Source organism: Amaranthus tricolor, chromosome 8, assembly GCF_026212465.1.
Source record: "Amaranthus tricolor cultivar Red isolate AtriRed21 chromosome 8, ASM2621246v1, whole genome shotgun sequence".
Lineage (NCBI taxonomy): Eukaryota > Viridiplantae > Streptophyta > Magnoliopsida > Caryophyllales > Amaranthaceae > Amaranthus > Amaranthus tricolor.
In genome coordinates, this window is record NC_080054.1 from 15,555,084 (window position 1) to 15,627,172 (window position 72,089).

A 72,089-nucleotide genomic window follows, 5' to 3' on the forward strand; every position below is an offset into this window, starting at 1 on the left:
ATCGAACTGAAATTATACCCGAACCTAATAATGACCGACCCGAGTCATATCCGACCCGAATCCTGCTCGAAACCGAATTCTATCCGGCTAAAACTCACTTAACCCGAACTAATTTTAGATCGAACTGCTGTAAACGTGAACCAATTTTAATATAGAAGTATGATTGACTCATATTCAATCATCTTTTTAGTTAATCTAATAAAGTTTTAGATATTTTAATAAATTAAATTTTTTAAATACATGGTTTCATATGTTTAGAGTTAATAATCAATGGTCAATGTTTATTTAACTACTTTTAATCGAATTAGATGAAAATTAATAGAACATTATAATTTTAATTTTCAGTCAAACAAGTAAAAGTAACAAAGTAATAATAATTACTAATTCATTTACATTTTAACTATTTTGCTTTAAGTAAAGGGAATCTTGTCATCAATTAAAAAATGACAGATATTGATTCGATCAATAGTAATTAATAATACGTAGCCAAATTCTGTTAAAAAAAAACCCAAACCCGATCTGTACCCGACAAAACCGAACCAATTAGTAACCGATGACAACCTGAGACCGATTGACACTCGACACGAACTTCAACCGACACCAAACCGATGTTAACCCGATAACTTGAATAACCGATCTCCAACCGAACCGTCACTAACCGACTCGACCCGAGTGTGACCCGTTAAACCACACAGCCGAAAAGTAACCGATCCGAAATACAACCAAATTGAATGACGCCCGTACGAAACCGACCCGATCACCCGAATGAACACCTCAACATACATGGTTTCATATATTTAGAGTTAATAACCAATAATCAATGCTTATTTTACTATTTTTAATCGAATTAGATGATAAATGATAAAACTTTAATTTTAATTTACAGTCAAATAAGTAAAAGTAACAAAGTAATAATCACTAACTGATTTGCATTTAAACTATTTTGCCTTAACTAAGGAGAATCTGATCATCAATTAAAAAATGTCTTAACAACTTAATCTGATATTGACTCGATCTATAGTAATTAGTAATTTGTAGCCGAATTCTACTGGAAAATAATACCCGAACTCGATCTATAGCCGGTAAAACCGAACCAATTATTAACCGAAGACAGTTCGAGACCGATAGACTATACGACACGAACTTCAACCGACAACGAATAGATGCTAACTCGATAGCTCAAATAACTGATCTTCAACCGAATCGTGACTAACCGACCTGACCTGAGTGTGACCCGCCGTAACACGCATTCGAAAAATAATTGATCCAAAATAAAACTGAACCGAATGAAACCCGTTCGAAACTGACCTGATTACCTGAATGAACACTCATATAATATATATAACTGACTAAATACCTCCTAAAATAAAACAAAAATAATCATCATTTATTAAGTATAATATAAGTGACTATCCAATCATTTTCCCAGAAAACTCAATGATAATAATTTTGGCAATTAAATAATCTCACATCGCCTCATCATATTTTCTAATCCTCAAAACTATTTTCAAATAATATATATATAAATACCCACTTGATGTGACATTTTAAACTTATATAGTGTTAATTATATTATTTTTCTTCAGAGAACCTCTGACTACGCTCTTTCTAGAATTCTAATATCATCATCCTACCAAATCTTGAGGCCTAGTCTTCTATTTGAGTCTTATATGTTTATATTTTTATTTTCCGGACCGACTTGAGCATCAAAGAGACATTTTTGAGGATCATCCTCGGATAAGGCTAACCTTGTAATTGCAGGTTTAAGATTTATCTTCATTATAGCAGGATCATTGAACACTTCTGGGTGTCTATCACTTACACTTTAGATCTTATGATTTATAACTGCTCTTCAATATGGAATAACTCTATTTTCTGGCTTGTTGTTACATCTAATTTCATAACCAAACATAAACAATCACAAACTAAAGAAGAATTCTTAGATGTTCATGATGAAGGTGTGTCAAATACTAAAAGTTAGGAGTTAGTTCCTCCACTGTACAACTACTCTTGGTGTAAATTTCAACATGTTAACAAAGCCAATTTGAGAGTTTCCTTTCATTTGAATGATTTTTTCTGTATCTGGTCACAAACGCCATCTTGAAACCTTTCTTTCTTGTTCCTTTCCTAGCCTCTTTAAATAAAAAATGGTGTATCATGGAAATGGAAAAGCAATTAGAATGATCAATCATTGGTAGATCCCACTATGAATCTAACATTAGTATATTTCTTACATTCATCTGATTTAGGGCAAGAGCTAGTGAATAGAGAAACTCTTGTGTGGACCATACTAAAATACTGTGGACCAAGTTTTATCATTCGTCTTCCTACTCTCTTCACTTATTATAGTAATCAATGTGACCCCTATTGTGATTCAATGTTGTAGACAGTGTTAGAGATGGGAACAACAACAAGAGAGGGGTGAATTGTTGTTTTAATAAGTTTAAGTATTTTAGCCCTGTTTTTTGCGGAATTAAATTCAAGAATTAAAACTTAAACTTAATGCGAAAAAGTAAAAGAGACAACACAATTTTACGTGGAAACCTTCTAGGCCTAAATAGAAGGAAAAACCACGACCCCTCGTGATTTCAAAACTCTCCAATATGTTTTAGACAATTCGTTACAATTACATAAAACAACTTGCTTCACTCGAAGCTTCTCTTACTAGGCCAACTTCTCTTTCTCTTTCTCTTGCTTCATTTGAAGCTTCTCTCTTAGCTTTACTCAAAGCTATTCTCTTCTCTAGCTTCAATAGAAGCTTTTTAATTCTTCCCTAGATTTACCAAAGTCTAGTTATAACAATTCTTTCAAAAACTCTTTATAAGGATAAATTCTCTAAAGATAAAATTAAAGAGTTGCACAAGAAAATATTATAAATTAATTGGCAATTTTTGAACAAAATACTTCTTGTTAATTTTCTCAATCTCTCTCGTATGATTTCTTTGGCTCATACGAATGCAATTTTTGAGAAACAAACAAGTCCTCTATTTATAGAGTTTGTTTTGCTAAGAAAAAGAAAGTAACTACCCATTATTCCCTTATCCCTTAAATTAAGGAGAATAATATGGATCTTGAATTATAAGGAAAACTCACGGTTAAACACTTGTAATTATTTCCATAACGAAGCTATGGTTCCCCTTTTTCTAATAATAGGTAAGTTAGTTACTCACTTAATTTAGATCCAAAATAAAAGCCTATTTTTAAGGAGAAAATAAGGAGAGAAATATTCCACTATTTTAAAATCACACGGTTATTTTAAGATGGTTTAAAAAATATTTTCCAATTAACTTAATTATTAAATAATGCAACAAATTAATTTTAACTAATACATCAACAAAAAATCAGAAAATATAATAATCAGAATTTTCCAGCAGACGTAACTTCTTTAGACTTCAGTTTGGGAACAACGTACTGTTTCCATTTTCCAGTAACGTCATATCATCAAACTTGGGAACAGAAGACCTCCTGTCTACATTTCACATCCTAAGCGATATACCTTATCTAATTTCATTGGATTCTTTTGACGAGTACACGTTCATAGACTAAGTCATAGGCACTATCAACGATCTTAATCACGACCAGATATCGACCTGCATACAATCTCTAAAAATACATTTGTTTATATAAAGTGTAGTCATCATCAAAACCTAAAAGAGCGAACAAATTCCCCCTTTTTGATGATGACAAACTTTTAAACAAACTTAAACAAAATAGAGTAAAACCAATATTTTAAAGCATGCCAGAGATTAAAGCTACTCTACATAACTTAGTAAATGAACTCGTTACAATATAATTTACCAAGCATAAAAAAATAACAGATTAATCTAATATTTAGAATTATTTAAAAATAACATAAGCATGATCAGAGCATTAGAAGAAGTTTATTGCTTAAGTCTTTAAATAAATCTAAAATAAAATAACATAGCTTACTAAGATATTAAACCTGAGCATAATTAGAACATCATCACATTAATACTGAGTACCAGAGCAATAATAATACTAAGTACCAAAGCAAATATTCAAAACATATATTATTCATTTAAATGTAAACATATCAGAGCATATAATCAAGGATTTCATCAAAACATATATTTCAAGTCAAATGTAAATATATTAAAGTATAAAGCCTAAGTATAATGTTATCAAATTAAAGCATTAAAGCAAATCTATACTATACTTCCTTTTTAGAGTATAATAATCAGAGCTCAGCATGTCTAGAATATTAAAATATATAGCATATTATATCAGAGCTTTTCATTTTTCAATTAACCAAGTAGAATAATCAGAGCTAATATTCAAAGCTTAACCAATTAGGATATCAGAGCTTCACTATCAGAACATCATCAGAGCATACTCACTATCCTTAGGTAAAATAAATAAGAATATTGAACTAAGTCATAGATCAAGCATACCTTTAAGTTTCTGCCAAATATTCCCCCGTTTGACATCATTCAAAAAGGAAAGGAGCCTTCATACCACAACACTAAACATATGAGAATAGCAATTAAAAGGATAAGCAGGCAGTGGCAGTGATAAAAAGCAAATAGTAATTTATACAGATTAGTTATGCAATGTATTAAAGTCACAAACAAAAGGAAAGTTAGTAGCCATGCTTAAAAGAGTATTAAGATACAGACATTGTACTCATTTTGGTACATTGAAACGAAAATAAATGTTTAATTGATTGATTGATTGATTGATTGGTCAGCAAGAGTAAAGAAGAGAGGAGTCAAGGATCATGCTCTTCTTCGTCTATGAATTCGGTCTGCACTTCCACTGTATCGAGCTTGGCTCCTAGACGGGCTTCCATCAGAGTAAGCTGATCAGTGATAGATGCAAGGGAGACACGAACCTCATCTTGAAAAGCAAAGAGCTGGGACTGCAAATCTTTTAGCTGGGAGAGAACAAGATCTGTTAGAGCTGTGGGAATAAAGGATTTGTTAGTGAATTCAGCAAAACCTAAATCAGGTGAGATGTATGGTGGTGGTGTGGCAAGAATAGGTGAAGGTGGAGGTGATGGAATATGGTGTGTAGGTGATGTGGCAGGTTTTGGTGAGAGAGGTGCAGTTGTTTGCGGCTCAAGTGCGGTGTGAGAGGAAGAGTTATCATCCAAACTAACAACCGGATGTTTTCCTTTGGAAGCAAGCCTACGACTTTTCCTTGGGGTCACAACAGGCTTCTTCTTGACCGGCATTCGAACCTCCTCATTACTGTCATCATCATCATCATCATTAATATCTAGTGCCTCACCCTCTTCTTCTTTAGAGACTTCCTCTTCCCTTACAGCTTTACCCTGTTCCCTTTGGGAACCAGCTTCTACCTTCTTATGAATGGTAATGGGAATAGTCTCCTAAAGATACTTTTGAAGGGTTAGTTACTGTAAAGTTTACCAATATACAGTATCAACAAGCAAGAAAGGAGGGTGACGAGTGTTAATATACTTATTACGTGCCATAAATGATGGGCATCTTCTCTTATGTTGTCTTGAAGGTAGTACATAGATTATTGATAGTGGAGCATCTGATCATATTATGTGCCATAATCTTACCAATTTCATTAACTATTAAGGTATTGCTAGTAAAGAACATCTAGTTACTATACTAAATGGTAAGAAAGTTGTTAGTTACATACGGACTATTTCTTTATCTAATAGACTAAACATAATGTTCTTTTTGTTTCACACTTTAAGTTTAAAGTTATATCTGTGCAAAAACTTATTACGCATTTGAATTGTCATGTGCAATTTAGTATTACGGGCATTTTTGTATTAAGGGTAAATTTAAGAGGGAAATAAATGTCTAACTCTACAAATGAAGGTAAGAAGAGGTGAATTTTGTCACAAGATAATAAAAAGGGAAGATGGTACAATTTGCAAAAGATACACAAATAGAGTCTTCAAGTTATCGAACTGTGACAACAGTCCTGGGGGTTATAAATCAAGAAACTTCAGCATGGTTGCGCAAGTCAATTGTGGGCGAGAAGTGTAAGGGTGTTGATCAAATGGATCTAATGAAGAAAAAATAAAGCCCTAAATCTACCTATTGTGAGGATGGAATAGTTAACCCCAACAAAAATCCTACTAGTCTTTGAGTTAAAAAAAATAGGTAAGGATTCATGGGATTTAGTAGTCCACTTTAGGACCTTTTTGATAATGTAGAGATAGGTTTAAACTTTAGTTTTGATGATAGGCTTGTTTGGGTGGAATGCTTTGGAATCCTCCCCACTTATGGTGCAAAGAGATTTTCAAGAACATTAGGAGTATTTAAGGCCCTGTAGTTGGTTTTTATTGTCCATGTGTCAAGTGTGGAAATGTATCAAAGGTAGATAGTGTCGATGTCCTTAGGGATCACATACTTCGACGTGGGTTTAGGCCTCCATATCATGTTTGGGTTTGGCATGGTGAGGAGAGAGTTTACAAAGAAAAATGTGTTGTTGAGGATGTCAATATAATGTGGATGTCAATGAGGATGTAGTAGATCGTATTGATGGGTATGAGACAGATGAAGAGAATGTCGATGAGGATGTAGATCGTGTTGATGAGATGATGGAGGGAGTCGAGGATGAGTTAGGAAAACGTCCTCGTGTTTTTGACTTGTTGACAGAGGCTTCTCAAAAGCCTTAGTACCCTGGATATACAAAGTTCACCAAACTAACAGCTGTGTTGACAATTTTCAACATTAAGTCAAAGTTCAATTGGAGTGACACTAGTTTCAAAATGTTATTAGAAGCGTTAGGTGAGATGCATCCTGAGGGAAATTAACTTCCAAAGTCGACATATTATGCCAAAAAGCTCATGTGTCCTTTCGGCTTAGAGTACCAAAAGATTCATGCGTGTCCGAATCATTGTGTATTGTATCGGAATGAAAATGAGAAATTAGAAGAGTGTCCTAGGTGTGGGTTATCGCATTACAAGCGTAAAGGGGATGGGGATGCTAAAGGGCCCCCGGCTAAGGTATTGTGGTATCTTCCAATAATACGTAGATTCAAGCGCTTGTTTTTTATAAAGAAAGATGCGTTAAATTTAAGGTGGCATGCAGATAGGGTGAAGAAAGGTCACTTGCTCACACATCCATCTGATTCTCCGGAGTGGAAGAGTATTGATAGGTTGCATAAGACATTTGGGGATGAAGTTCGTAATTTAAGGCTCGAACTGTGTACAAATGGAATGAACCCATTCGAAAATATTAGTTCTCAAGATAGTACTTGGCCGGTACTGTTAGTGATCTATAATTTTCCAGCTTGGTTGTGTATGAAGTGTAAGTACATCATGCTTTCGCTTCTTATCTCAGGCCCTAAACAACCTGGCAATGACATAAATGTATATCTTGCACCTCTCGTTGAGGATTTGAGAAAGATGTGGGATGAATGTGTTTCCGTGTTTGATGCACATGCTAATGAGGAGTTCACCTTGCGTTTTCGGGAATGAAGAAGGTTGCTGATGCTGTGATGAGTTTTGAAATTATTAATTATATGCTTGATTTGTTTTGTATTTTTTGGCTTTGATTTACTTAAACTAATTGTTATATGTGTCACTTTTTATTTGAACAGATGGGCTGGAAGGAAAAAGAACCAACGGGGGAGTTCACCCTAGAGGCAATGTTGATGCATTCCATATGGTCTTAGGGAAAGACCATAAAGGGCGGGTAGTCGGAAAAGGAGGCGTTTGTGTGGGATTAAAGAACGCCTTCGACAAAGAGTGTGTCGCTACTCATCCAGAACGATGCCACCTGAAGAAGTAGCAACCATCAGAAAGGAAATTACTAAGGACGTTCTCGACAAAGTTGCATTCATTTTGCAGAAGATGGGAGCACCCACTGTTGACTTGGAAAATATGTTTGTCGAGGATTAGCAAAGTCAACATGGGGATGCTAAGGCTTCGGTCAATAAAAAACCCGAGCCCATTAACCCCGTAGCTCAAAATCCAACACCCCAGCCCATTACCCCCGTAGCTCAAAATCCTGCACCGGAGACCATGAACTCCGTTGCTCAAAATCCAAAACCAACACCCGAGCCAGTGGTAAAGGTACAGAGTTTTTAAATATATAAGAACCTATTAATTTAAATTGCAACGCGTTTTATTATTTTAATATGATGCTAATTATACTAAACGACACAATTTTCAGGAGGCCACTCCTTGTTCTCTTTTGCTGCCTCAGTTAGGTGTTGTCAGTGTTGGCGACTTAACTGAGGTTTCATATGGTGTGGCATAGCCAATCAAAGAGGGCCAAACAGTGCATTCCCTGCCTGTTATAGGTGGCCACATAAGTGTGACTGTAGAAACTATTGTAAAGGGGTTTGAAGAATTCTCACTTTTAGTTCCAATGCTAGAATGGGCCAAGGTAGTTTCGTCATATGGTCATAGGCTTAGGTCCGATTCACTACCAAGGTAATAATCATTTTGTATCTTATTTATTTTTATTATTTTGATTGTATGCTAACACTAATTAAATTGTATAAATTTAAATAAATATCCTAAGAGTCCAAAGGGCTCTAAGAGAGGGATCGTTTCCTCATCAAAGGGATCTGCTGATACAAAAAGCTTAAAGTCGATGGGAGCGAATCCAATTTTGACTGAAGAGGAGCTAAAGGATCTCTCTCTAGATTTCAAGTGACTACACACATGTGCATCACGTATGGCAGAGGAGGACCCAATAATACTCCACCTTAATAAGGACCAATTCAGTTTTGATGAGGCCTCCTTTGTAGTTATTGGTCGGAGTGATATCGGAGAATTATTGAGAGGAGAAATGTTGAACATCGCTCTTATCCATGTTTACATGAGGTGATGTTTATTATCTTACGTTTTGGGCTTTATTGTTTAATTGTTTTAATAATCGAACGACTAACAGAATTTCTTATTGGTGAGTTTAGAGTGGCTTTTGATGAGCTGAATTGTTGCGAACCTCCAATAAAAATTAGATAGTTTTGTCCTGAATCGATTGCGGATGTTAGATGCGACCAAAAGCCAAATGATGTCAAAACATATATTGAGGGTGCTTTGAAACATTTGCTCGCAGCCAAACACACGTTCATTTTGGCTCCATCTATTGAAGAGTAGGTTTTATTTTTCAAATTGATCTTATTTTTATCTAAGTTCACATGTTCTCTAATATCTTGATTTTAAATTTGCGTTTGTAGTGCTCATTGGATGCTCCTGGTCATATGTCCTTTGACTAATATCGTGCACGTCTTCGATTCTTTACATAAACCTCGAAGCCCACCTCGCAACACAAGATTCAAAGCCTTGTTGAATGCGTAATTTTATTTTACTAATGATATTTCATTTAAATGATGTATATAATTACATTAATACTATTATATGCATTGATATATATAATACCTATAATTTTCCTATGTGTTATTATTGTAGCACAATGAAGAAAGTGCGTGGACAAATAGACTCTAGTTTGAGAGCCACATATCCGAAATGGAAAATAGTAAAGGTACACAACACTATTTGCATTGGTATAAATTATTGTATTGAGAGAGTTAGAATTGAAAATAATAGTCAAAAGCCTTTTTGGCACTTTCTCGCATAAAGTAGTTCAAACTTGGTTTGTTTGGCATGAAATTTGGCACACAACACTATTTGATAAATATTATTTTTTTAAAATTTTTAGAATTGAAAATCATAGTCATATGCTTGAAATCACATGCTAAGTTGCGTTTTTAAGGTTTTGTGTGCGTTTTTGATACTTTCTCGCATAAAGTAGTTCAAACTTGGTTTGTTTGGCATGAAATTTGGCACACAACATTATTTTGTATATATTATTGTGTTGAAATGGTCAGAATTCAAAATCATAGTCATATGCTTGAAATTACGTGCTAAGTTGCGTTTTTAATGTTTTTAATGTTTTTAAAGCTTTTTTGACACTTTCTCGCATAAAGTAGTTCAAGCTTGGTTTGTTTGGCATAAAACTTGGCACACAATACTATTTGATATATATTATTTTCTTAAAATGGTCAAAATTGAAAATCATAGTCATATGCTTGAAATTACATGCTATGTTGCATTTTTAAGGTTTTTTAATCGTTTTTGGCACTTTCTTGCATAAAGTAGTTCAAACTTGGTTTGCTTTGCATGAAACTTGGCACACAACACTATTTGGTAGATATTATTGTGTTGAAATGGTTAGAATTGATAAAAAAAAATAGTCATATGCTTGAAATTACATGCTAAGTTGCGTTTTTATTGTTTTCTATGCGTTTTTGGCACTTTCTCTTATAAAGTAGTTCAAACTTGGTTTGTTTAGCATGAAATTTGGCACACAACACTATTTGGTAAATATTATTGTGTTGAAATGCTGAACTATGATTCCGACATATAAAAAATGTGGGACGTGTTTTCCGGCACGTAAAATACGGCGAACACAGTAAGGTTATTTAACCTGACCTGTGGCTTGAGCAACATCGTACTGGAGGAGTGACGACTCTCACTAAATTATGGGTTTTGGTTTACCTCACCCTAACAGACCCTTACATATATCAAATAAAGATCAAATGTTTTGCATTCATTAAATTAGTAATCGGATTCTATGCCCTAACACTCAAGCAGAAGTGATAGTAAATCATGCTCTAGTACTCAAGCAGAAGGACCAGAAGTTATATATATATATATAATTAACATAAAAAAATGAATCGTCTATATTACATAAATCATTTTTCATATTACTTATTGAAATGCACATATTTGCATACTTGTATTATGCTGGCAAGTTTTTATACTCGGCTGATTAGCTGACCGATTCCCATTGGTTGTTCCCTTATAACGAGAACAGATGCTGCAGGTGACTTTACATGGGATTATTAAGAAGCTATTGTATGGTCTATGTTATATTAGGATAAAGTAAGTATGTAATTTATATAATGGGTATGTAATAACGATAATTATGTATTAAAGCAAGATGTACGTAAAATTATATTTTAATTTAAGTTTTGGTTTTTTTTGAAAATACTATTTTTCTGCAATAATAACGACTCGATAAACTTCCGGTTTACCATTACTCACTATTATATTATATTAAACCTATATTTAGAAAAGAACAATCCGTTACATTCATTTTCAGTGGCTTTGTTATCAATGGGAATTTCAATTCGTGCTGGTACTTTTATCGCAAATGATTTTGTCACTTGCTTCGTTTCTACAAATGCATCAGATAATTTGTTTGCAATATATTGATTATAGACAATTTTTCTAAGTTCTTGTTCAAAAGCATTTGTTTGTGGATCATATATTTTCAATGCATTGCATTCCATGTGAGATCTACTTCCTTTTTGTTTGGGTCCACTTTCTCTTCCTCTAAGGATGGAAATATTGTCTCATTAAAATGACAATATGCAAATCTAGCATTAAATAAATCACCAGTCATTGGTTCTAAATATTTATTTTGTGGTGGTGCAATAAGGACATGTACTGTACATCTAAATATTTTCAAGTGTGATATATTTGGTTCTTGACCTTTCACTAATTGTCGTGATGAATATTTATGATAAACACTTGGTCTCAATCTTATCAATGATGATGCATGTATTATTGCATGACTCCGCGCAGATGATGGCAATATTGACCTCATTAATAATGTTCTTGCATTGCTATTAATTGGAGTCTTTTAATCAATGATTTAGCCAGACCATTTTGAGTATGAACTTGAGCCACTTGATGTTCTACGTCAATTCCAATTAACGTACAATAATCATTAAAAGTTTGAGATGTAAATTCTCCAGCATTGTCAAGCCTTATTCGTTTAATTATATAGTTTGGGAATTGATTTCTCAATTGAATGATTTGAGCAAGTAATTTCGCAAATGCCACAATTCTAGTTAATAAGAGACTTACATGTTACCATCATGTCGAGGCATCAATCAACACCATTATATATCTAAATAGCCCAGAAGCGGGATTAATTGGCCCACATATATCTCCATGAATTCGTTCTAGAAACTTATGAGTTTCAGTAGCAATTTTATTTAACAATGGTTTAATTATCAATTTCCTTGTGAGCATGCAGAACATGATTATTCATCTAGTTGGGGAATTCTCATTTTCTTCATTGGATGCCTAATTGAATTTTCAATAAATTTTCATGTCATTCCCATACCAGAATGACTCAATCGGTCATGGCATCAATTCATCATTTCTTTATTATCTAACTTCTAGTTGGACACCATGTTTACTTCAACCAGTTTTATATCAATATCATATAATCCTGATGAGTATGCTAGTAATTTTTCAAGAATGATCTTCTTGCCGCATTTTTCAAATGTGATACATAAATATTCATAATGATTTTCGGTCATGGTTTCTAAATGATAACCATTTTGGCGTACATCTTTGAAACTTATGAGATTTCATCGAGATTTATTCGAATGTAAAGCATCTTTAATTATTAGTTTTGTCCATTTGGAAGTATTATTTAAGCTTTATCATATCCTTCTTTTAGTTTGGTAGTTCCAGAGATTGTGGTGACATCTACTTTCACCATCTTCAACTCAGAAAAATATTATTTGCGCTTTAGGATAGTGACCTTTTCCTTTTTTTTGGAAGCTAGATACAGCTCCACCAAATATTTAGCAGTACGACATGTACGTGCCCAATACCCTGTCATGATACATTTGTAACAAATACTTTCTTTTCCTTCTGGATGGCTATTTTTATTGTGATATCAACCTTATTTTTCCCTTTGAAAATTATTAGTCTAATAACCATTTTGACAATTTTGGGGAAAGTGGCCTCTACCGGATCCTTGGAGCTTTCAAACATGCCCAATAAAATTTCTACGACCATGTCCTCGTCCTCTTCCTCGAAAATTTTTGTGTTCTCTACCAAAGATATTATAAGTTTCACGGCCTTTATTTTAAACAGCATGTGCTTCAGGCACATTGTTTTAGTAGAGTGTGTCTCAAAGATAATCTGAGATCCATGAGGTCTCATATTATGATTTTTCCAGACAAGACTATTATGTTGTTCAGCCAGTGAAAGTACTACACTTAGATCTGAATATCTTTTGAAATTTCTTTTCCTATATTGTTGTTGCAAAATAATATTTGATGGATGAAAAGTAGATAAAGTGATTTCAATCATTTCTGCATCAGTCACCGAGTGTTCACAGTATTTTAACATTGATGCTGTTTTGTATAATGTTGAATTCTACTCATCGTGAGTTTTAAAATCAGAAAATCTTAAATTCTTCCACTCATGGCTAGCTTGTGTAAGAAGCACCCTTTTGTGGTCATAAAATCTTTCAATAAGGGAGTCCCACAAAGTTTTGGGATCTTTTATGAATAAATATTTAGATTTAAGGCTATTATGTATATGATTTCTCAAGAGGACTAAAGCTTTGGCCTTTTCTTGATTTGTAGCTACCTTGTTTTTGGTAGCTTGAGTTCCATTGTTGGATCCTTTTCTTTTACTTCCAATACGGTATGTTCAAGTCCTTAAGCTTCTAAGTTGATGATCACATCTTCTTTCCATTCTAAGAATTTTTGTCCAGTTAACTCTAATATGTTGAATAATCTTTTGGTAATCTCTGCCATACTTGCTATATAAATATACTTATTTTGTTGGTTTATGACGATGCACTAATTCTAATATTTTTATAATAATAAACCATAACAAAATTATGATGTTTTAATTTTATGATATTCTCCCCCTTGGTTTATTATTATGCATTAGTTGTAGATAAAAAAGTTAGGAATAAATCAAGAACAAGAGAAATAATAATAATACTACTACTACTACTACTACTACTAATAATAATAATAATAATAATAATAATAATAATAATAATAATAATAATAATAATAATAATAATAATAATAATAATAATAATAATACCTATCATATGCAGCCAGACTTCAACTAATAAATTATGTGTTGGTTGGCGTCTCAGCATATTGGTGCTAGATTTTCATCATACCTAAAAAGGTTATTAGTATCATCAATGTTATATGTAGGTCCTTCTTGTGGTTTGGTACAGCTAAATCTCAGAAACCGAGGAAAGTTAAATGGTTGAATGTGTGTAACCTAAGAAATTAAGTGGTTTGGGCATTCGTAATTTGTTGGTTTGGATTCAAGCTTCCATTGGAAAAATTGCATGGCATATTTGTTGTTTGAAGGATTCTCTTTGGGTTTGATGGGTTCATAAGATATATACAAAAGGTGGTAACTAGAGAATCTTTAATGCTCCTCCAATAGCTATTTGGGTAATCAAGAAATTGTGCAAAGTCAAGGACCTTTTATGGCACTGGATTGATCAAGATCAATACTCCATTATAGAAGTGCACCTGGAAATGCTGAACTCGAAAACAAGATGCAATGGAGAAATCTAGTTTGGAGTAGATATTTTATTCCTAAAACTAGAATCATTTGTTGGCTCATGGCTCTAGGTAAGCTCAGAACCAAAGATAACCGTGATAGCATTGGAGTTACTGATGATGATTTATGTCCACTTTGTGCAACTGCAACTGAAACTAGTGCTCACTTGTTCTTTGAGTGCTCTTTCAGTAACCTTTGCTTGGATGGAATCAGACAATGGACAGGAGTCAAGCTGAAGTCTGTTAGCACAATGGATACCCGAAAATTTAAGCTCAATAGATTCCAACAACAGATTCTTTGTGCCATCTACACTTCAACAGTGTATTATATCTGGACAACCAGGAATGATGCGTTATGGAGTAATTATGTTAATAGACCTGATCAGATAGTCTGTCGAATCAAACAAGAGGTAAAGGCTAGAATTGCTGTAATCTCTAATGGAAAGCAGTTTCCTTGGCTTTAGTCTCTTGTTTCTTTTTGTCTAACTTTGTATTTAGGTTGTCTTGACTCATTGTAGTGCTTGAAGGCTTTCCTTCCCTATGCACATGAAGAGTGGGTTGGGAAACCCTTCATATAAAGTAGGTCCATCTTCCATACTGATGCAAATTGGTTGGTTTGCCCTTTTTGTTTTTGACTATTTTGTTTTGTTTTGGCTTATATATAAAAAAAATTTGTTTGCCAATAAATAATAATAATAATAATAATAATAATAATAATAATAATAATAATAATAATAATAATAAAATTTTTCATGAGTCACTCAAGTAGCTCCAAGTCTAGGGCATATATTTTTCAGAGGTTAGCTTTTTGTATCGAAAAGGGTATGGGTGCTCAGTTTGTTGCTCGACTCCCCACCAACTTCTTGTAAAGTATCTTTTTATGAAATGAAATATGGTTCATAATAATAATAATAATAATAATAATAATAATAATAACAATAATAATAATAAGCATGAAGAAAAAAATATATAAAACTAAAGACAATAAATGCTAAAGAAGGTAAAAAATAGCATATGTACAATATATTAGTATAATTAAAATACAAAACACACTAATGAACAAAAAAGTATGACAAAGAAAATCATGTGCATTTTGTTTCTTGTTCAAAATAAATTACTTCTTCACAATTATTATGAGTCCTAATGCTAGAAGAAGGACCACCAAACCTATAATTAACGAGAATTATAATTTGATTTTAGCAAATTTTTATTCAAATCTAAAAGTATGGAAGAGGAAGAAGATGAATTGTTGCTGTTATAGGAGTATATTATCGGTGGATGGAGGAAGGACAAAGAGGATTTTTGATGTAAAGAATGTAAGTAATCGAGTTTTAGATATATGGGGTCTTTGTTGGACTACGACTTACAAGTACTTTAATTTTTCTTCTAGTCTAAAACTCACAGTATTTTATCATCTACTTTAGTTAGTAATCGAGTTAGAATGTAAGTCGTAGTCTTTAATGCACTCTCCGAGTGATTATGGTAAAATTGAATGAAAAATCATACTTCATACCGTGTTCTTAAAAGTTCTATTTAATTGTTCAGCTACACTCTTCATATTATTTGACGTCCACTTTCTTCTAAGAATTTGGCAAATGATCTTGGTCATTGTTACCATCATTTTGATCATTGTATTCACAACTACAGTTATATCTGACATACTTGTTAAGTTTCTTTAATATATAAGACCCAACTAAAATATTCAACACCATAATACCACAAATTTTATTATTAAACCTCAACAACAATGGTGGAATCAAGACTTGTAGACTCAATTAGAAACGGGAACAGCAACAAGAGGGGGGGTGAATTGTTGTTGTTACTAGTTTAAGCGTTTTTGCCCTGTTTTTGCGGAATTGAATAAAATTAATAAAGCTTAAACTTAGAGCGAAATAATTAAAAGAGACAAACGATTTTTACGTGGAAACCTTCTAGGCCTAAATAGAAGGAAAAACCACGACCCCTCGGGATTTGTAAATTCTCCACTATGTTTAAGGCAACTCGTTACAATTACATTAAACATCTTACTTCACTCGAAGCGCATCAACTAGGCCAACTCTTCTCTCTCAAATTGCTTCACTCAAAGCAACAAACTTAGCTTCACTAAAAGCTAATTCTCACCACTAGCTTCACTAGAAGCTTTCTCCTTAGCTTTACTCAAAGCTAATCTCTTCTCTAGCTTCATTAAAAGCTATCTAATTTCCCCCTTAGACTCACCCGAGTCTAATTACAAATTCTCTCAAAAACCCTTACAAAAGGATAAAAATTCTCTAAAAATAAAATCAATGAGTTGCACAAGAAAATATTATAAATTAATTGGCATTTTTAAAACAAAATTTTCTTGTAAAAATTTTCCCAAAATTACGTATGATTTAATGGCTCATACTAAGGCAAGTTTTTATGAATAACCGAGTCTCTTATTTATAGAGCTAAAATCCCTAAGAATAAGGAATATTCCAATCCATTATTCCCTATCGAAAGATCATGGGAGTAATGTGGATTTTAATAACCAAGTCTTCCTACGGTTAATCTTAAAAATAGGCATTTAAAGTTGACCAATTCAAGCCCACGGTTATTTAGCAATAACCGTTGTTCCCTAATAATAGGTTCTGTTCCCTTTAAGCAGCAGTTTCACAAACAGCAGTTCCTGTTCCAGTAATAACTGCTGGAACGTGTTTGCTATAAATAGAAATGGTTATGCTTATTACGAATGGTTACTTGCTAACTTGTAGGTATAAAGACGGTTAATAATGATAGCTAAGACCCATTCAACAACCACTATTTCTATTTTTAGCAAATCCAATATTTACTAAAAATAGATCCTAAAATAAAGGATCTTTATTTAGAGGCTCATACGTAAAGTAATTTTAAGAAAACTTTTTGCCAATTAACTATAATAAATAAATGCAACAAATTAATTTAAATACATCAACTAAAAAATAAAAATCAGAATTTATTAGTTAACGTAAGCTGACTTTGGTTTGGGAACAGTGCGCTGTTTCCAGAATCCAGTTTTGCTAGAACATCCAACTTAGGAACAGTAGACCTGCTGTCTCCATTTTACATCCCAAGCGATATACTTCTTCTAACATCTTTCGGATCCTTTTGACACGTACATTTCCATGAACTAAGCCACAGGTACTATCAACGATCACAATTAATCGGATATCGACCTGCACACAATCTCTAAACACATATTTGCTTAAGTGTAGTCATCATCAAAACTCAAGAGGTCCAACAAGACTAGAACTAATATTTTAAAGACCTAAAAAACGCGGCAGAGGGAGTTGCTTAACTATTTTGACACAGCTTTCCCAGATCAGCTGTGAGTTAATAAGGAATATCAACATGAGTCATCATCCCAGAACTTTATTGAAAATATTGATAAATATGTACGATACATGTATAAGCTAAACTTGAGGATGATCATAGCGTGACAGCAGGAGTATGGGGTGTTTAGCAATTGACTGCTGGTTGTTGGCTATTGGTTTTTTTAGTTGGCTTATTTGACTAGTTGGAAATATTGGCTGTTATTGTCGATTTTTTAGATAGCTGAAAAACCAGCTGTTTATGAAGATGTTTGGTAAATTTGTATTGACTGTTAGTTGTTTATTAGAGAAAAAGTGGATCAACAAGTCAAAAGCTAACTAGAGTAGCTTTTTATTTTAGTTTAAAAGACAACATTTCAGTGGCTTGAAAACCATTTTCCAAATATTTTTTGGCTGTTTGACCAACCAGCAGGCCTAAAGCCAAAAGTCAACCAAAAACCAATGTAAAAGCCGATATCTGAACACCCCTATATCTTTTCGGAACTATTCTAAATATACGCTAATGGTTATTGTTAATACAAGTGCCAAAACACTTAACAATGATGATGAATTTGATCACTTAATCGAACATATGTCTTAGTTTCTACTTTGGAGAGGAACAATGAGGATGTGTCATATGTGAGTGAACTAAAGTTTGAAACGATTGATGAAGTGCTTAATGTGAGGCAAATGAGGCTTCACTAAAGGGTGGAACCATGCCTTCAACAAGGCAAGGCATGGTATGAAGGTTGCTCGAACAAGGCAACAAGTAAACTAAGTCAAAAGTGAACTGGAGAGGTGTGCTCATTCAAGGCACATTGTACAAGTGTGTTCTGAACTAAGTGCTCGTTCGAGCACATGGGGTCTTCATTCGAGCACTTTGCCTAGGATTCCTTTTGGGATGTTTTAGCTACGGTATGACTTGGTAGAGCATAGTATTCCTTGATTAATTACTATGTTTATTGAGTTTATTGTCATACTAATTGCGATGATTAATTGGTGATGTAATTGTGCTTTGATGGTGCATTGAGTGTGGTTCTATGAAAGACGGTTTCCTTCATCTATAAAAGGGAGCATCATTCATAAGAACAAGGCACCACAAACACATATTGAGAGAGAGCTTTACTTTGATTGAAACTTGAGAGTGTTCATCATTGTTTAAGCATTTTGTGATCTTAAGAGGATTGTTCTCAAGATAAGGGGAGGTTTATTATACTTGTAATTGCTGAATTCAATGTAATAAACTAAATTTGAGGGTTAGGTATCCATGATATCTCATAAACACTTATGTTCATCTTTGCATTATATTTTTCATTTGTTTTTTATTGTTGAACCTCTTTGAAGCTTTCATTTCAGTTATAGATATGCTAGGATGCAAATTGTGTTTTGAGAAGATTAGAAACATCATAAGACTTGGTGTTCTTCTGCTTATAGTTGTAATTTGTATAAAACAGAGTAAGGTGTTGTATAAGTTTGTATAATATGTGAGTGTGAGCAGTAGCCTAGGTGTCATTACCCTACTGGTTAAAGCTTATGTTTTTCATAACAAACTTTCTGTTGAATTATAATGTAAAAGATAATTAATGAATTTACCCTAATGTGAATACATTCAATGTAATTGTTGGTAGAACTTGCATATAAATATGGAAGTTCACCAAGGTAGAAATCACACCAATCAGTAAAAATCTTTCTATCTTCTAACTTTTACTCATTTTACTTCCTTCTTATTTATCTAAGTTTTAACACGTTATCAGCACTAAATTTACCCTTAATAATCAAGAAGGTAATTACTTTTTAATAAACCTAATTAAGCATTTTTTTTCATCAGTACCCACAAAATGGACCAACAATCAAATAATATCAACATCGTCATCCAAGGTGTTTCTAAGACATGTTTATATTCGATTATTGAGCATAATTTCATACCCTTCATTACAAACCCAGTAAGGACTGATTTAAATCAGCTTCGATATAATATCCCAATAATATTAATGGTCTACCAGTACCACCAACTTGTAATTCACATATACGACCAATTAATAATCCATTAGTCCCACCGACTAATATTCCACCAGTACGACCAACAAATAATTCATCAATACAACCAACTAATAATGCTCCAATAACATCAACTAAACATAAACACACATAAAGGAATAAAAGAACTAAAGATGATAAGGGAGAAACAAGTACTAAATGTTGCAAGACAAATAACCCATAAAATATTTTATTGAATAATACGTCACCTTTATGAATGGCAAGGACACTTTATTTCATTTGTTATTATTTTATTTTATACCGCCTATATGGCTAGTTAACTATTCTTGTACCGCCTAAATAGACGGTAAGTATTATTTATTTATTTTGTTATTATTTTCTTTTAAATCACCTATATGGCTGGCTAATTGTTTTTCTTTTACCGCCTAAATGAACAGTTAGCATTATTTTTTGACTCTCGTATATTTAATATGTGATTTTTTTATTTGTTGTATTTGCATTTATATCGTATGTGCATTTTTTTCACTACCTTTTACTTTATGTATTTTTTTAAGTATACATAAATAATACTGTATATTTTACAATTTGGGATAACCTTCTATAAAAAATAGATTACCCCAATTTTTTTACCACATACCTCTTATCCTTTCAACTTTATTCTTTACATCAAAAATCCTCCTTGTCCTTCCTCCATCCACCGACAATATACTCATTTAACAGCAACAATCCATCTTCTTCCTCTTCCCATACTTTTAGATTTGAATAAAAATTTGCCAAAATCAAATTATAATTCTCGTTAATTAAGGGTTTGGTGGTCCTTCTTCTAGCATTAGAACTTATAATAATTTTGAAGAAGTAATTTATTTTGAACAAGAAACAAAATGCACATGATTTTCTTTGTCATACTTTTTTGTTCATTAGTGCGTTTTGTATTTTAATTATACTAATATATTGTATATATGCTATTTTTTACCCTCTTTAGCATTTATTGTCTTTAGTTTTATCTATTTGTTTCTTCATGCTTATTATTATTATTATTATTATTATTATTATTATTATTATTATTATTATTATTATTATAAACCATATTTCATTTCATGAAAAGATACTTTTACAAGAAGTTGGTGGGGGAGTCGAGCAACAAACTGAACACCCACACCCTTTTGGATACAAAAAGCTAGCCTCTGAAAAATATATGCCCTAGATTTGGAGCTACTTGAGTGACTCACGAAAAATTATTATTATTATTATTATTATTATTATTATTATTATTATTATTATTATTATTATTATTATTTATTGGTAAACAAATTTTTTTTTATATATAAGCCAAAACAAAACAAAATAGTCAAAAACAAAAAGGGCAAACCAACCAATTTGCATCAGTATGGAAGATGGACCCACTTTCTGTGAAGGGTTTCCCAACCCTACTCTTCATGTGCATAGGGAAGGAAAGCCTTCAAGCACTACAATGAGTCAAGACAACCTAAATACAAAGTTAGACAAAAAGAAACAAGAGACTAAAGCCAAGGAAACTGCTTTCCATTAGAGATTACAGCAATTCTAGCCTTTACCTCTTGTTTGATTCGACAGACTATCTGATCAGGTCTATTAACATAACCACTCCAAACCGCATCATTCCTGGTTGTCCAGATATAATACACTGTTGAAGTGTAGATGGCACAACGAATCTGTTGTTGGAATCTATTGAGCTTAAATTTTTGGGTATCCATTGTGCTAACAGACTTCAGCTTGACTCTTGTCCATTGTTTGATTCCATCCAAGCAAAGGTTACTGAAAGAGCACTCAAAGAACAAGTTAGCACTAGTTTCAGTTGCAGTTGCACAAAGTAGACATAAATCATCATCAGTAACTCCAATGCTATGACGATTATCTTTGGTTCTGAGCTTACCTAGAGCCATGAGCCAACAAATGATTCTAGTTTTAGGAATAGAATATCTACTCCAAACTAGATTTCTCCATTGCATCTTGTTTTCGAGTTCAGCATTTCCAGGTGCACTTCTATAATGGAGTATTGATCCTAATCAATCCAGTGCCATAAAAGGTCCTAGACTTTGCACAATTTCTTGATTATCCAACTAGCTATTGGAGGAGCATTAAAGATTCTCTAGTTACCACCTTTTGTATATATCTTATGAATCCATCAAACCCAAAGAGAATCCTTCAAACAACAAATATGCCATGCAATTTTGCCAATGGAAGCTTGATTCCAAAGCAACAAATTACGAATGCCCAAACCTCCAAATTTCTTAGGTTACACACATTCAACCATTTAACTTTCCCCGGTTTCTAAGATTTAGCTGTACCAAACCACAAGAAGGACCTACGTATAACATTGATGATACTAATAACCTTTTTAGATATGATGAAAATCTAGCACCAATATGTTGAGACGCCAACCAACACAAAATTTATTAGTTGAAGTCTGGCTGCGTATGATAGGTATTATTATTATTGTTGTTGTTGTTGTTGTTGTTGTTGTTGTTGTTATTATTGTTATTATTTTATTATTATTATTATTATTATTATTATTATTATTATTACTACTATTACTATTACTATTACTATTACTATTACTATTATTATTATTATTATTATTATTATTATTTCTCTTGTTCTTGATTTATTCCTAACTTTTTTATTCTCAACTAATGCATAATAATAAACCAAGGGAGAGAATATCATAAAATTAAAACATTATAATTTTTCTTATGGTTTATTATTATAAAAATATTGGAATTAGTACATTGTCATAAACCAACAAATAAATTATATTTATATAGCAAGTATGGCAGAGATTACCAAAAGATTATTCAACATATTAGAGTTAACTGGACAAAAATTCTTAGATGGAAAGAAGATGTGATCATCAACTTAGAAGTTTAAGGACTTGAACATACTGTATTAGAAGTAAAAGAAAGGATACAACAAATGGAACTCAAGCTACCAAAAACAAGGTAGCTACAAATCAAGAAAAGGCCAAAGTTTTAGTCCTCTTGAGTCATCATATACATGATAGCCTTAAATCTAAATATTTATTCATAAAAGATCCCAAAACTTTGTGGGACTCCCTTATTGAAAGATTTTATGACCACAAAAGGGTGCTTCTTACACAAGCTAGCAATGAGTGGAAGAATTTAAGATTTTCTAATTTTAAAACTCTCGGTGAGTAGAATTCAACATTATACAAAACAGCATCAATGTTAAAATACTGTGAACACTCGGTGACTGATGCAGAAATGATTGAACTCACTTTATCTACTTTTCATCAATCAAATATTATTTTGCAACAACAATATAGGAAAAGAAATTTCAAAAGATATTCAGATCTAAGTGTAGTACTTTCACTGGCTGAACAACATAATAGTCTTGTCTGGAAAAATCATAATATAAGACCTCATGGATCTCAGATTATCCTTGAGACACACTCTACTAAAACACATGTGCCTGAAGCACATGCTGTTTAAAATAAAGGTCGTGAAACTTATAATAACTGTGGTAGAGAACACGAAAATTTCCGAGGAAGAGGACGAGGACATGGTCGTAGAAATTTTATTGGGAATGGTAGAAAGCTCCAAGGATCCGGTAGAGGCCACTTTCCCCAAAATTGTCAAAATGGTTATTACAATAATAATTTTGAAAGGGGAAAACAAGTTGGATATCACAATAAAAATAGCCATCAAGAAGGAAAAGAAAGTATTTGTTACAAATGTGGTATGACAGGGTATTGGGCACGTACATGTCGTACTGCTAAATATTTGGTGGAGCTGTATCTGGCTTCCAAAAAAAAGGAAAAGGTCACTATCCTAAAGTGCAAAGAATATTTTTCTGAGTTGAAGATGATGAAAGTGGATAACACCACAATCTCTAGAACTAACAAACTAATAGAAGGATACGGAAAAGCTTAAATAATACTTCCAAATGGACAAAACTAATAATTAAAGATGCTTTACATTTGAATAAATCTCGATGAAATCTCATAAGTTTCAAAGATGTACGCAAAAATGGTTATCATTTAGAACCCATGACCGAAAATCATTATGAATATTTATGTATCACATTAAAAAAATGCGGCAAGAAAATCATTCATGAAAAATTACTAGCATACTCATCAGGATTATATGATATTGATATAAAACTGGTTGAAGTAAACATGGTGTCCAACTAGAAGTTAGATAATAAAGAAATGATGAATTGATGCCATGACCGATTGAGTCATTCTGGTATGGGAATAATGTGAAAATTTATTGAAAATTCAATTGGGCATCCAATGAAGAAAATGAAATTCCCCAACTAGATGAATAATCATGTTCTGCATGCTCACAAGGAAATTGATAATTAGACCATTGTTAAATAAAATTGCTACTGAAACTCATAAGTTTCTAAAACGAATTCATGGAGATATATGTGGGCCAATTAATCCCGCTTCTGGGCTATTTAGATATATAATGGTGTTGATTGATGCCTCGACATGATGGTCACATGTAAGTCTCTTATAAACTAGAATTGTGGCATTTGCGAAATTACTTGCTCAAATCATTCGATTGAGAAATCAACTCCCAAACTATATAATTAAACGAATAAGGCTTGACAATGTTGAAAAATTTACATCTCAAACTTTTAATGATTATTGTACGTTAATTGGAATTGACGTAGAACATCAAGTGGCTCATGTTCCTACTCAAAATGGTCTGGCTAAATCATTGATTAAATATAAAGTTTGATAAGATTGAGACCAAGTGTTTATCATTCTTTTAATTTTTTAATTATTATTTATTACTTTAACTTATTTAATTGATTGATATTCTTATATGGTATATTTCTGAATATAAAGTTTATTCTATTAACTGAATTGAATGATATTATACCCATATCAATTAGGTGGAAAAATTTTCTATCATAAATTCACATGTGTCACTAAGATATTTTTTGGTTTTTATTTTAGTATGTATATTAGTATAGATACAAATATATACTATATATTATATAAAGATTAAAATAGTTAATAAGATGTAACAAATATTTGAATGTATGTATATTTTTTTATTATTTTTTATAGTAATTTTTCCTTTTAACATATTTAATTAATTGATATACTTTTATGAAATTTATCTAATTATGAAGTTTGTTCTATTAACTGAATTTAATGATATTTTACCCAGATCATTTAGATGAGAAAAGTTTCAACTATAGTTTTGATTCGTGTCACTAAGATATTTTTTTAGTTTGCCTTTTACTAAATGTATCACAAAAATTAGTGAGCTGACATCTCATATTGAGACCGTTCGTATGGATCAGCTTAAAAGTCAAAAAATGAAAAATAAAAAAAAAATTATCTAGAATAATCCCCCGTATCTACTGCTCATCTGCTGTGAATAATCTCTATCATTGATTATTTCTAAATAATCCAACCTTTGTATATTATTTGCTCACAGCACCCATTTTGCACATTTCACATTTTAACCGCCTGTTGTAGGTACCTACTAGCTGTTACACTCATTTCTTCTTCCCTCTTATGCTTCTTCGTTGGTTTTACCCGACTCCTCTTTGGTGGTACGAACCTATATTAGCCGGTTAAAATGTGAAAAGGGGTATTGTCAGCAAATAATATACAATGGTTGGATTATTTATAAATAATCAATAGTAGGGATTATTCACAGCAGATGAACAATAGGTGAGATTATTTTGAAAAATTTTTCCAAAATAAAAATGACCTAAAATTAAAAAATTAAAGGAAAAAAAGATCAATTTTGACTTTAAAGAGAACAATTTTAACTTAAAATAAACATTAAATAAATAAAATAAAATAAAATAAATAATTTTAATTTTTGACCTAAAATTGATCAGTTATGACATTAAAATGTTCAATTTCGACGTTCAAGTGATCCATTCAGACCATAGAGTGATAAATTATTATATAATGATTAGTTATAACTTTTAAAGAAAATTAACAAAAAAATTCAATTTTGATCTAAAAGTGATCAGTTTTGTCATTAAAATGATCAATTTTTACTTACAAGTTATAACCTTGAATAGATTAAGGGGCCGTTTGGTTCGCACAAGAGAATCAGAATGGAATGAGGAAGGGGAATGAAGGAGAAAGGAATGGATTCCCCTAATTTAGCTTAGTCGTTTGGCTGTGTTCAAGAAACGAAATGAAATGCTCATTGATTCCCTTTGTGACTGTTTGGTTCAAGTTAAGGAATCAAATTATGAGTTTTTAAATTCTTTTATATTTTTTTCAAAAATAACTAGTTATTATATGATAAACTTGAAAAACTTATTTTTAAAAAAAATATCATTAACCTGTATCATCTTTTCCTGTAATATGAAGAAAAAAATGACTCTAAATAATATCTTTCTAGCTCCATTGATTACAAATAATAATAATAATAATAACAACAACAACAACAACAATGATAATAATAATAATAATAATAGCAATAATAATATAAATAAAATTAATAACAATTTAAAAAAAAAAATTACCAGTCGCACAGGTATTTTTAAAAAATTTTTTTTTTAATTTTCGAATTATGAAATTTTTTTGTTTAATTAATTTATTTTTTAAGTTATTGTTATTTAAATAAATGTTGTAATAAATTATTTTATTTTAATATAATACTCCTATTATATTATGATAATGTTATTATAATAATTAGTTTTGAATTTAAATAATTTATTTGAATGTTTAGTTATTTTTTAATATAATAATAAATATTAATTAAAATTTAGTTGTTAATTAATTTTTATTTTTTTATTAATAATTTTTTTATTAATTTAGTTGATAATAGTGTTATTAAGTCCAATGGCAAATTCGTAATTTTTTAAAGTCTAGGGGCAAATTCGTAATTTAATTAGGGGTAGCGATAAAATGAAAAGAGTGGCAAATTATAACAATACCCATAAATCAAAGTTCAAATTTTAAGTGATGGGTAATGAAGTGGGGAATGGAATGGAAAAGTCTAGGGGAGGGTGGGGAATGAGGGGATATTAATTTTGGGTAAACCGAAAACTAAAAAAGGAGAAAAGGAGTAATAAAAAGTGACAAACGAACAACAACAAAGGGAATTGGGTCTGTCCATTCTCTTTCCCTTTCATTATTACACCCAATCAAATGGCCCCTAATTATTTTAAAGTTTTCAATTTCGACGTTAGAATGTTCAATTCAGACCTTAAAGTGATCAGTCATATATAAATATAATCAATTAAATAATCATTTATAATTTATAAAAAACAATTTTAGTCTTAAATATATTAATTATAAACATAAATTGATTAAATATTGATCACTTTTATAAAAACTTATAACTATAATTAACTTCATTGGGCTACCCAGAGTTGCTCCCAAAACAGGTGAATAAGTACACAAGAAAAGTGTGTTGATAGAATTTTTTAAGAAATAGAGACAAATTTGAAATATTTATGAGGAAAGGGTGAGAATGACAATACAGCCAAAAGGTTTTCAGTTGCTTAAAAAAATTGAGTTCCACTCCTCGTAAAAACGAAAACCCTAGTTGTCAATTCTCCTCTATATTCTCGGTCGTTTATTGGTTGAATTTATGCGAATTTTTCTCTGTTTACTCTGTTCCACTCCTCGGTTACTTTACTCTGTTTTTAATAATCTCATTGTTGTTTGTTTCCGATGGTGCTTTGTTACACGTGTGGTGTGGAAGGTTTTCCCGCTCTTCTAATTTACTGTCAGCAGTGCAACATTGTTGCCGTTCATCGGTAATTATGCCATTTTTGTTTCGTTTACTTCTATTTCCTTATTTGCTAATTCTTTACAAGTACTCTACTTTCTTTTACATATTTGAAGTTGAAATTCTGGCGTCTTTTTGTTTTTTTTTTCTGTTATAACTCTTGTGTTCATAGCATGACTGTTTAAAGATTCTCTCCGAGACAAGATACTCCAATATTGTAGGTTTTGATAGGAAATTGAGATGAAAGAAGATTGTTTTACATTGCTTGTTCGATTGGTAGAATAGGGTTTTGCGCCTCATTGATAAATGTGTATGTTAAAATAGGGGCTATGCTGGACATTTAGAAAGGATCATACTGTTAAAATAATCTATAAAAATCTAGGATTTTAATTAAATATAAAAATATTTAAATTAAAGAATTAAAAAAAAATATATAAGATAATATAATGGAAAGATCCTAGAAAAGTAATTAAAAAATTAAAAATATCTAAGATATTTTAGTAAACTTGCACTATAAATACCTATTGATGTAATCAATTTTTTGTGCAATGAAGAACTAACATCCATTTTACATATTCACTCATCTTCCTCTCCAAATAAATCCATTAACTATTTTACCATCTAAATTTTCCTACATTTGGTATCAAGAGCTAATTAAAACCAAGACCTCCAAACAACCTAAACACATTAACCAACGTACTCCACAATAAAATAAACCTCTAACCATACAATAAAAATTTGACCTCAACCATTAATTACCCCCAAGTTAATTGGGTTCCCACATTTAAGGGAGAAAAAATATGAACAATGGGCTATGCAAATGAGGTCAATATTTATCTCCCAAGATTTATGGGAATTAGTACAAGAAAGTTACGAGCAACCACCCAAAGATGACACTAAAGAGTCATCTTGGGATGAAAAAAAAATAAAACAATATAAACAAAATAGGATAAGGGATAACTATGCCCTATCCCTATTATATCGTGGAGTTGACGAGGCAATACTTACAACGATCATGCCTGCAAAAACAGCTACGGAGGCTTGGAGGATCCTGGAGACAAAATACAGAGGTTCCGAAGAGGTAATTCTTTTTAAACTCCAATCACTATGGAGAGAATTTGATAATTTATTAATGGCAGAAAATGAAACAATACATTCATTTTTTGACCGAGTCACTAATACAGTTTATCAAATAAAATCAAATGGTGGTAAAATAGAAGATGAAAATGTGATTCGAAAGATATTAAGGAGTCTTTCACAAAAATATAACATTATAGCCACAACAATAAAAGAAGTTAACAAGAAAAATTTATCTCAATTAAGTATACCCGAATTAATGGGATCACTACTTGCACATGAAGATAGATTAAAAAGATTTAACGAAGAACCACTAGAACAAGCATTTCAAGCTATATTAAAATTTTCTAATGGTGAAAATAAAAATAGTCATTGTAAAAATTATGAAAAAGGACAAACATCAACTAATTGTAGCAAGGGGAGAGGAAATTTTAAAAATCAAAGTAATCGATTAAATAATCAAACTGACCTTTATTGTAAAGTATGTAAGAAAACTAACCACAATACTAATGATTGTCGGTATAAATGTAAGAGGTGTAAAAAACACACTCACCTCGAAAAAGATTGTTGGTATCGACAAAAAGAAGCAAACTATTCCGAAAATAATAATTCCGGAGAGCAAATATTTTACACTGGATTAAATGCACAAGAAAAAGTAAGTGACATATGGTATATTGATAGTGGTTGTTCAAACCACATGACTGGCAATAAAAATTATTTTGTCACTCTTGACGAAAATGTTAAAACACACATCACACTTGGCGACGGTAAAAAAGATCAAGATGTCGCCGGAAAAGGAACAATCGCCGTTAAAACAAAAAATGGCTCATCAAAATTAATTCATGAAGTTTTTTATGTTCCCGGACTTGCACAAAATTTATTAAGCGTAGGCCAATTAATTAAAAAAGGATATATGGTCAAATTTGAGAATAACAAATGTCAAATCTATGATAAAAATAAGGGTCAGATAATAACAACTGTTGAAATGGCTCCTAACAAAATATTCCCATTAAAATTGCCATTTGAAGAAAAATTGGCTTTAAACTCAATAAATGATGAATCCACCTTATGGCATTTGAGATTCGGGCATCTAAATTTTAACAGTCTAAAACTATTAAAACAAAAAGAAATGGTAATTGGACTACCATCAATAAAAAATGAAAGTAAAATTTGCGAAGGCTGTATATATGGCAAGATGCACAGATTGCCATTTCCTACCGCACCTTGGAGGGCCAAGGCTCCTCTAGAGCTTGTTCATGCAGATATCTGGGGTCCTACCAAGAATCCGTCTCTTGGCGGAAAAAGATATTTTCTTCTGTTCGTAGATGACTACTCCCGCATGATGTGGGTATATTTCCTGGAGAAAAAATCAGAAGCTTTTTCCTACTTCATGGAATTCAAAGCCCTCACAGAAAATCAAAGTGGGCATTCTCTTAAGATTCTTAGAACGGATCGTGGCGGAGAATTTACAAGCAACGAATTCAACAACTTTTGTAAGAAGCATGGGATTAAAAGAGAACTTACAGCAAGGCGTACACCTCAACAAAATGGTGTCGCGGAAAGGAAAAACCGCACTATAGCAGAGATGGCCCGTAGCATGATGTAGGGTAAACATCTACTCAAAGGATACTGGGCCGAAGCTGTTCACACGGCATTATATATCCTCAATAGATCTCCCACAAAAGCAGTTAGGGATTTAACGCCATATGAAGCCTGGCACAAGAGAAAGCCAAGAGTAGAACACCTCAAAGTGTTCGGATGCGTAGCTTATGCCTACATCCCGAAGGAGAATCGGGAAAAGCTCGATGAGAAGGGAGAAAAATGCATATTCATTGGATACAGTCACGAAACAAAAGGATATCGCCTTTACAAGCTTGAATCTAAACAATTAATCACCTCTAGAGACGTAATTTTCGACGAAGCAGCCGAATGGACGTGGAAAGAAAAAGAAACTGAAGCTCGCGAAGGAGATACTCTCCTAAGAGATCCAAGTGAAGAAGACGGAGCAGACCAACCAATAAACCCATCATCTCTGAGTCCAAGTACACCTGAAAGTACAAGATCATTCCCAAGCTCAAGAAGCCAAACATCACGTTCAACTCCTCAACATCAAGAAGCCCGAAGATCAACACGAGATCGGCAACCGCCATCATGGTTACAAGATTACCATTATGACCAAGCAATGATGGCTCTCTTCTCTAGTGAGCCACAAACATTTCAAGAAGCAGCACAAGAAGAAACATGGATTGAGGCTATGAACGAAGAAATCAAAATGATTGAGAAGAATCACACATGGAAACTTGTAGACAAACCACAAGATAAGGAAGTCATCGGACTCAAGTGGGTCTACAAGGTGAAACATAATAATGATGGCTCCATCAACAAGTACAAAGCAAGGCTCGTAGCAAAGGGATATGCGCAACAACCAGGAATCGACTTCAACGAAACATATGCACCGGTTGTCCGCATGGAGACAATCAGAACAGTCCTGGCATTAGCAGCACAGCATCAGCTACCAGTCTTTCAACTCCATGTCAAATCAGCATTTCTAAATGGAGAACTCGAAGAAGAAGTGTACCTCGAGCAACCGCAGGGATACGTCATCAAAGGCCAAGAAGACAAAGTATATCGCCTTCGAAAAGCTCTGTACGGACTCAAACAAGCACCCCGAGCATGGAACAGCAACATCGACAATTATCTTCTCCAGCATGGTTTTATCAAGAGTCCGAGTGAACCTTCACTATACATCAAGACACAAGGTAACAACTTTCTCATTTTATGCTTGTACGTGGATGATCTAATCTATACAGGCACACACCCAACGGTGATCGAAGAATTTAAAAAGGCTATGATGAAGGAGTACGAGATGACAGACCTTGGTACAATGAAATACTTCCTTGGCATACAAATCAAACAAAGCCCAGGAAAAATATTTCTATCACAAGAGAAATATGCAGAAGACCTTCTCAAGAAATTCAACATGGGTGAATGTAAACTCTGGCTACACCAATGGCAATCAATGAGAAGTTATCAAAGTACGATGGCAAACCAAAAGTCGACGGAGCAATGTATCGAAGCTTGGTCGGCTCTCTTATCTATCTCACACATACAAGACCAGATATAGTCAACGCTGTCAGCATCGTATCCAGGTTCATGAGTGAACCGAGCAATGATCATCTAACATCAGCAAAGAGGATTCTCAGATACATTAAGGGAACAAAAAGCTATGGGATCATGTACGAAACTGAAAAAGATTTCAAGCTCACAGGATACATCGATAGCGACTGGGCTGGAAGCGTGGATGATAGAAAAAGTACAAGCGGGTACGTATTTCAGCTTGGAAACAAGGTGGTCTCATGGCCATCAAAAAAACAGGCGACAGTAGCTTTATCATCAGCAGAAGCAGAGTACATTGCAGCAACAAGTGCAGCACGTGAAGCAGTCTGGCTGAGAAGGATATTAATCGATCTACAACATAAGCAAGAGACACCAACTACAATGTTCTGCGACAACATGTCAACAATAGCAATGACGAAGAATCCAATGTTTCATAGCAGATCAAAGCACATCGAGATACGACATCACTACATTCGTGAGTTAGTAGATAAGAAAGAGATCGAACTACAATTCTGTAAAACGGGGGAGTAGCTCGCAGACATTTTCACAAAACCCATATCAACTGATAGATTTATCGATTTCAGAAGACGACTTAGAGTTCAAGATTTTTCAGATTAGGGGGAGTGTTAAAATAATCTAGAAAAATCTAGGATTTTAATTAAATATAAAAATATCTAAACTAAAGAATTAAAAAATAAAAATATCTAAGATAATATAATGGAAGATCCTAGAAAAGTAATTAAAAAATTAAAAATATCAAAGATATTTTAGTAAACTTGCACTATAAATACCCATTGATGTAATCAATTTTTTGTGCAATGAAGAACAACATCCATTCTACATATTCACTCATCTTCCTCTCAAAATAAATCCATTCACTATTTTACCATCTAAATTTTCCTACATTACTAAGAAGATAAGGGTAGGCTTCTTTGCGAGATGTGTATGTTAAGATGATATGTAGGCATATCTTAAGAGGTAGAATTTGAGATGAATATATAACAAAAAGGAAATTGAGAAATGTAAACATTTAGGATAGATGACAGTAAATTGTTTACTTAAAATTGTATATGTGTAAGTGCAACCACACCCAAAAGAGTGCGCCAAGACAGTGGGTTAGTACTTTAGGGAGTTTTAAAGAGTAAGAGGGAGACTGAAGAAGAGTTGGATTTAGATGATGGGAGTGAACAAAGTTGTGAAGGAATAGTATTATGGTAGTTAAAAAAACTTGAGTGCAAGAAGAGAATATTTATGCATGATTGCTAGAGTTGTTGAGGATGATCATTGGAGTTAAACGACTCATGTAGCCATCGTTGTATGTTTCTTATGTTTCTTCTTCCATACACAAAGCCTCCATTTACATAGTTAAAAGTCACTTTGTAACCGTCCAAGATGGATCGTTGGGATCACCATCAATCTATGTCTTTCTTGATATAAGGAGAATTTGCACTTTGCATTATCTCATAGAACTCCTCCAAAAGTTTTCTTTTGAGTGCTTCCTCCATTTATACTTGAGGCGCATTCTCCCTTTGCCCCAGAGAGATTGCTTCCCTAACTTTTTGGGTTTAAATGGTTTGCGGCAACTTCTTAGTATGTAAGGGGGTATGCACTAATGACATTGTATGGAATAGCAAATATTGCATGCAAAATACTGATGTGATATAATAAAGTCGGAAGCATCAAGCGTGAGAGTGCTGGCAAACTCACAAACTGCCTCTGCTACCTTGATTCATCCTTACTTTACCTCTTTGCCTTTCGTAGAGTTGTGTGCATAGTGAAAAACAAGGCAGTACCGTATCATTTGGGTCATATCGTAAAGGATTTCAAATTTACTAAGCCGATATTACCTGTATCGTAAAGGTGTACAAAAAAAACCACGTTTTGGGCTGTTTCAAGCAATATATCATGTTTTAGGCCGAAATTTAGCTACACGATAACTACATCACCCCTTTACCGTATTACTATGTCCCTAACTGTATTTTTGCTCCATGAGTGTGTGACACTTGCATATATTTGGAGTATTGTTTTTATTGAATCATTTGCACTATTTATTTTGCTGATGGTATCTTGACATCTGGAGATGTAATGTTATGAACTGAGTTAGATAAGGTTCAACTGAACTGATGATATACCTATTTTGTCCCTTTTATCTTCCCATTATTGACAGGTATTGTGTAGATGGTCGTCCCATTGTTGACGATGATGAAGCTGTTTGGTCCTGTGAGGAATGTGTTCCTAGAAAGTCCAAGTCCACTCTAGTTTCTAGGAAGAGTGAACGCATAAACTTACAAGCAAATCGAGAGGCGCTGCGAAGAAAAGCTAGAAAAAACTGGAAACAAAATTCGATTTCCCTAAAAGTTGTACAATCAAAATGTGCGGGAAACATAGATAAAAAGGTGGATGATGAGAAATCTGACTTAGATGAGAATAAATTGTATAGTGAGAAATGTGCTCCTAGAAAGCCTGAGCCCACTCTAGTCTCTAGGAAGAGTGAATGCATAAACTTACAAGCAAATCGTTTGGGAAGCACGGCTATAAAAGCAGGAGATGAAAAGCCTAACTTGGATGAGAATACATCACGTTCTAATAATGCATTTAACTGGGATGAGGGGAAAGATGAAACTGGCACAAGACATCAAGGTAAGTTAAAAGAAAATGAAATTACACGATATACACTTTGTACAACGGTGGCAGGTTCTGAACTAGCTCCTCTAATAAGGAAAAAGAGAACTGTTTTCAACTCAGATGATGCCTCGAACAAGAAATCTTCCGAACCTTCAATGTTAACAGGCCAGAAGACCGATAATTTAAATTCCTTTAAGGTTATTGATGATAAAAAGCTACATAAAAAGCTGGAGAATGTTTATAAACATTCACAGACAGAGCTAGACAATGTCGTTGAAAATCTACAGGCAAAGCTGGTGAATGTTGATGATCAAAATCTACGGACGAGGCTGGAGACAGTTGATGATCAAAGTGTTAAGACAAAGCCTGAGAATGTTGATGAAATTATGCAGATTGTTGATGATGTGAAATCACAGAATAAGCTGGAGAATGGTCGTGATGATTTACAGAAAAAGCCGGAGATGACTTTGGGTCGTCAGCAGCTAACCAAAGAACCAGAAATTAGTCTGGAGATCATGTCTAACAATGATGATATTGAACAATCTCTTTCTGAAATTAATTCAAATGTGCTAGATGAACAGCAAGAAAATAAGAGTTTTCCAGTTGTGGAGGAACCTGATAGTTCAGGTTCTATAACTTCCAACAACGAGGAAATCAAATCTCTTTCACATTCTCATGTCAATATTTATAAATTACCAGCACCTAGGAAGAGGAGGAGGTTAATTAATGAAATGGACTTTTATGATTCCGATGAAGAGTCGGTTTTAGCACAGGATAAAGATCCGCAGATTGCAGCTGAAGTTGAAGGCAATATCCCCCTCCTGTCAACCAGGGAGTCTCCTGTTATGATAGGTGAAAATGTCTCTGCAGACCAGTCGTTCAAAAAATTTGAAGTTCGCTTCCCTACTCAACTATATCCTATAAACTCAGATAACATCCAAACTCAAGCGTCTTCCCAGTACTTTTACAATTGCTTCATCAATAAACGGGCACCTCCAATTTTTACTAATTATATCCCTGCTCAGCCAATAAACAATGCAGTATGGAGGTAATTTATATACTACAGCTGGGTACTATACTGGATTTTCTGGTACAAATGTTCTAGGTTTTCACAGCTTACAACCTCTATTTGTTGCTTACCAGGGGACATTGTAGTGTTAGAAATGAAGCGCATTTGAGCATCAGAAATTATGTGTGTCCTATATCTTTTGGAATGGAGGCTCGTCTATCAACCAAAGCTCATGGAAACGTTCATGGTGCTGCAAGTGCATTGCCCAATTCACTTAGCTTTGAGATTGTGGAAAAGTGTTATGCGTGGCCCAACAGGTTTAAGAGGTCCTCTCCCACGGGTGATACAATTGGTCTTTATTTTTTTCCAGTGAAAGAAAGGTAGTCTCTAGTCTAATCCTCATTTGATTTATTACCTCCTCTTGTCCCTTGTTTGGCTTTTTCCCTGATCTTTCAGTTTCATGCAGAGATGAGGAGTCTTATGATTATCTACTTGAGAAGATGATCGAGTGTGATCTTGTATTGAAGTGCCACATCTTTGATGTGGAACTATTGGCTTTTTGCTCACAGGAGTTACCTCGAGAAGAAAGAAGTAAGTTGATTCAATTCTAAAGCAATCTTCTCTTTTTGATGCGTGTAATTGTTTAGAAAGCACCGTTTATTCTAATGGGATAGATTGTTATTAGTTTGTGTTTTTGTGTCTTGCACAGATAATTGATCAGGTAAAAAGAAATTTAAAAAGAATGTTTATTAACAGTTAACACATCTTATTACCCACATATACATGTCGTTCTTATTTTGTACGAAGAGAGATAGCTTAGAGAATGTGAATTGTTTATTTATCTTCTTTGTTGTGTAGTAAGATACAATAGTTGCCTATCGAATAGTTGAATATTCTCTTATGATAGTTTCATTGATGGGTAAGAAACTCACACTATGTTTGGATAGAAGGAAACAAAGGAAAAGGAAGGGGAGGGAAATGGATGGGAAGGTAGGGAAATGGAAGGTGCAACTCCTTCACGTTTTAAACAAATCAAATCCTTTCAACATTGGAAAGATTTGGAAGGAAACACACCAATCTCCTCTTCCCTCTCCTCCCTTTCCTTCTAGAAATGTTATCCAAACATAGTGTAAGACTCTTAAAGTTCGACTCTCCTACACCCCTTTCTCCCATAGGAAGGAATCTCTTATGGTGTGTTTGGGTAGCATTTTAAGGAAATGTGAGGGAAGCGGAGGGGAAGGGAGGAAGATTATTGAGTTTTGCATTCAAATCTTTTAATGTTGAAGGATTTATTTAGTACATGTAAGCGACTTCTCCCCTTGAATTCCCTCCTTTACATTTCCCTCTCCTCCCTTTTTGGTGTTCAAATGAGGGAAATGCTATTTCTCCATTTTCCTCACCTTCCTTTTCATCCGTAGTGTTAAGGAGAATTGGGGACCCTAGGCTTAGGTTGATGTTTATTTTGATACATACATTGAATAGTTTAATACGCTCTTATGATATTAAAATTTTCCTTCTTTGTAGGATTTCAAAGTAAGTATTACCTGTGGGCTGTTTTTAAGAAAAGGCAAGAACCTTTGTTCACAAGAGGGGAGTCTGATTTCCGAATTAGTGGAACTGTGCAAGAGGGAAACACTGGTTGTGGTTCACTGGGCAATTGCTCTACCTTCAATTCCAGAAATTCCCTCATTCTCGATGCTGCAAAAGCCAGTGTTAGATCTTCAAAGAGAAATAACGATCAAAGATCTTGGAAATCTTACAAATCTCATACCAACTCACACGGTAGCAGAGATCATAAACATATGCATTACGAAAGAGATTGAAATGCATCTAAAAGAAGGTATGAATACAGACACAAAGGACAAATATTGGAAAAAGTCCCATTATAAGCGGTCTAGTCATTCTCACGGACACAAGTAAAGTTTCTGCTTGTCATTAAGCTATTATTTGTAGTAATAGTTGATTCCGCAAAAATTAGGTGATGGAAGCTTTGTGGTTTGCCCAAATGGTAGCAATATGCAATCACGCAACTGAGCCAAATCTTTTTAATGCCACAAGTTTAGCAATGTCTCTTTTGTGGTTGAATTAGGGCAACAAGCTAACATTTACATCGATAACAATTTGTTTTATTTTGCTCTTGGTGGGGTATATATGCATACATGATACTAGACATGAAATTTGTTTTTGTCGTGGGCCGTGTTAGATTGAACCATGTACTTGGTCAGCGCACAATGATTGGTCATCGATAACAATTTGTTATATTTTATAACGTTATACTCTGTTTAATTCGCGTTAATTGTTCCATTTGGATTTTATACTCTAATTAATGCATTTATTCAATCCTAAATAACTCTAATTGTGTACAATTAAAATTAAAACTAACTTGATATTAATAAAATTTACATTTAGACAAATAATTAAAATCTCAATTAACTAGATTTTTCATGTAAAAATTTAAAATCAAATGCTTATAAAAAGTGCTCGATGAATAGTGTTAAAAAAAGCAAATGAGAGTATTCATGTGAATTGAAGCGAAGTATATTATCCTAAATATTTCTGAATAACCATTGAATTATCTACTAAATTTCTTGGGTTTCACTTTCTTTTCAAATGGCTCATAAGGCCGTAATTTAAAAGATAGTAATCGAGTTACAAGTACTTTAATTAATCATCTACTTTAGACTAGCTTTAATTTAGACTAGAAGAAAAGCTAGTCCAGACATTTCAAGTGGCTCATTGGTCTTTCACTAGAAAAAAATAAAGACCAATTGTATCACCCGTGGGAGAGGACCTCTTAAAACTGTTGGGCCACGCATAACACTTTTCCACAATCTCAAAGCTAAGTGAATTGGGCAATGCACTTGCCGCACCATGAACGTTTCCATGAGCTTTGGTTGATAGACGGGCCTCCAGTCCAAAAGATATAGGACACACATAATTTCTGATGCTCAAATGCGCTTCATTTCTAACACTACAATGTCCCCTGGTAAGCAACAAATAGAGGTTGTAAGCTGTGAAAACCTAGAACATTTGTACCAGAAAATCCAGTATAGTACCCAGCTGTAGTATATAAATTATCTCCATACTGCATTGTTTATTGGCTGAGCAGTAATTAGTAAAAATTGGAGGTGCCCGTTTAATGATGAAGCAATTGTAAAAGTACTGGGAAGACGCTTGAGTTTGGATGTTATCTGAGTTTATAGGATATAGTTGAGTAGGGAAGCAAACTTCAAATTTTTTGAACGACTGGTCTGCAGAGACATTTTCACCTATCATAACAGGAGACTCCCTGGTTGACAGGAGGGGGATATTGCCTCCAACTTCAGCTGCAATCTGCGGATCTTTATCCTGTGCTAAAACCGACTCTTCATCGGAATCATAAAAGTCCATTTCATTAATTAACCTCCTCCTCTTCCTAGGTGCTGGTAATTTATAAATATTGACATGAGAATGTGAAAGAGATTTGATTCCCTCGTTGTTGGAAGTTATAGAACCTGAACTATCAGGTTCCTCCACAACTGGAAAACTCCTATTTTCTTGCTGTTCATCTAGCACATTTGAATTAATTTCAGAAAGAGATTGCTCAATATCATCATTGTTAGACATGATCTCCAGACTAATTTCTGGTTCTTTGGTTAGCTGCTGACGACACAAAGTCATCTCCGGCTTTTTCTGTAAATCATCATGACCACTCTCCAGCTTATTCTGTGATTTCACATCATCAACAATCTGCATAATTTCATCAACATTCTCAGGCTTTGTCTTAACACTTTGATCATCAACAGTCTCCAGCCTCGTCCGTAGATTTTGATCATCAACATTCACCAGCTTTGCCTGTAGATTTTCAACGACATTGTCTAGCTCTGTCTGTGAATGTTCATAAACATTCTCCAGCTTTTTATGTAGCTTTTTATCATCAATAACCTTAAAGGAATTTAAATTATCGGTCTTCTGGCCTGTTAACATTGAAGGTTCGGAAGATTTCTTGTTCGAGGCATCATCAGAGTTGAAAACAGTTCTCTTTTTCCTTATTAGAGGAGCTAGTTCAGAACCTGCCACCGTTGTACAAAGTGTATATCGTGTAATTTCATTTTCTTTTAACTTACCTTGATATCTTGTGCCAGTTTCATCTTTCCCCTCATCCCAATTAAATGCATTATTAGAACTTGATGTATTCTCATCCAAGTTAGCCTTTTCATCTCCTGCTTTTATAGCCGTGCTTCCCAAACGATTTGCTTGTAAGTTTATGCATTCACTCTTCCTAGAGACTAGAGTGGGCTCAGGCTTTCTAGGAGCACATTTCTCACTATACAATTTATTCTCATCTAAGTCAGATTTCTCATCATCCACCTTTTTATCTATGTTTCCCGCACATTTTGATTGTACAACTTTTAGGGAAATCGAATTTTGTTTCCAGTTTTTTCTAGCTTTTCTTCGCAGCGCCTCTCGATTTGCTTGTAAGTTTATGCGTTCACTCTTCCTAGAAACTAGAGTGGACTTGGACTTTCTAGGAACACATTCCTCACAGGACCAAACAGCTTCATCATCGTCAACAATGGGACGACCATCTACACAATACCTGTCAATAATGGGAAGATAAAAGGGACAAAATAGGTATATCATCAGTTCAGTTGAACCTTATCTAACTCAGTTCATAACATTACATCTCCAGATGTCAAGATACCATCAGCAAAATAAATAGTGCAAATGATTCAACAAAAACAATACTCCAAATATATGCAAGTGTCACACACTCATGGAGCAAAAATACAGTTAGGGACATAGTGATACGGTAAAGGGGTGATGTGGTTATCGTGTAGCCAAATTTCGGCCTAAAACATGAAATATTGCTTGAAACAGCCCATTACATGGTTTTTTTTGTACACCTTTACGATATAGGTAATATCGGCTTAGTAAATTTGAAATCCTTTACGATATGACCCAAATGATACGGTACTGCCTTGTTTTTCGCTATGCACACAACTTTACGAAAGGCAAAGAGGTAAAGTAAGGATGAATCAAGGTAGCAGAGGCAGTTTGTGAGTTTGCCAGCACTCTCACGCTTGATGCTTCCGACTTTATTATATCACATCAGTTTTTTGCATGCAATATTTGCTATTCCATACAATGTCATTAGTGCATACCCCCTTACATACTAAGAAGTTGCCGCAAACCATTTAAACCCAAAAAGTTAGGGAAGCAATCTCTCTGGGGCAAAGGGAGAATGCTCCTCAAGTATAAATGGAGAAAACTTTTGGAGTTCTATGAGATAATGCAATATGCAAATTCTCCTTATATGAAGAAAGACATAGATTGATGGTGATCCCAACGATCCATCTTGGGCGGTTACAAAGTGACTTTTAACTATGTAAATGGAGGCTTTGTGTATGGAAGAAGAAACATAAGAAACATACAACGATGGCTACATGAGTCGTTTAACTCCAATGATCATCCTCAACAACTCTAGCAATCATGCATAAATATTCTCTTCTTGCACTCAAGTTTTTTTAACTACCATAATAATATTCCTTCACAACTTTGTTCACTCCAATCATCTAAATCCAACTCTTCTTCAGTCTCCCTCTTACTCTTTAAAACTCCCTAAAGTACTAACCCACTGTCTTGGCGCATTCTCTTGGGTGTGGTTGCAGTTACACATATACAATTTTAAGTAAACAATTTACTGTCATCTATCCTAAATGTTTACATTTCTCAATTTCCTTTTTGTTATATATTCATCTCAAATTCTACCTCTTAAGATATGCCTACATATCATCTTAACATACACATCTCGCAAAGAAGCCTGCCCTTATCTTCTTAGTATGATCCTTTCTAAATGTCCAGCATAGCCCCTATTTTAACATACACAATTATCAATGAGGCGCAAAACCCTATTCTACCAATCGAACAAGCAATGTAAAACAATCTTCTTTCAACTCAATTTCCTATCAAAACCTACAATATTGGAGTATCTTGTCTCTGAGAGAATCTTTAAACAGTCATGCTATGAACACAAGAGTTATAACAGAAAAAAAAAAACAAAAAGACGCCAGAATTTCAACTTCAAATATGTAAAAGAAAGTAGAGTACTTGTAAAGAATTAGCAAATAAGGAAATAGAAGTAAACGAAACAAAAAGGGCATAATCACCGATGAACGGCAACAATGTTGCACTGCTGACAGTAAATTAGAAGAGCGGGAAAACCTTCCACACCACACGTGTAACAAAGCACCATCGGAAACAAACAACAATGAGATTATTGGAAGTTGAATGAACTTTCTTGTTCTTTTGTTGAAACACTTTTAGAGAGGTTTATTGTCATTTAATCTAGTCATTTCTGAACAATAACAACACAAATAGAAAACAAGAACAAATAAAAACAATAAAGAAATGAAATAAAAGGCAAAAATATCGATTAAAACCCTAAATAAATAAATGACGAATTGATTAAACCTGCAATAATGTGAAGGAGAATGAGTTGAATGGCGAATTCACTAACACTACACCGAAACGTTTCTTAATGATTTAAGGAAATCACAAAAATTGTGTTAAAGAACAAGATGGAGAGAGTTTACAAAGATTTGAGGAAGTTGCAAAAATGGAGAAATTAAAGAAAACTTTGTTATATGATGGAGAGAGTTTACAAAGAATAAGTTACTTTGTTATATGATGAAATGCGCGTCTACCAAATATGCAAATTTTTTGAATTTTTGAATTTATATTTTTCTAAACATTGGGTCAACCCACACTTGATGGTGTCTCCGTTGAAACCGTAACTATCTAAGTTTAAATCATGCATATTTGTCCACCTCTATTGTATCTTTCGTTGTAATAGAACATTATTATTAAAATAATGGTAACGTAAATAATTTGTAATGTAAATATTAATGAAATTTACCATTTCGTTCCTATGATAATGAAATATTAATCGTAAAAAAAGGTTTTTATCTCACAATTTTTCAATAGTACTTACTAACACCTCTCTAAATGAAAATACTTTGAAATACGTATTTGTGAAGAAAATTAGATAATTGATGTCAAACAAACATGCCCATTAAACTTGTTAAGAAATTTCTCACCAAAATCTCCGTCCCTCAACAGGCGAAGGGAGAAAGTGGTTGTTACTCTAAGAAAAAATAAAACTAAAACATAAACTCAGATGTGTGATATAAACTTTATTTTTATAAAATCATTTTAAAACATTGTGCTAAAGACAACTTCAAATTTTTTGGAACTACCAATCCAGCTATAAGTACTTTGACTTTTGAGTCGGTTCATATGAAATCAACTCACATTTTGGGACGTAGCTCAACTTTTAAGCGATTAAGATTAAGTAATTTTCGAATTTGAGTTATTTTCACCACGTACAATTTACAACCTACGTCAATTGTTAAAAATTTAAGAGTATAATGAGTTGTTCAGGATGAGCCTGTGACCCACCGGTAAACTATCGGTGTTAATCGGCTCTATTTTGGATTCATTGCCATGTTCATTCCAAAGCAAGTATACAATATGTTCTTTATGACTTATATGCAAAAGATGTTTACACTTTACAAAAGAATATGCACTTGTAATGAATGACAAACTACAATTTCGATACTCATGTACATTCGTAATCTTTATGCTCTAACAGGAAGACCATAATTGTGATATGTTCTGATCTTTCCATCAAAATTGGCTGTGACTATAACAAGCCCCCATGTTGGACATGGGTTCTTGGATTGACTAAAGGTCGGAAGTAAGTGCTCCGGCCATGTTGCTGCCCTCTTAGATGAGAACAATTTAGACGGACGCACTATAGTATCCGAGTTACTTGAAACCTTTGGTGTTGTTTCGGAACTAGACCAAGGTAATGCAACAGACACACCTTTAGAGCTAAAATGTTCACAAGAACGATTGGATTTCAACCGTCTTGAAGATGATTGAATTTGTTCTTCATGATTCCATAGATAAACGCGTGAATCTTGTCCAATCGAAATTATATGTTTTCGGTTTGATGCAAATGAAGCTGATGTTTGGCTTCCTGACTTGGGAAGACCTCGAAATTTACTGACAACTTCCGTCTTTTCAAGAATACGAAGTTTAGAATCTTCCGTCATAACCATAACTTTTGAAAAGTCCTCTGGGTGAAACTGTGAACAGAAATAACAATTGCCTTAGAACAATTTTAACAAAATCTACCAAAATTGTAAAAAAATTAAAAATATAAAATTTGTATTCAAAATCATACTTGTATTCCTGTAATCCTATTTGTACATGATCTTTTTTTGCTTCCAAGTAAAAGATGTGCATTGAGTTCAAAAAATTCTCCTACAACAAAAGAAAACAAAATAAGATAATTGTTTGCAAAGCAGAAGTTTTTGGATATCATTCTATGGAATATGTAGTACCTTTTGTCTCATAGAAATAACAGCTGCCATTCAAGGTTCCCATGTGAAACGCCTATATGCACAAAGAATATATAAGACCATTTAGTATCCGATTTCGAGGACTAAAAACCGAATTGATTTGAATAAATAGTATGCTAAACTAAACCGGACTAGCTTACTTGTGCATCAGGTTGATAGCATACGGCTGTAACTGCATCTCTGATGTCGACCCAATCAAGAACGCGTTGATTTGATACTCCCCATATACGAACTTTTCCATCAATTGATCCGCTGATGAAGTATTGATTGTTTATGGGATTGAACTGAACACATGTCACTGATAAAAAAAAAATAGAAAATAAGCTTCAGGATCATTCAGATTCTGTAAGTTCGTTGAGACATAAAAATGACTGTTATGAGTTATGATTAGTTCAGATTAGCGCGTATTTACCATAATCTGTATGATGGAAAGTACTAAGACATGTGTTTGATCCGATTTTCCACAATCGAACAGTTTTATCCATGGATGATGACAGAAGAAACTGGAACACACAAAAAGTTGTACTAATTTAGTTTAAGATATTCTACAACTAGTAAAATGATGTCTATTCTCAAAGATTTATAGGTTTTTTCCTCCAAATTATGATAAACTACAGTAAAACAGTGCATTTAATCACATGAACTCCTAATCTATGTGAGATTAGGTTACATATATTGGTTCCTCAAAACCCGCGTAGATCGGAGCTATTTAGTAGCATCGGATTTATTTTACTCGGACCCTTTATTTTGCTTTACGCATTTAATCACATGAACTACTTGATGATCGGACATTGGTATAACACTTGGCCACTTCATTTTATGCATAAAATTGAATATTTTAGACGTCCAACACTTGGACATGTACCAGTATCCGACATCAGTACTCGAGTGCAAGTAACATAGCATCGGAATACCAAACAGGATTTACTCAAACTGAATTATTGTAAGAGATTTACTAAAACTTACATTGGATTCAGACCAAGCTAGATCTAAAACATCAGCTGTATGACCATGAAATTCTTGCACAGGAAACTCTTGAATATTGAACATTTTGTCAGGAATAACAACAGGTACTTTCACTGTATTTTCATCCTTCTTAGGACTATCTGTTGATTCTTCTGGAAACTTCTCAATGGATGAATCAACAGAGTTAACGCGCCAAACACGAACAACTCCATCTTCACCAGCAGTAGCAAGATACTGACCATCTGGACTGAATTTCATAGTCCATATCATGCCTTTATGAGCTTCAATCTCTTGTACTTCAAACAATGCACTTAATTCCTTTAACTTCTTTTCATTTACTTTAACTTTCATTCTATTTATCTCAAATTTCTTGGTTTTTTCTTCATCTTCCTTGCTTTTATACCCTCTTTTTTGCTTCTTCATCATTTCCTTCCACCAATGCCTAATTTTCTTGTTTATGGATTTATCACCATTATTATTATTATTATTACTAGAAGTTGATGGATTATCATCCTCATTTTTACCCATACTTTGCCTAATTTGATGGTCTTCATCATACACATTAACATCCACATTGCATTCCCTTTCATAAAACACTTCATTATCAGTAGAAGATGATGAACATGAGCTTGAAATATCACTACTTCTTTCCATCATCCTTTCCATCCCATCATCATCATCATCATAAACATCACCAAGATCATTATTACGCTCAAATGAAGAACAAGAATCAATAAATCCCATTTCACGTAAGAAAGAGGAGCGCCTTTCTTTAATACTCTTAGGTTCATTCATCCAAAAATCATACCCAAAAACCCCATTACCAGAAGTATCATGTTCAGGTGATAAATGATGATCCAAAGAATCAAAAAACAGATCTTCTGCCCCAACACAATTCACCATATCCTGCATGGACATAATTTAACATAAAAATCCAATCTTTTTCAATCTCTTTTGTCTAATATTTGTCTCACAAATTTCTATATTAAAACCCACAAAAAATCCCTGCAAATCCCAAATTCTTAGCCTGTTTATTCCACTAAAATCAAGCATAAAACTGTTAATATAGTGTAACTCGCACAGTAAAATGTTTAACACAACAAATATAAGTAATTAATAAAAGGGTTTGTTTAGGACGAGGTTTAATAACTAATTAACAATTAAGCAAAACCCAATACTAAACAAAAATATTAATCAAAAGCAGAGAGAAAATTGAAAAATTATATAAAGACTCTGTGCATTTTAAAAAATTATGATATTTTTATCAATTTTGTATCTTAAAACACTTAGTATATACTACATCATTAAACGTTAAGGCCTTCAACTTTTTGGGACCCTATACAGTCAAACATGTTAAACGTGATCAGAACTTTCCTTGTGATTAATATAAGTATGAACCCAAACATTAAAATTTCGAATAATTGGTGGGTTTTACCTAGGAATTCAAATATTTAATAAAAAAAGCACCGACTTTCCTATGATTAAGGTAATGTGCTGAAAATACAAGAGTCAAATTCCTAAAAAAAATCAATAGAAAAATAGAAAGCTTACAACTTCACCACAATGTTTGGAAGTACTATGTATTGAGCCACTAACAGAAGAAATGAGTTGAAGAGGGGAGACTAAATGGCGGAGGAAGGAAAGGGTGAGCAATGATCATTGATCATGGAGTAAAGGAGATGCAATAATACAATTTATATAGTCAAGGATTGTTTATTAACAACCGTGTACAAACTTTTAAAATTTAAGACTATCATCTTCGACCTACCAAATTTATTTTCTTTAAATATGTTAAGTTGCCTTCGTTTTTTTTTTGACTTTATTACCCAAAATAGAATATTGTTTCTTTTTAAGCATTTATATAAAAAAAATTTTTGTAGTAAATGTAAAATGTAGAGTGTACAAAATTATTGAAAATTTTGTTGAGAGGTTTTATTGGTACACCCAAATTAAACATCTTTTATAAGAATAAAACGAAAATCTTTCAATCATTAGTTAAACCTATACTTAATTTCGTGTAAAAAAATGTGTCAGATACTCACTTTATCCATTCTTATCACTAAAACAAAACTTGGTAGAATGACTAAATTTTTTGATTATCATTTTATAGTTGGAAAGTTTTGACTGAATATACTACTACGTTGTGTTAGTCAGAATTTTCAATTAATTATCGATAAAAATCATGTTACTTGGAAATTTTGAAAAATTTTAAATGGAAGAGGGAGAGAAATTACTCACCCTTCATTTCTGACTATTTTTCTACTAATTTTCGATCTAAATTTGGTCTAGAAAGAAAAAACTATATATGAATAATTATTGATTAAATTTCTGCCAAAAAAATCTTTTTTTTATGTAATACTTTAAGTAAATTTATTTTCTGCCTTTATTATTTAATTTTTAATCATCCATGATGAATTTAAAAATTTTATTTCATTTTAAACTCTATGCGACAAACACTTTACTAATATGATTAAAAATAAAATAAAAAGACTAATAATATACTAACATGACAAATAGGGTTGTGCATAAAATCCGATCCGAAATATCCGATTCGGATTATCCGGTTTCCAAAACCGGATAATTTTCCTATTTTTCGCAAACCGGATAATCAGGATCGGATACCCGACCGATTTTAAAACCGGATACCAGATCACATATTTTTGGAAATCGGATATCCGGTTTAATTTTTATTTTTATTTTTATTTATTTTTTTTATAAATAAATTGATGATGGTATCTCATAAGCTAAACTTGGATTGAATTTTAATATATTTATTCCTTGCACATTCTTTTTTTTTTTCATGATTGCTTTTACTTAAACCAATGAGCAAAATATAATGTTATAATTTAATTTTCTTTTTCTTTTATGACTATTTAAGCTCAATATTTTTAGAGAGTTAGTATTTGAATTTTATATAAAAATATTATAAAAAATAGAATAAAAAACGCATGGTTGAACGAAAAAAGGACATAAATAAATAATAAAAAAACATTCTAATAAAATCAGGTATTCGGATTCCACTCGGATCACATTTTTGGTATTTAAAAAATTGGATATCCGGATTTGCGGATACGAAAACACCCCTAATATGAAAAATACTATATTATACTATTACGACTAATATTATACTTACACCGAACGAATACGACTAATATCCGACTAAGTACTTGTTAGTCGGAAATTCTAACTAACTTTTCGACTGTTAGATGTTAGTTGGTAATTTCGATTGATTTCCAACTAAAATGAAATACTGACGATATTTATTCCGACTTCTAAATAATCGAAAATTAGTTGGTTAGGCCTATATCGACTAATTTCTGACTATTTTGGTTAATCGGTAGAGGGGTTTTCTTTGTAGTGGATATTCTTCATATATCATTTTAATCCGTCTTATTAAATTTGTGTAATTACCATATTTGGATATAACCCTATCGATAATATTCCACCAAACTCTAATTTATTTGTCCTTCCTTCATTAAAAACAAATAATCAATTATTAGCCTTTAAAAAAAATGACCCCACCTATAAACCCTACTAAAATACCCATATTTTTATTGTTTTTAATCTCTGTATCAACCTTCTAATGAGCAATCTTAGAGAGACATATGAGTAAGTTGTATGCATAAGGTAAACAACTTAACAAATTGGATTACTAAGAACATATAATTTCCTCCATGTTTGATTATGTTTTGTATCATGAATAATAAAGAATGCTTCATTTATTAATACTGTTATTTACTTATTTGTACTAAATTTTTTATATTTGTCAACTTTATATTTATATTCTCATCATGTTGTATTTGATATAATCCAACTGAAAGATAAAATAGATCGCCTACAAATTAAAGTTACTTGAAGGACGATTAGCAAACAAGCTAGCTAGAATCAAAGCATGCAACAGTCAAAGCAAGTTCATGGCATATTTTCAACATTAGCTTTGCTTTAGTGATCACAAGAGTGTCGAGCAAGTAGGAGTAATTTTTAGGATGGCTAGGGCATGCGTAAAGATAAGGCATTGGTGAATCATTAAGGAAGATAGAAACAAACATGTATCTAAGTCAGGACTAGTGGGGCAATGGCCTTAGGCCCCATATTTTCAGAATCTGATTTACTAATTTTTATACTATTAAAAAGATTTAAATATATTTAAAAGAACTAAAAGAGTGAATGATAAACGTGTTAGATGGTTATAATTTTACCGATGTAGAATAATTAGGGGAATATGAAATTAATAGATGATAGTTGTCATTTGTCTGATAAAAGAAAACTTTTTCAAGGGGATGTCACTATACAATTTATACAATTAAAAATTTTCTAAACTTCTTTAAATAAAATACTGTTAGAATATTCAAATTTAGGCAACATATTATTCTCCATATAATTTGATATATTTTTTGATGTATATTTAGGAATTAGAATATTCTGTATATTCTTTTCTAGGAAACAATTCTTGTATATAAAGATAGCTATGAATGAATGGAAAAAGAACACAGAAAACACAGAGACTCGATTTGTCTCGAAATCAAACTCGATTTGTCTCGAAAGCATGGTATCAGAGCCAAGACGTTTCTGAGGAGAAATCGTCTAAGCAGCTTCATCTCTTACCGGAAAAATTAAACCTTACCTTAACGGAAAAAATGGAATCAAACGACACCCTAATCATGCCAGACCAACCTGTCACAATGGGGCAACTGTTGCAACTGTTTTCACAGTTAAACACCAACAAGCCACCTCCACCACCACCCGAAACAATCACAAACACCACCACAATTTCGATTCCCACATTCTCAATATCAGAAAAGTTAACCCACCAAAACTACACCATGTGGTCCAGGTTGATGTAATTAGCCCTAAGTGGTCGTGATCGGCTCAACCACATCATCGCCGATCCACCACCACAAACGGACCAAGAGTAGAGCCAATAGACTAGGCGAGATTCAATGGTTATCTCATGGATAATCGAAAGCATTCATCCGGATCTGGTCAACCAATTCATCGATTTTCCAACCGCAAAGACCTTTGGAAGGGGATCGAAACGGTATATAGCAGTGGCAGTGATGGTCTCCAAATCTTCGACCTCACTGTCAAGGCTAACAAAATCGAGCAAAGGACTGATACATTGGAAAAATACTACAGCAACTTAATAACCTTGTGGAAGGAAATCGATAGAAGGCAACCAAACCCGATGAAAGATCCAGAAGACAAAATAATTTACAATCAATTAATCCAGAAAAACAGATTATATCAATTCCTTGCAGGGGTAAATGAAACGTTTGACAAAGAAAGGAGAGACCTTCTTCTTCAAGACCCATTACCCACTGCAGAGGAAGCATATGCATGTATAAGGAGGGAGATAATGAGAAGGAGAATCATGAAAAAGGATCCCTCATCAGAGTTAGATTCATCGGGCTCAGGGGGCGTATTTGCTGTCAAAGGGAGATCGGACAGATCTTACCGGAAAATCGACGAAAAAAGCCATCTGCAATGTACCCACTGTGGTGGGATGAGACACACGAAGGAAGAGTGCTTCAAACTTGTGGGATATCCGGAATGGTGGCCAGACACGAGGAAGAAAGGGACAAGAATGTCCGGCCATTTTTCCGGTCAACCGAAATCAGGAAGAGCAGCAGTTGTTTCGAGCACTGATGGAAATCCCATGGCAGCCATGGTTGAATACTCAAAGGAGGAGGAAGGTAATAGAGAAAAACAAAGTCAGGAAGAGAGTGACGGTGACCCTTCAAATGAAGGGTCCATGACTTTAAAAGGGAAATGGAGGGGCGACGTGGCTCCCTCCCAATCACATGTTTTTTCCTTTTTTTGTGAAAATAAAAATGTCTTATCTAATTGTACTAACGGGTGGATTCTAGATTGCGGAGCTACGGATACGATGTCTTATGATCAAAATGATTTTCTAAACCGTGTCCGACCGAAAAAAAACCTCATTAAAACTGCTAATGGGGAAGAAATTAAAGTCGTGGGTGCTGGAACTATTACTGTGTCAGGAAATTTAACCTTGAATAATTGCTTGTTTGTTCCTAATCTCTCACATAAACTTCTGTCCGTTAGTCATCTTACGAGGGAACTCAATTGCACTGTGCTTATAAAATCTGGTTGTTGTGTTGTGCAGGATGTTCAGACAGGCAAGATTATTGGGCGTGGTATTGAAAAAGGTGGTCTGTACTACTTGGAAGAGACGGTTCAGCAAGGCAACGCAGTTTTTGCTCACGGGTCACGGGAGAAACAACTGTGGACTTGGCATCGTAGGCTTGGACATCCATCTTTAGGGTATCTTGAGAAACTTTTTCCTACTTTAGCTAGATTAAATTTGGATTTTAAGTGTGAGACATGTATTCTAGCTAAAAGTCATAAACATTCGTATCCTAGTAGTTTGAACAAATCTAGTTTACCTTTCATGATTGTTCATTCTGATGTCTAGGGACCCGCACCTGTTTGTGGAATGCATGATTTTCTTTATTATATTGTGTTTATTGATAACTGTACTCGAATGAGCTGGATTTATTTTCTTAAACACAAATCTGAGGTGTTTAAAGTGTTTGTCGATTTTTATCACATGATTTGCACCCAATTCCAAAACCCAATCCGTATCTTGCGAACAGATAATGGCCGTGAATATGTTAGCACTGAGATGCACCAATTCTTTGCTAGTAAAGGTATTATTCACCAAACTTCGTGCCCAGATACACCCCAACAAAATGGTGTCGCTGAACGAAAAAACAGAACCTTACTAGAGATTACCCGTGCCATAATGCTTGAATCTCATGTTCCTTCCACATATTGGCCTGACGCTATTTCCACCGCCACCTACCTTACTAATCGTCTTCCCACAAAAACCCTAAACTATAAAACACCTTTAGAAACCCTTCAAAAACACCTACCCATACCTTCCTCACATTCCTTACCCCCCTGAATATTTGGGTGCACTGTCTATGTTCATTGTCCAAAACGGATACGAAGTAAACTGGAACCAAGGGCTATTAAGTGTGTTTTTTTGGGCTATGGAAGAAACCAGAAGGGGTATAGGCGTTATGATCCCACTAATCGACGCATGTACACTACGATGGATTGTGATTTCTCTGAATCCGAGTACTACTACATCCATCCTCGATGTCAGGGGGAGAGGCAAAGTGACGATCTCAGATGGTTAGCCAGTCCATGGATGCTAAACCCAGACCCACAAGAGCAATTAGGCAATGCTACCGAACTGTCTCCCCAAGTTGTGCAATCTCCCCAAGTTGTGCAATCTCCCAAAGTTGTGCAACCCATACCACATCCAGTTATGTCTGAACATCAGGTTAGTTCTTTACTTGAGCCAGATGCTATTAATGATGCTGACATTGTTGATACTACTAGTGAAACTATGGAGACAGAAAAAGATCAAACAGGTGAACCTCAGAGATACACTCTTCCACCGCGATCAACTCGAGGAATACCTCCAAAAAGGTATGATCCAGATTATGAGGCCAAAAGATCGAGATATCCGATTGAGCCAACTGTGGAGGGAAACATGTCACAGAGCGCCTTAGCATTCAATGTTGCTCTCTATACTACCAAACTCCAACAGAATGTTGATAAAGCTATGCGAGATGATAAATGGAGGAAGGCTATGGAAGAAGAGATTGACGCTCTACGGAAAAATGAAACGTGGGAGAAATGCATCTTACCAAAAGGAAAAAAAATAGTGGGATGTAAATGGGTATATACAGTGAAGCATAAAGCAGATGGATCCATTGAACGGTACAAAGCCAGACTTGTGGCAAAAGGGTATACACAGACCTATGAAGTTGATTACTCAGAGACATTCTCTCCAGTTGCTAAGTTGGATACTATAAGGGTTCTTTTCTCCATAGCAGCAAATCTTGATTGGCCTCTTCATCAATTCGATGTCAAAAATGCCTTCCTTCATGGAGAATTAAAGGAAGAAGTTTATATGCAGGCTCCTCCAGGTTTCTCTGGAGATTTTGGGAGAAATGAAGGGTGCAGATTAAGGAAAGCTTTATATGGGTTAAAACAATCGCCCCGAGCTTGGTTTGGCAGATTCACTTTAGCAATGAAGAAGTTTGGGTATAGACAGAGTAATTCCGATCATACACTCTTTCTGAAGAAGAAGGGAAGTAAGATAACTTGCCTTATTATCTATGTAGATGACATGATCATTACAGGGGACGACAGAGACGAGATCAAAGCACTAAAAGACAAGTTGTTCCAGGAATTCGAAATGAAAGATCTAGGAAGGCTCAAGTATTTTTTGGGGATTGAAGTCCTAAGGTCTAACAGGGGCATCTTTATATCTCAAAGGAAGTATGTACTGGACCTACTAGCTGAAGCCGGTATGTTAGATTGTAAGCCCATTGAGACACCGATAATGATCAACCATGGGTTACAAATCCTTGAAGATGGGGAACCAACAAACTGTACGCAGTATCAGAAACTGGTGGGGAAGCTGATATACCTAGCTCATACAAGGCCTGACATTGCTTACGCAGTTGGAGTTGTGAGTCGATTCATGCATCGACCTCAGATACAACATATGGAGGCGGTTATCAGAATCTTGAGATATTTGAAAGGCACTCCAGGAAGAGGGGTTCTATATCAGAAGAATGGTCACCTTGACCTAGTTGCCTATACGGATGCAGATTGGGCAGGTGATAGAGATGATAGGAAATCGACATCAGGTTATTTCACTTTAGTAGGTGGAAATCTTGTGACATGGAGAAGTAAGAAACAAAAGGTTGTTGCTCTATCGAGTGCTGAAGCTGAATTTCGGGGAGTTGCCAAAGGAGTTACTGAAGTCTTATGGTTGAGGAAACTCCTTACTGAGCTTGATTTTATGCCAATGAAGAGCAGCGTGCTATATTGTGATAATCAGGCAGCCATCAATATTTCAGAGAATCCGGTACAACATGATCGTACGAAGCATGTCGAGGTTGACAGACATTTCATAAAAGAAAAGTTGGAAGATGAGATTATCAGATTGCCCTATGTTCGCTCAGAAGATCAGTTAGCAGATATCCTCACTAAAGCAGTAGCAGCCCAGTCCTTTGAGAGTGTTCTACGCAAGTTGGGTGTTGGCGACCCTACGACCCAACTTGAGGGGGAGTGTTAGAATATTCATATTTAGGCAACATATTATTCTCCATATAATTTGATATATTTTTTGATGTATATTTAGGAATTAGAATATTCTGTATATTCTTTTCTAGGAAACAATTCTTGTATATAAAGATAGCTATGAATGAATGGAAAAAGAACACAGAAAACACAGAGACTCGATTTGTCTCGAAATCAAACTCGATTTGTCTCGAAATCAAATACAATTAAGCTTGTTTTTGGTATCTTAGCTACGATGAAGAGTTAACATAATTATTAGCTTTCAATTAAATTATGATCATAGACTTTAAGATCATTGCTAATTATCTCATTAGTGTTTCCAAGCTTATTGTAATATCCTAATGAAAATAATTTTGCTTCTTCATTTTTGATAGGTCAAGAACCGAACAACTATAGCACAATTAGTTTGTATCCTATACAAGGGATTCAATTTTGTATAAAAATCTTTGCTTTGTCTCTCAAGAGTACGTCTTAGAATTTTTTTAAAAAGGCCCTATTTTTTCTTTTTGCCTAGGGCCCATGAAATCTCATGGACAACACTGGATAGAAAGCTAAAACTCAAGCTATTTAGAAATAATAGACGAGAAAGATCGAAGATGAATTGGAGAAGAATGGAAAGAGATATAGGAGTAAGACATACAAAACAGACAACCATTAGAATTTATGCATTGATTCATGTAGCGAGTCAGCCCCAATAAACATTACTGTTGCTGCTATATCTTTATCGCAAAAGTCAATGCTAATGTCTACAATGGTAAAAAGTCTACAATCGTAAATAGAAACATACATATTAGTTCATGTAGCTAGTCAACCCCAACAAATATAGTGATTACGACTAAAAAGTCAATGCTAAAAGTTAACAATTGTGTGCCATTTGATAGTGATGGGGATAAGTTAGTTAATGCTCATAAGTTTTTGAACATTTTTTATGATATAACATGCATGTTTTCGATCATTAAAATCGCAAATTCATAATTGTATTTGAAGGGTGTATGATTGCTTCATAAAGATTTACTTAGAACAAAAATGGTTTTTATGCGCTCTAATCATCTACTATGTGTACAATGTTAAAGAAATTTAACAAATATTAATTAGAAGAAATACAACTTGAATATATCTTGTGCAAAAATTTCGGATCCTCAATATAAGCTACAATTTGTTGAGTATTGTTTGGTAAAAGAGTTTGGGCGAGTTGATTGATGTATTCGAGTGTTTGTAAAAAGTTACGATCTTCCACTTCTCGTGTAGTTCCTACCCCTCATTTGAATGGTGGGTTTGGCTATGATAACTTATTAGATGAATATACACTAGTGGAAAAAAGCGTATTTGCTGCTTATCATTTGCTGCAGTTTTTGTATATACGCAGCAATAAATAGGTAAAAGAATTGCAAAAAAAAAAAAACTATTAATTGCTGCGGTTTTAGACCTTGACCGCAGCGAATAAGCACTTGCATGATTAATTACTGCGGTTTTGCCTGTGACCGCAGAAAATAACGCACTCAATTGCTGCTGTTTTTCCCTTTGACCGCAGCAAATAACATGTATTAAAATGGCGCCCAGCTTTTTAACGTTTATAATTTCATCATAATACGAAAACCCTTCATGTTTCATTATTATACAAATGAACACAGCGGTTCATCTTCTCCATACTTCAAACTTCAAACTTCTACTGTCTTGTTCATCATCAAACTTCATCATCTGCTCTTCATCAAACTTCAAACTTCAAACTTCATCAAACTTCAAACTTCAAACAGCGGTTCATCGTATGTTCTTGTTCATCATCAAACTTCATCATCAGACTTCAAACTTTGAATTTTCATAAACCCCCTACTTGTTCATCATCTGCTCGACTATTCTTCTTCTCCCACGACTTCTACTGTTCATCATTCTTCAAAATCGTTTGAAACCAAAGACATTTGGTCTTATTCATCTTCAAAACTCACGAATTAAGGTATTATTCGTCTTTTTAAATTCATCTTCTAGCCAGTTTTCATACTAAGGATGTTATTACCCACCAATAATAGGATTATAAAGCTATAATATACTTGCATTTCTTTCATAGTACATTTATAATCGTGTAGATTTGTATTATAATTGAAAAAATCTGTCAAGAAAATTAAATAACCTACTACTAATGCAGTTGGTGACAAAATATTAGATTAGTTGGGGTGGTAACATTAATATTTTGATGCATCTGAAAAAACGACACTACCTACTACCCAGTGATGCATTTGCAGCTACTTCTGTTGCAGTATACATTTTCACATTATAGATTTTATTTTCAGATAATTTTCTTTCTTTATACGTATAAATAAAACAAAACTCATGTTATATTTCCTTAGGTTTTAGAATGTGTGTGTAAATAAAAGATAAAGTTAATGTCTGATTATCATGAAATATACTTCAAAGTTGTACCTGGAAACAAGCCAAACAACTCTTTCAAATTCATTTGACTCTAAATGCACCAAAACCTTACCTCATCTTCAATCAGTAAAGGACCTTCTCATTAGCAATGTGTATTCTATTTTTTTATGCTCAAAACAACAGCACAATGGTAGTGATGACCATTCCATCACAGCCATGGTATATCAACGGGAACTGGCGGACATACAATCAGTTACATCATTGTGAAAGATTACTATTTGTTTTAGCTGGATTGCAAATGAAAGTGCTTTTATCTCAAGTAATTGATTAGGAAGTAATGAAATATAGAATATTCGTGACATTAATGAAATCTTAGATTAAAAATCTAATTAGTACTAATTTAGAAATGAATAAATGATTTACCAGGAATATAAGTAGTTATGTTAGTCTCAAAGCCAAAGTGGCAGGTGTCGCAGTACGCTGCCAGTTTTTTGGCGATCGATGTGGCTATCGGGAAGGTGTTTCCACTTTAATGACTCTGTCGATTAATAATTAAGACTAATAATGCCAATTTTTGCTGCGGTTTTAAACTGCAGCATTTAAAATAGGCCATTTGCTGCTATCGCTATTGTTTGGGGCCAAAACCGCAGCAAATAATGGCAAAAAAACCGCAGCAAATAATGGCCAAAAAACCGCAGCAAATGACGTTTTTTCCACTAGTGATAATTGTTGTACTCACTAAAAAATCGCCACTAAACTCATATCTAGAAGAGGTAGAGATTAACATCAACTTTGACATTTATGTATTCGAGTATTGGCAACAAAGTGCTACACTATCTCCTAACCATTCCAGTTAGCTCAGTAGCTTTAGAAATTCCTTTTAGTCTCAAGAGAAGATACTTGATCTCCTAATCGTAGTTCTTTGATTAATATTTGAGTTATAAAATTTCTCATAATTTGCTTTTAAAATCTATTATTCAAGCCATTTTCATTAAAACTCAGTCTGACCTAATAAGTCGCCCCGCATGTAAAACTAGTCATAATATTTGACTAAAAAAATTTAAATATCACAAATAATATGTTTAAGAGAACAAAAACATTTAGCGGTTAGAAAAAGCCAAAATAGATTACCATTTAATGCAAAATTTTAGATGTACTACTTAATTTTTTTATTGAGTTTGATGTAGAAAGTGCGTGTTTTGATGTCACTTTCAATAACAAACTTGAAGAGGCTAAGAAAGTATTAATTCATCAACTACAAAACAAAAAAATGATAAAGCTTTTACTAGACGAAAAGAAAAAAAAAAACTTAACACCTAATTTCAATGGAAGATGAAGATGAGTTCTAGAGGTAGTTAAATGCAGGTAAGAAAAACATTCGAATTGTATCGGTCCCCAATCTTGTACATCTACAAATGAACAATTATGAACTTTATATCCACTCAAAGAATACATACATTTTTTAATATGTTTTGTTGATTTTAAAAATCCTTACCCTTTTTCATTGAATAATTATTTAAGATTTTCATGCAAAATGGCAATTTATACTGACCAAATTTGCATGTGCTTTAAAGATATGATTCCACCGACTTCAACGAAATAAACACAATAATATTTTGGATTTATGGTAGTTATAAAAGAAAATTCCGAAAAAATGCGTAAAAATAGATTGAGGTGGTTTGGAAATGTGTAGAGAAAAACTTTTAACGCCCCTGTGAGATGTATAGAGAGCATCATAGTAGAAGGTAAGAGGAGTCAAGAACGACTCAGGAGAACTTGGAATATATTTATGAAATGAAAAAATCTTGTCTATAAAAACCCGAATGAAGTTAGGGAACATTTGATGCAAAAGGGTTTTGTGGAGAATTTATTAAAATTAGAGATGTCGTTGTAACAGACTCAAAATTATTAATCTTAATTTTTCGATTAATTATTTCGAATTTTCGATTCAATTTCTTAATCCTTTGGTTGTCCGTTTCAATTATTTTTAATTCCTAAGTCTTTAACCGATTTTGTAATTTCTTCCAAATATTAAACTTGAAAATATTATTTTGTTTTAAATTTTTTTGTATGCACTAAAACATTATTTTTTTATTTTATAATACGAAAAGTAAAATTTTGATTATTATATTTACGGTTTTGTAAAACGTTACGTTTATTTTTTTTCCCTAAACTAATATTACTACTTATTATTTTGACCTTATAACTTTGATTAATTATTTTATTCCTAAAAATGAGCCGCATTGTTATTATTAACTTTAAGTATAATTTTAAGTAAAAGTTTCTATGTCAACTATCACATTTTCATGATCAAACTTACCCATTATTGTAAAGTATGTTCACTTATAATTACTAGAACAAAGATTTAATGAACCAAAATTCTTTCTATTTAACCCATGATATTCATTACTTACACAAGTTAACTTTCTTCTACACTCCAATCTCTTACACATTCACTTACACACTCCAAATCACTTACACAAGTTAACCTTCATCCATACTCCTTACATATATTCTTTTTCATATAATTTTATGAACTAGAAATTGCCTAAAACCCATTATAAATACCCTCTTTGCCATGAGATCATTTTCACCTCCATCATCAAATGTTTCAATGTGTGAAATTTTATATTATTACAAGTTATTTTTGTGATATAAAATTACAATTTAAAAGATATTTTCGAGAAATTTTTATAAGTCATTTTATATTAAAGTGTTTTTTTCAATGTGTGAAATTTTATAATAAAAGTAACTTTTGTGATATTAAATCACTAGTTTGTATAAAATATTTCTTTAGTTGATGATTTGATCACAAGTTAGGTAAAAAAATGTAAAAGTGTTTTTAATAAATTTGCCTTTATAAATTATGCGTGAAATTTCGATTTTAGGAAAATATTAAAAGATAAAAGTTTTCCTTGATTTATAATAAGAAATATCTTTTGAAAATACAAGTTTGTACTAGTTTTATAACTAGAAGTATTGATTTTGTAAAGAGAATAAAGTTTTATTTGTTTTAAAGTTAGAAATGTTGATTTTGGGAACTTATTTCAAAAGAAATAGATTTTAGTAGTTACATGTGAAAAATATTAATTTGGAGACTTTTAATAGAATATTAAATTATTAGTATGAATTTAGTGAACTACTAAAAATAAAGTTATAAATAAAATTTAATGTGTAAAAATTTAGAATATATGTATAAAGACATAAAGGTAAATTTAACGATATGATTAACAATTTTATTAAATAAATAAAGTTAGCACCTAAGTTGGTCAAATTCAAATTCAAAGTCAAATAAAAATGTAATGTACTTGTGTAAATGAGTATTGATTGAATGACCCTGATAGTAAGGTAATGTGGAACCATGGACCAGCATGTAAAATCCCGGCGCCCGTGTTAGCCGGCGCGTAAAATGCTGTGTAAGACAGGGGGTTAACTACCTATCCTGTAGAGCTCGAACATAAATTGTATTGGAGGGATGACGACTCCCACCACAGTTAGGGTTTAGCACTACGGTGCTCACCTAACCAGACCCTTACATATATCACGTGTCATATTGTTGTGCTTATTGATCAATGATGAACTTGATTAGTGTTGATCCTATGAAGCATGGTTCGGTTACGAGTATTAACAAAATGAACTTACTTAAGTGTTAAGATTATTGAATTGTATAAGTGGCAGTAACGTACTTCTGTCAAGATTGAGAACGGTATCTTAATAACTTAAAAGTATGGAACTGTAAAAGAATCTAGTAAAAGTATACAGTGGTGTCAATTAATTATAAGTTCGTACTTAAATTATTATTTCGTAAATGTAGCGTATAATTTTTGTATTTTGAGCTGGATAGGATGTCATGTTTGGTGTTAAGCGCTAACCGATTCAATCGGCTGTCATCCGTATCATGGATGACAGTATTTTGCAGGATTTAGTTTCAGCTATCGATCCAGGCCGCAGCATTTACTATTTATCGAGAACTTGGCTCCTTTTTGTACCTTTATTAATGACTTGATGATGATGTATTATTTTTTCATTTTGAGCAAATAATATTTTTTATCAGATATAATATTTTACTTTTGTTTTAAACAGTTTCTGTTTTTATGATTTGAAGTTTTTAACAATTCGACATTTTGAGACTTCTGCTATATTTTTGTATCAAACATTATTATTAAATGTTAATTATGTATCGAGATTACTGCTCCTGTTATAAATATATTACCTGGTGAAAGTAGTACTTTAGCACAGCAGAATAAATTGCAGTTATTTTCACCGGTATGGTGCATGAGCGTATTGGCGACTTGTTAGGGACTCAATTGTTTTCGCCAATTGCTTTCAACACAATCCGGGTGTTTTGTCCCAATTAGTCGCCAAATCCTATTTCCCTACTTGTAAGCAATTGACTTCTTAGCCGCTGACTATTTTATAGTGCCTATTGTTCTTCTCCTAGACAAAACATAGTTATTCATACTAGTACGTTAATATTGCAAATTTCCTTGAATCTAGCATGATGGTAAGGTTGAGGGTTGATGGTTTTCAGTTAGAGTCACATCAAAGGGGTTAAATGTAACACCCCTGAAACCAAAACCGTAAAGGACGGGAGGAAATTCGGGTGCTACATAAAAGAAAAAGAAAAGAATTTAGATAAACGTCAAACATTAACTTTAAAAGGGTGGGTGGAAATTTCGGCAACATCTCTTTTAAAAATCGCACATGTGGTAGAGCGCAATCAGCACAATAAAACATTAAATTAATCTACGGCATCATTGCCTTTAAAATCTTACACCACTGTGGAATGATTCGTCGCCAGCTTCTTAAATCAACATGCCAAGCATGGATCGTGGTTCTAGTGTCGACGTTTGCGTTTAAAAAGACTTAACTCATTAAAACCATACAGAGTTATAACCTACGCAGCGAAAATACAAATATACAAGGGAGGACACCAGGCCTCATAACAAAACACATACAACCAAAGTTTACAAAAGATAACAAGAGCTACAAAATCGAAAGATAGCGGTATGACACAGGTTATACTTCGCCCTCATCACTCTCCCTCAATGCAATGCAATGCAAAAGAAGCTCCAATACCTGCTATGCCTGCCTATAATCCTCCTGCTGCTCGACATTAGACCAAAGGCCAATGTGTCATAGCAGGACAATCATAAAAAGTCATCAACAATCAAACATAAACACAAACACGTACACGTTAGTAACTAGCATCAAATATAATAAGGCTAACTACTAGATATCATTATATTATAAAACAGCATAAGATGATTTCATAAGACGCAAGCACAGATAGTAACCGTTTATTGGCCACTTCTACTTCTTAATTTCATTACGTGCTTTCCAACCCGAACCATGCATCCTTGGGTAGAATGCAGGCCTTCATGCTCCTCTTTTCAAATATAAACTCTTGCAAAACACGTATAGTATCAACTCGACCAAGGCATTAATAGAATACCTAACACATGACCTTATAGAGCTTGTTTATCTTAAGGTAAGTGTGATCATAGTCTGTAATACCCTTGAGGTAACTTAACTTAGGCACACTTCTCACTAGCATAAACTATTCAATCAATAAGTAGATGTTCTATCAATGAGTAAACGTTCTATCAATGTGTAAGCTTTCTACCAAAGAATGAACCTTCTATCATTATATAACTTTCGTTTAATGAATAAACTTTCTATTACTGAATAACTTTCCATCAGTAGATTTTTTCTCTACTTCCTGGCATAGTGAAACGGCTAAGGGCGTTATCGGCCACCCGGCACCCATGGCAATGTATGAGCTCATGCCTACTCCAGCTGACCCTCTCGGGTCCTACCTTCGGGAAAAACTAACAAATTGGGGTACTAAACCAGTGAAGAGGGCACCATATTGGGGTTTGCAAGGCCCGTATGGTAACACCTTGGTCAAGGGGCGGTATCGGCCACCCGGCGCCCAGTGATCCAAGCATGCTCATACCTCCTTTACGGTGGTCCCGTCGAACCTCGCCTAGGGGACTACTAAATCAACCAGACATAATCTAGTTGAGTCACGCCAGCTAATTATAATCTAATACTTTATCTGATGGGAATAACTTCTACTTTCAATTGTTAATGAGCGCCCTGGGATTGCAGCACGCCAAAACCCACTGAGCCACTCAACAAAATATGAAATTCACCTCTAAAGGAGTCATTCTAACTCCAAGTAAGGCATAATCCAATTCTTAGATAAATAAAGGAGTGGTCCTCGCTTCCTACTAACACTCTCATTCTCTATAGCTATTCTAAGCGCAAGGATTTCATAATCGATAGCACTTCATATAAAGTGTACTCACTAGTATCTCATAGTTTCAATGTAATGTATATTATCACCATAAACAATTATGTCTTAAAGCAAATTGCATATAAGGGTTAGTTACTGCGTATACGTACCTGTAAGAGTCACTGCACGATCAAAAGTCACAAAATCACCCAACTAAGGCTCTACTTTCCTCTTACGAAATGGGCACCTATATAAGTTATGAGTAGAACTAATAAGTTCCCTTAACTACTTTGCCATATCAAACTAAATACCAAAGTAACCGCTATCACCCATTCAACATGAGTTTCCGATTACTCTAGCACATACACAACTTATTCAATACAAGTCAAAATCATCAACTCAACACAACATAAGTCTTTCCATCAATTTAAAGTAGAGGTATGTGTGAATCGTTTCTTTACATTAACTAATTTTGAACATATCGGCTCACGTTACCCAAAAATAACTAATCACAACTAAATCTTACAATTTTAATATAACATTAATATAACGATAAGGAAAATCTTAGAGTTATTGTATCAGGATACTATTTGTTACAATCTCCAAAGCTATTAAGAACTATAGTCAAACCAACACGACAAATAATTTTAGCAACCATCGACCATAATTGGCTTACTAATATCATGTATCTATAACTTCAATAACAACCTTATAAGGGTATTTGTAATTCACAACATTCAAACCACAACAATTAGTAACTATTATTCCCAATTTAATCAATCAAAATCACTTTCATAGTCAACTAACATCATCACCATTACTAATTATTCACAACAATAACCAATCGACCAAATCTTAAAACAACTTTTAAAGTTATTTAATCAATCATCACCAAAATATAGTATAAAACGCATAATAAGATTCACAGAAACTAATACAAAATCAACACACAACCCATAATTTCAAATCACACTTCAAACCCTAAGTCATAAACATGTTTAATTCATCAATCAAATTCTTACCCACAAAAAGATTCAATGAAATTAACACAAAACCAACATCAAATTCTATACACTTAATAAAACTCCAATTAAAACTAGGAATAAAAGAGATGGCTTACTAAGATGAAACAAGAGAAGGGTGAAGAAGGGAGGAGTTGGTATGGTGGTGTTGGGCTGCTGCTGCCGGGAAAACCACCACGAAGGTGGTTACGGCTGCTTGGAGACTCACGCTGTTGTAGGGGGAGGAAGAGAACAAAGCAGCCACTGCTGCTGGGTGCCGTGAAGGAGGAAGGCGGGGATGCTGCTACGGTGGCTGCTCACCGGTGGAGGAAGAATATGTGGCTGGTGGTGGTGGTGTGCCGCAGTGAAAGGATAAGAGAAGGTAAGAGGAAAGGAGAGGGAAAGGGGAGGCGTGTTTTGAGTGAGGGAAGGAGTACTCACAACCCTAACCCATCCTTTTAAATTATTTATATACTTATTTATCTATTTATTTACCTAGTTTCATCTTCTTGCGAGGTCCAACTAAGAAACTCACCTTCGTGTGCTCACACATTTTAATAAAATAATTATTTTGATTCGAACCTCTTTATTTATAAATCGTAATTAAATTTTTAATATAAATATATGTTAATATTTAAATTCATATATGAACGGAATTTATTAAAACTATTTCAAAATTAATTTAATATAACTATAAAATACCTAAAAGTTATTAAAATATTAATTAATGACGTCAGAAAATCTCGTATATTAAAGTAGTATCACGATCAAATAAGTAGTTGGTGTTCAAACGCGCGAACAAGCACAATTTTTAGCTTTCTTTTGTGTTTTAGTAATTTTTATTCTTCAATGCTTAAACAAGTAGATAGGACACTCATTTAAGCCCATTCTAAGAGAAGATAAATCTTATGTTTTCGGATAAAATATTATCTTATATTGAATATATCTATTACATCACATAAGTATAGATTTTATTAAGAAAGCGTAGATAGTCGAGTTGGATGTTTGAAAAACTTCAAGAAAACCTAATCATATTTAAAGTGACTGTAACACCCGAATTTCGAAATTCGGGTGTTACAGTGACCCTAGGTATCTCTTCTCCATTGTTTTTCTTTCTTTTATAAGTTTCTTATAATGATGAATCTAAGATTTAGTTGCCAATTAATATAAAAAAGAGCCACTAAGGAAAACTAGCTTTGTGTTTTAAATTCACTCTAATGATTTATAATTTTACAAATTTTATGATTCTATGATTTCTTTCATATTTCATGTTTTGTGCATTGGTTTTATAATTCTTTACTTGATTTCTCTTTTATATTTTTTTATTTTGTGTTTTATATTTACTTTAAAACATCTACTGTGATCTTGTCCTTAAAATTGCTTCTGAAAAACTAGTTCTCATTAGGAAAACCGACATGTATATCCATTACACCAGTTAGCCTCAAACACCAAACTCTTTTCAAATTAATAAGTCAATTTGTCACAAATCAGTAGAGTAATCACAAAATCATATGGTAATAAGAAGCATTGTTTACTATCTAACTATCCACCCAATACCATTCTTTTATTCTTATATTATATATAAATTACAAGAAAATCAATTCTCATTTAATCTTCATATTATTACATAACTCAATTTTTATAATTTGATCAATATATAATCTTGGAAAAACAAATACAATGCAAGTAGTAGAGGATCAAATTAATATCTTATTTTTTTATAATTAAATTCAATATATTATTCATTCACCTAATTAAGTACAACTTAAATAAGATCATCATACAATTCATAATCTATCATTCACCATGAATACTTGATGGTAGCATTTTGTTTCTAGTTCATTAATAGGTGACATGAATGCCATACCCAAACACATAAAATTACTAAATACGCGTTATGTACCAACTAATTTGAAATTAGAGACAGAGTAAAAATTGACTAATTATTTAGAATTTTTGTGCAATTTTAAGAATTATGATACTTTCTAACAAATTTTTATCTTTGTATACTTATATATACTATGTAATTTAATATTAAAATCCTTAATTTTTGAAGGCTCTATACGATAAAAATATTGAACATATTCAAAACGTCTGATACTTCTACTTCCTACTTGTCATTGTCACCTAATATATGTATCCTTATTGATGTAGTAACCCTTAGATTCAGTATAGTGAGTTGGATGTTCATTAATTTGTGACCAAACTTCTAGGTTAAGACAAGCTGGCATACATAAATCCTTTACCATAAATTTGGAAACTTTATGTTATTGTTATGTACTTCAATGAATCATATTGTTGACTTTTGCCATGTGGATTAGTAGTTGTGCGTGGTTGTCGAGATTGCCAAGTTCAAGGTCGTTATATTGTTAACAAAACTATGTTAACTGGAAATGAAATTGAGATATTGGAAATAATATGATATTAAGTGTGAATGGTTTTTTTTATGGAATTGTAAATCATTAAAATGAAATGGGACATTAAAAATATAGTTTAGGCAGAAATTTTCTGCCTTAGAAGATGCGTAACGTACTTTATTGGTTTCAGGACCTGATGTGTAATAAAAATCGATAAATATCTAAAATAATTAAAAATAGTTAGCAGTCATTAAAATTCATAAAAGTTAATACTCAAGGTATTTGTAACTTTCAGAAGCATTGGCATAGTTGATTTTTCTTTTAGGGATGCCTAAACAGTTCAAATTTGGCTTTTAAGTTCCTACTTATTTATGGAACATGTAGTACAATGGGTTTAAATCATTGAACCATTGAAAAATTGTTGAGGATGGATGTGTATTAATAATATGAAATGATGTTTGTGTACATGCACGTTTTAATACATGGTTTTGAGTGTTTATTTGTTTATATGACCTCGTTTCGTAAGAGGTCACTAATAAAGCCCAAAATAATTAAACAATAAAGCCCAAAACGTAAGATAATAAATATCACCTCATGTAAACATGGATAAGAGCGGTGTTCAACATATCTCACCTCAAAAATTATCTTTTAACACATAATTTATCTCATAAATTGTTGTCTATTAGTCAGTTGACTAAAGAGCTTAATTACACTGTTCTTTTATCTTCTACTGATTGTGTTGTGTAGGATGCTCAGACAGGGAAGATCATTGGACGTGGTATTGAAAAGGGAGGCTTGTAATATGTAGATGAAGCGACTCAAAAGGGTCAAACTTAGCTTGCTCATGGGTCACCTGATCATCAAATGTGGATGTGGCATATGCGTCTGGATCATCCTTCACTAGGGTATTTAAAACGTCTTTTTCCATCTCTTAATAATTGTAATGCACCCCTCGATTGTGAAGCATGTGTCCTAGAAAAGAGTCATAGGCACACTTATTTTCCGAGTCTGACCCATAGTATAAAACTGTTTGCTTTGATCCATTATGATGTTTGGGGTCCAGCTCCTGAATCTAATACACAAGGGCTTTCGTACTTTGTTTGGTTTGTGGATGATTGTATTCGCATGAGTTGGGTATACTTCATGAAACATAAATCTGAGGTCTTTGATGTTTTGGTGAAATTTTATAACATGCTCATAATTCCATTCCAAGCCCAACCTCAAATTCTCAGGTTGGACAATGGGGGGCGGGAATACATAAACTTGGACATGAAAAACTTCATCTCATCTCATGGATTAAGTCATCAGACCACTTGCCCAAAACACTCCACAATAGAACGGGGTTGCTGAGCGAAAAAACTGCATATTCCTTGATATAACCCGAGCACTTATATTTGAAGCTCATGTCCCAGCTCGATTTTGGCCAGAAGTAGTTGCTACTACCACTTAACTGACTAATCGCCTTCCCACTAAAGTTCTCCACTTCAAAAGTCCCTTGGAAACACTTCAAACCCATACTACTATTCCATCTTCTCATTCCTTACCCCCTCGAGTATTTGGTTGTGTTGTATTCGTTCACCTTCCCAAACAAGCTCAGAACAAAATTGAATCTCGTGTTGTTAAGGGTGTGTTCTTTGGGTATAGGGTAAATCAGAAAGGCTATCGATGTTTTGATCCAATCCACGACAAACTCTATACCACCATGGACTGTGACTTCTATGAGAGTTCATACTACTACTCCCAACTTAGTTCTCAGGGGTAAACTGTGAGTGGTGATGAGTTAAGCTGGCTAACATATTCTATTGTTATCAGTGCAAATCCCATAATTGGTCATGACCCTACAGAGCAAGTAGGTAATCCCACAGCTGTTGCCACTGAAGATATAATATATCCTCCTTCTCAGACTACTCCTATCCTGTCTGAAGCATCCGGGGAGCAATCCGAACAAGAGGTAACTCCTGAACCTTTGCTTGATATTGCTAATGATGTTGTTCCTAGTGTTGAGTAGCTCGTAGATATGAGTTTCCCTAAGGAGTACGAGGGGTATTCCACCAAGGAGATATGACCCTGAGTTTGAAGCACAACGTTCTCGATATACCATCAATCGGGGTAATGTTGATAATCTATCCCAGTCTACTGTTGCTTTTAATGCCTCCTTGTATTCGAGTCCTATACCCCAAAGTACTGAAGAAGCATTTAACTAAATTCGTCCATAGCATTTAGGTAATTATTTTATTTCCTAGATTAGTGTTTGAATGTTTCTGTATAAATCAAAGTTGTATTGTTCATTTCATTTTCCATACAAGCACAGTATTCGATCTCTAAACTAAGATTTAATTCCGCTTTAATCTTTTCTTCAAAGAATACAAAAAACAACCAGTACTGAAATTTTAATTTAATAAGTTCACTTTAGGTCTGCCAATCACTTTTCAATTTGAAAGTTGCATCACTTTATGAGTTCTAATATGTTCACTTTTGCCAATCACTTGTATGATGCTTTAGCCACTAAATAAGCTAAGTACAATTCTTTCGTCCATCACTTTAACTCCCACGATCATTATAGACTTCTTAATAAGTTCCCTTTACTGCGTTCTAAAAGTTTCACTTTAGGTCGATTATCATCAATAATTTTGCCCTGAAATTTTGCTCTGAAATTTTCTTAACAAGTTCCCTTTTATTATTAATAATTTTGCTCTGAAATTCGCCACAAGAAATTTGTAAGAATGACTCGGGTTGCCTTTCTCATTAATGTTAATGTCAATATATACAAGATTGTCACTATATTTTAGAAAATTGAATATTTCCTAATATTCTACATAATCACAAAGATTATACAAAATAATGCAAGAAATCAAAGAGATATTATTCTAAGATATTCTAAAATATTCTAAATAATTCTAATATTCTAATACACCCCCGCAGTCGAATCGGGCGGTTTGAAGACGCTGAGACTGGAACGAAAATCATCAAATAATACTTGAGGAAGGCCTTTGGTGAAAATGTCAGCAATCTGATAACGAGAAGGAACATGAAGTACCCAAACATCACCACGTTTAACTTTTTCTCGAGCAAAATGAATGTCGATCTCAATATGCTTAGTGCGCTGATGATGGACCGGATTACCAGCTAAATAAACGGCACTAATATTGTCGCAATAGACAAGGGTAGCTGTGTTAATAGGACAGTGCAGCTTAAGAAGTAAATTGCGAATCCAGCAAGTTTCAGAAACAACATTAGCAACACCACGATATTCAGCTTCAGCACTGGATTTGGAAACAGTAGGTTGTCGTTTAGCTGACCAAGAAATTAAGTTATCACCTAGAAAAACACAGTAACCAGAAGTTGAGCGGCGAGTGTCAAGACAGCCACCCCAATCAGCATCGGTATAGGACAAAAGAGTTGAAATATTAGAACGATGTAACTGCAGACCATATGGAAGAGTACCCTTGACATAGCGAAGAATGCGGTGAATAGCAGCCATATGTTCAATGCGAGGATCATGCATATAGAGGCAAACTTGCTGCACAGCATATGAAATATCTGGGCGAGTGAAAGTAAGATACTGTAAAGCACCAGCTAGGCTACGATACAAGGTAGGATCTTCACAAGGAGAACCAGCATTAGCACAAAGTTTGCCAGAGGTAGCAACAGGAGTAGCAACAGAATTACATTGAGACATGCCAGCCTTTTCAAGAATTTCAGAGGCATACCTTTGTTGAGAGAGAAAGAGGCCTGTAGAAGTACGAGTAACAGCAATACCCAAGAAATAATTAAGAGGACCCAAATCCTTCATTGCAAATTCAGAGCTAAGTTTGGACATAATGGACTCACGAAGAGAATTTGAGGAAGCTGTGAGAATAATATCATCCACATATAATAGCAGATAAGCAATATCAGAGCCATGACAATAAACAAACAAGGAATTATCAGAAATGCTGTTAGAAAAGCCAATAGTAGTTGCAAAAGTAGCAAACCGGTGATACCAAGCACGAGGAGCCTGTTTGAGACCATAAAGAGACTTACGAAGAAGACAAACATGATCAGGACGAGTAGAATCACGAAAACCCATAGGCTGATGCATGTAAACAGTCTCAGTTAAATGACCATGTAAAAAAGCATTCTTAACATCAAGCTGATGAATAGACCAAGATCGGGAAAGAGCAATACTTAAAACAATGCAAATAGAAGCAGGTTTCACAACCGGACTAAAAGTTTCATCACAATCGATGCCTTCCCTTTGAGATTTACCATCACCCACAAGACGCGCTTTATAGCGCTCAAAAGAGCCATCGGACTTGGTCTTGACACGAAATACCCACAAAGACCGAATGATATTAGCACTAGGAGGACGCGGCACCAAATCCCAAGTATGATTTTCAATTAAGGCATCAAATTCTTCTTTCATGGCTAACTTCCAGTTTGGGTCACGAAGGGCATGAAGAGGAGATTTAGGTAAAGGTGAAAAAGAAACAGATAAAGCTTGAGAGTAGTATTTGGGATTGAGTTTAAAAATACCATGTTTACTCCGCGTAGTGATACCGGTTGGTGAGGAAAGAGGAAGGGGGTTGATTGGACTGCGTGAGGCAGGCCCAATAGGGAAGGGGAGGAAGGAGGAGGTGTGTGGACTGGGCTGCGTGAGGCAGGCCCAGTTAAGGGTGGGGAAGAGGGAGAAGACGGGATAGGGGCTGGGCTGGTGGGGGGGCTGGGTGCTGTTGGGTTGCACGGATAGAAGGAGGCCTAGTAGGGGAGGAAGAGAGAAGAGGGGATTGGAGGGGTACTGGGCTGCGTGAGGCAGGCCCAGTAGGGGAGGGAGATAGATGAGTTGGGTCGGATATAAAAAGAGGCCCAGTGGCAGTAGGTTGGCAAAGGGAGGGGGGATTAGGAGTTGGGCTCAGAGAAGAAGTAGGCCCAGAAGGTGGTGTATGGGCTGTTTTGAGCAAATGAAGGGGAATATTAGCATCTAAAAATTGGTAGTTTGGAGAAGATGAGGAAGGTGTTTGAGCAAAAGGAAAAGTGGCCTCATCAAAGAGAACATGCCGAGATATAATGATTTTACGAGATGAGAGATCATAGCACTTGTAACCCCTATGAGAAGATGGATATCCTAAAAATACACATGGAGCGGAACGTGGTTGTAGCTTGTGGATAGTGGTAGAGGGAAATAGAGGAAAACATAAACACCCAAAAACCCGTAGATGAGTATATGTAGGAGACTTGCGGTATAAAACATGAGTGGGAGTGAGATTACCAAGAAGTTTAGAAGGAAGAATATTAAGGAGATAAGTGGCCGTGTTTAAGGCGTGAGGCCAAAAAGACGGAGGAAGAGAGGCATGACACAAAAGAGTGCGAATTATGTTATTTATGGATTGAATTTTTCGTTCGGATTTGCCATTTTGAGATGATGTGTAAGGACAAGAAAAACGAAGTGAAATGCCTCGACTAGTACAAAATTGACGAAACATATTATTGTCAAATTCACCCCCGTTATCGCATTGGAAAGATTTGATGTTAAGCTCAAATTGGGTGTTAACAAAAGCATTAAAATTCACAAATACATCATAAACTTGAGATTTGCGAAATAAAGGAAAAGTCCACAAAAAATTAGTATAATGATCAAGAAAAAGAACATTGTATTTATAACCCGATGGACTAGAAATAGGAGATGTCCACAAATCACTATGAATAATATCAAATGGTTTAGTACTCATAGACATAGAATTAACAAAAGGTAATTGAATGTGTTTCCCTAAAGGACAAGAATGACAAACAAAATGAGAATTTTTATTACATTGAATTAAACGGGAAGAAGACAAGGAACTTAAAATCGCATTCCCCAGATGTCCTAAACGGGAATGCCAAATACTAGAAGAAATAGCTGAAAAGGCCGATGATGTGGAAGATGAAGGAGAAGCTCCATGAGTAGAAGGAAAAGGATAAAGATCACCTGTGCTATTAGATCTCAAAACGATGTTCCCCGTGGCCAAATCCTTTACAGAAAACCCAAAAGGATAAAATTCAACGGAAACCATATTATCCTGAGTGAATTTACGAACGGAAATAAGGTTTTTAATAAGTTTATGTGCATGTAAGACATTTTTGAGGGTAAGGGATTTTTGGGAAGATGGAAAGGAAATATGCCCGTGACCAAGAACTGGAATTAAATTACCATTACCAACAACAATAGCATTATTGAATTGATGCTTTAAAGGAAAATAAGGAAGTAAAGTACATTGAGAGCGAGTCATGTGAGATGTGGCACCGGTATCCATATAAAATTGCTCATCCGGAGTAGAAATATAATTCATAGAAGTATTAGTCCCGGTGTGATAACTTTGCGCCGATCGTGGGCCAAGAAGACCATCAGAATACCCATTATTGTAAGCATGAGGAGGAGCCCAAGATGTAGGGGGAAAAGGGACAGCAGGTTGGGCCTAATTGTGGCTGGCCCAATT

The 72,089-nt window shown here is 33.8% G+C and overlaps 4 protein-coding genes across 6 annotated transcripts; 1 reads left to right on the forward strand and 3 right to left on the reverse strand.

The window, feature by feature from the left end:
• Positions 1-21,139: 21,139 nt before the first annotated feature.
• Positions 21,140-21,607, reverse strand: LOC130821580 (uncharacterized). The gene has a single exon (XM_057687370.1). The coding sequence runs from the start codon at positions 21,605-21,607 to the stop codon at positions 21,140-21,142; it is 468 nt and encodes a 155-aa protein (XP_057543353.1).
• A 5,446-nt stretch (positions 21,608-27,053) lies between these two features.
• LOC130820947 (uncharacterized) lies at positions 27,054-37,513 on the forward strand. 2 transcript variants are annotated; one of them, XM_057686511.1, is made up of 5 exons: positions 27,054-27,371; positions 33,705-35,210; positions 35,306-35,551; positions 35,638-35,762; positions 36,696-37,513. In XM_057686511.1, the coding sequence occupies exons 1-5, from the start codon at positions 27,286-27,288 to the stop codon at positions 36,992-36,994; spliced, it is 2,262 nt and encodes a 753-aa protein (XP_057542494.1). In that variant the 5' UTR covers positions 27,054-27,285; the 3' UTR covers positions 36,995-37,513. The 2 variants fall into 2 exon arrangements, with proteins under 2 accessions (XP_057542494.1, XP_057542493.1); XM_057686510.1 differs by lacking the exon at positions 27,054-27,371 and adding an exon at positions 27,885-28,424.
• Positions 37,514-37,722: 209 nt separating this feature from the next.
• Positions 37,723-41,618, reverse strand: LOC130821335 (uncharacterized). Its single transcript, XM_057687041.1, has 2 exons — positions 41,321-41,618; positions 37,723-39,750 (listed from the first exon to the last, which is right to left on the reverse strand). The coding sequence occupies exons 1-2, from the start codon at positions 41,404-41,406 to the stop codon at positions 38,193-38,195; spliced, it is 1,644 nt and encodes a 547-aa protein (XP_057543024.1). The 5' UTR covers positions 41,407-41,618; the 3' UTR covers positions 37,723-38,192.
• Positions 41,619-42,587: 969 nt separating this feature from the next.
• LOC130820851 (uncharacterized WD repeat-containing protein C3H5.08c-like) lies at positions 42,588-46,221 on the reverse strand. 2 transcript variants are annotated; one of them, XM_057686391.1, is made up of 7 exons: positions 46,097-46,221; positions 44,546-45,451; positions 43,992-44,082; positions 43,720-43,877; positions 43,562-43,613; positions 43,402-43,481; positions 42,588-43,303 (listed from the first exon to the last, which is right to left on the reverse strand). In XM_057686391.1, the coding sequence occupies exons 2-7, from the start codon at positions 45,446-45,448 to the stop codon at positions 42,791-42,793; spliced, it is 1,797 nt and encodes a 598-aa protein (XP_057542374.1). In that variant the 5' UTR covers positions 45,449-45,451; positions 46,097-46,221; the 3' UTR covers positions 42,588-42,790. The 2 variants fall into 2 exon arrangements, with proteins under 2 accessions (XP_057542374.1, XP_057542373.1); XM_057686390.1 differs by having other exon boundaries at positions 44,546-46,210.
• Between the last annotated feature and the right edge of the window lie 25,868 nt (positions 46,222-72,089).

Excerpts from the sequence above, each read along its gene's own strand:
- LOC130821580 (XM_057687370.1), bottom strand. The coding sequence starts at position 21,607 with ATGCAATGGAGAAATCTAGTTTGGAGTAGATATTCTATTCCTAAAACT.
- LOC130820947 (XM_057686510.1), top strand. The coding sequence starts at position 28,306 with ATGCCCTATCCCTATTATATCGTGGAGTTGACGAGGCAATACTTACAA. Across the intron at positions 28,425-33,704 it reads AATACAGAGGTTCCGAAGAG|GTATTGTGTAGATGGTCGTC; the intron begins GTAATTCTTTTT and ends CATTATTGACAG. Across the intron at positions 35,763-36,695 it reads GTTACCTCGAGAAGAAAGAA|GATTTCAAAGTAAGTATTAC; the intron begins GTAAGTTGATTC and ends CCTTCTTTGTAG.
- LOC130821335 (XM_057687041.1), bottom strand. The coding sequence starts at position 41,406 with ATGGTGCTTTGTTACACGTGTGGTGTGGAAGGTTTTCCCGCTCTTCTA. Across the intron at positions 39,751-41,320 it reads AACATTGTTGCCGTTCATCG|GTATTGTGTAGATGGTCGTC; the intron begins GTGATTATGCCC and ends CATTATTGACAG.
- LOC130820851 (XM_057686390.1), bottom strand. The coding sequence starts at position 45,463 with ATGTCCATGCAGGATATGGTGAATTGTGTTGGGGCAGAAGATCTGTTT. Across the intron at positions 43,614-43,719 it reads GCTATCAACCTGATGCACAA|GCGTTTCACATGGGAACCTT; the intron begins GTAAGCTAGTCC and ends TTGTGCATATAG. Across the intron at positions 43,304-43,401 it reads ATAGGATTACAGGAATACAA|TTTCACCCAGAGGACTTTTC; the intron begins GTATGATTTTGA and ends TTCTGTTCACAG.